The sequence below is a fragment of the Nelusetta ayraudi genome, unplaced genomic scaffold, assembly GCF_046127955.1.
Source record: "Nelusetta ayraudi isolate G7.1 ecotype Tasmania unplaced genomic scaffold, CSIRO-AGI_Nayr_v1 ptg000055l, whole genome shotgun sequence".
Taxonomy (NCBI): domain Eukaryota; kingdom Metazoa; phylum Chordata; class Actinopteri; order Tetraodontiformes; family Monacanthidae; genus Nelusetta; species Nelusetta ayraudi.
In genome coordinates, this window is record NW_027466105.1 from 2,791,298 (window position 1) to 2,862,427 (window position 71,130).

Sequence of the window (71,130 nt, forward strand, 5' to 3'; positions counted from 1 at the left end):
TGTCATTGCAGTGTGCCCAGAACTACAAGCCCTCACAAGTCTTTGTCTCCAGCACCACACCCAGGGCTCCAGCACTGCAACCCGGTCCCCCACTCACACCGGGGGGGCCCAACCTGAGGCTGATTTTGTCTTTGCAGTCTGCCGTCCCATGTCGGACTCGCTGTCACCAGGCCTCCTTGTTGGTTGCATTTGCCTCCCTTGTCTGAAGGTAAACTTTAAATTCCATTTCTTGAGTTTATTCTCCATATTGTCCCTGGGATGATCTTTGGCTGACATAATCTTTCTCCAGAACTACAAGCCCTCACCAGCCTTTGTCTTCACCATCGCACCCAGAGCTCTGGCCTGCAACCCGGTCAGCCACTCGCACCAGGGGGGCCCAGCCTGAGGCCTAGTTTTTCATTGCAGTGTGCCGTCCCATGTCGGACGTGCTGTCACCAGGCCTCCCTGTTGGTTGCATTTGCCTCCCTTGTCTGAAGGTAAACTTTAAATTACATTTCTTGAGTTTATTCTCCATATTGTCCCTGGGATGATCTTTGGCTGACATAATCTTTCTCCTTAACTACAAGCCCTCACCAGCATGTGACTCCAGGCCACCCTGGGGCTCCAGCCAGGGCTCCAGCACTGCTGCCCGGTACCCCACTCTCACCAGGGGGGCCCAGCCTGAGGCCGAGGTTGTCATTGCAGTGTGCCGTCCCACATCGGACGCGCTGTCACCATGCCTCCCTGTTGGTTGCATTTGCCTCCCTTGTCTGAAGGTAAACTTTAAATTCCATTTCTTGAGTTTATTCTCCATATTGTCCCTGGGATGATCTTTGGCTGACATAATCTTTCTCCAGAACTACAAGCCCTCACCAGCCTTTGTCTTCACCATCGCACCCAGAGCTCTGGCCTGCTACCCGGTCAGCCACTGGCACCAGGGGGGCCCAGCCTAAGGCCGAGTTTGTCATTGCAGTGTGCCGTCCCATGTCGGACGCGCTGTCATCAGGCCTCCTTTTTGGTTGCATTTGCCTCCCTTGTCTGAAGGTAAACTTTAAATTCCATTTCTTGAGTTTATTCTCCATATTGTCCCTGGGATGATCTTTGGCTGACATAATCTTTCTCCAGAACTACAAGCCCTCACCAGCCTTTGTCTTCAGCACCGCACCAGGATTTCTGCCAGTGCAACCTCGGTCCCCCACTCGCACCAGGGGGGCCCAGCCTGAGGCCGAGGTTGTCATTGCAGCTTGCCGTTCCACGTCGGACGAGCTGTCACCAGGCCTCCCTGTTGGTTGCATTTGCCTCCCTTGTCTGAAGGTAAACTTTAAATTCCATTTCTTGTGTTTATTCTCCATATTGTCCCAGGGATGATCTTTGGCTGACTTAATCTTGCTCCAGAACTACAAGCCCTCACAAGTCTTTGTCTCCAGCACCACACCCAGGGCTCCAGCACTGCAACCCGGCTCCCCACTCACACCAGGGGGGCCCAGCCTGAGGCTGATTTTGTCATTGCAGTCTGCCGTCCCATGTCGGACGCGCTGTCCCCAGGCTTCCCTGTTGGTTGCATTTGCCTCCCTTGTCTGCAGGTAAACTTTAAATTCCATTTCTTGAGTTTATTCTCCATATTGTCCCTGGGATGATCTACGGCTGACTTAATCTTGCTCCAGAACTACAAGCCCTCACCAGCATGTGACTCCAGGCCACCCTGGGGCTCCAGCCAGGGCTCCAGCACTGCTGCCCGGTCCCCCACTCTCACCAGGGGTGCCCAGCCTTAGGGGGTGGTTGTCGTTGCAGTGGGCGTCGCCCTCTCGATCAAGCTTTCCCCAGGCCTCCCTGTTGGTTGCATTTGCCTCCCTTGTCTGAAGGTAAACTTTAAATTACATTTCTTGAGTTTATTCTCCATATTGTCCCTGGGATGATCTTTGGCTGACATAATCTTTCTCCAGAACGACAAGCCCTCACCAGCCTTTGTCTTCACCATCGCACCCAGAGCTTTGGCCTGCAACCCGGTCAGCCACTCGCACCAGGGGGGCCCAGCCTGAGGCCGGGTTTGTCATTGCAGTGTGCCCAGAACTACAAGCCCTCACCAGCCTTTGTCTTCACCATCGCACCCAGAGCTCTGGCCTGCAACCCGGTCACCCACTCGCACCAGGGGGGCCCTGCCTGAGGCCGAGTTTGTCATTGCAGTTTGCCGTCCCTTGTCGGACGCGCTGTCATCAGGCTTCCCTGTTGGTTGCATTTGCCTCCCTTGTCTGAAGGTAAACTTTAAATTCCATTTCTTGAGTTTATTCTCCATATTGTCCCTGGGATGATCTTTGGCTGACATAATCTTTCTCCAGAACTACAAGCCCTCACCAGCCTTTGTCTTCACCATCGCACCCAGAGCTATGGCCTGCAACCCGGTCAGCCACTCGCACCAGGGGGGCCCAGCCTGAGGCTGAGTTTGTCATTGCAGTGTGCCCAGAACTACAAGCCCTCACCAGCCTTTGTCTTCACCATCGCACCCAGAGCTCTGGCCTGCAACCCGGTCAGCCACTCGCACCAGGGGGGCCCAGCCTGAGGCCGAGTTTGTCATTGCAGTGTGCTGTCCCATGTCGGACGCGCTGTCACCAGGCCTCCCTGTTGGTTGCATTTGCCTCCCTTGTCTGAAGGTAAACTTTAAATTCCATTTCTTGAGTTTATTCTCCATATTGTCCCTGGGATGATCTACGGCTGACTTAATCTTGCTCCAGAACTACAAGCCCTCACCAGCATGTGACTCCAGGCCACCCTGGGGCTCCAGCCAGGGCTCCAGCACTGCTGCCCGTCCCCCACTCTCACCAGGGGTGCCCAGCCTTAGGGGGTGGTTGTCGTTGCAGTGGGCGTCGCCCTCTCGATCAAGCTTTCCCCAGGCCTCCCTGTTGGTTGCATTTGCCTCCCTTGTCTGAAGGTAAACTTTAAATTACATTTCTTGAGTTTATTCTCCATATTGTCCCTGGGATGATCTTTGGCTGACATAATCTTTCTCCAGAACGACAAGCCCTCACCAGCCTTTGTCTTCACCATCGCACCCAGAGCTTTGTCCTGCAACCCGGTCAGCCACTCGCACCAGGGGGGCCCAGCCTGAGGCCGGGTTTGTCATTGCAGTGTGCCCAGAACTACAAGCCCTCACCAGCCTTTGTCTTCACCATCGCACCCAGAGCTCTGGCCGCAACCCGGTCACCCACTCGCACCAGGGGGGCCCTGCCTGAGGCCGAGTTTGTCATTGCAGTTTGCCGTCCCTTGTCGGACGCGCTGTCACCAGGCCTCCCTGTTGGTTGCATTTGCCTTCCTTTTCTGAAGGTAAACTTTAAATTCCATTCCTTGAGTTAATTCTACATATTGTCCCTGGGATGATCTTTGGCTGACATAATCTTTCTCCAGAACTACAAGCCCTCACCAGCCTTTGTCTTCAGCACCGCACCAGGATTTCTGCCAGTGCAAACTCGGTCCCCCACTCGCACCAGGGGGGCCCAGCCTGAGGCCAAGGTTGTCATTGCAGTGTGCCGTCCCTTGTCGGATGCGCTGTCACCAGGCCTCCCTGTTGGTTGCATTTGCCTCCCTTGTCTGAAGGTAAACTTTAAATTCCATTCCTTGAGTTGATTCTACATATTGTCCCTGGGATGATCTTTGGCTGACATAATCTTTCTCCAGAACTACAAGCCCTCACCAGCCTTTGTCTTCACCATCGCACCCAGAGCTCTGGCCAGCTACCCGGTCAGCCACTGGCACCAGGGGGGCCCAGCCTAAGGCCGAGTTTGTCATTGCAGTGTGCCGTCCCATGTCGGACGCGCTGTCATCAGGCCTCCTTTTTGGTTGCATTTGCCTCCCTTGTCTGAAGGTAAACTTTAAATTCCATTTCTTGAGTTTATTCTCCATATTGTCCCTGGGATGATCTTTGGCTGACATAATCTTTCTCCAGAACTACAAGCCCTCACCAGCCTTTGTCTTCAGCACCGCACCAGGATTTCTGCCAGTGCAAACTCGGTCCCCCACTCGCACCAGGGGGGCCCAGCCTGAGGCCGAGGTTGTCATTGCAGCTTGCCGTTCCACGTCGGACGAGCTGTCACCAGGCCTCCCTGTTGGTTGCATTTGCCTCCCTTGTCTGAAGGTAAACTTTAAATTCCATTTCTTGTGTTTATTCTCCATATTGTCCCAGGGATGATCTTTGGCTGACTTAATCTTGCTCCAGAACTACAAGCCCTCACAAGTCTTTGTCTCCAGCACCACACCCAGGGCTCCAGCACTGCAACCCGGTTCCCCACTCACACCAGGGGGGCCCAGCCTGAGGCTGATTTTGTCATTGCAGTCTGCCGTCCCATGTCGGACGCGCTGTCCCCAGGCTTCCCTGTTGGTTGCATTTGCCTCCCTTGTCTGAAGGTAAACTTTAAATTCCATTTCTTGAGTTTATTCTCCATATTGTCCCTGGGATGATCTTTGGCTGACATAATCTTTCTCCAGAACGACAAGCCCTCACCAGCCTTTGTCTTCACCATCGCACCCAGAGCTTTGGCCTGCAACCCGGTCAGCCACTCGCACCAGGGGGGCCCAGCCTGAGGCCGGGTTTGTCATTGCAGTGTGCCCAGAACTACAAGCCCTCACCAGCCTTTGTCTTCACCATCGCACCCAGAGCTCTGGCCTGCAACCCGGTCACCCACTCGCACCAGGGGGGCCCTGCCTGAGGCCGAGTTTGTCATTGCAGTTTGCCGTCCCTTGTCGGACGCGCTGTCATCAGGCTTCCCTGTTGGTTGCATTTGCCTCCCTTGTCTGAAGGTAAACTTTAAATTCCATTTCTTGAGTTTATTCTCCATATTGTCCCTGGGATGATCTTTGGCTGACATAATCTTTCTCCAGAACTACAAGCCCTCACCAGCCTTTGTCTTCACCATCGCACCCAGAGCTATGGCCTGCAACCCGGTCAGCCACTCGCACCAGGGGGGCCCAGCCTGAGGCTGAGTTTGTCATTGCAGTGTGCCCAGAACTACAAGCCCTCACCAGCCTTTGTCTTCACCATCGCACCCAGAGCTCTGGCCTGCAACCCGGTCAGCCACTCGCATCAGGGGGGCCCAGCCTGAGGCCGAGTTTGTCATTGCAGTGTGCTGTCCCATGTCGGACGCGCTGTCACCAGGCCTCCCTGTTGGTTGCATTTGCCTCCCTTGTCTGAAGGTAAACTTTAAATTCCATTTCTTGAGTTTATTCTCCATATTGTCCCTGGGATGATCTACGGCTGACTTAATCTTGCTCCAGAACTACAAGCCCTCACCAGCATGTGACTCCAGGCCACCCTGGGGCTCCAGCCAGGGCTCCAGCACTGCTGCCCGTCCCCCACTCTCACCAGGGGTGCCCAGCCTTAGGGGGTGGTTGTCGTTGCAGTGGGCGTCGCCCTCTCGATCAAGCTTTCCCCAGGCCTCCCTGTTGGTTGCATTTGCCTCCCTTGTCTGAAGGTAAACTTTAAATTACATTTCTTGAGTTTATTCTCCATATTGTCCCTGGGATGATCTTTGGCTGACATAATCTTTCTCCAGAACGACAAGCCCTCACCAGCCTTTGTCTTCACCATCGCACCCAGAGCTTTGTCCTGCAACCCGGTCAGCCACTCGCACCAGGGGGGCCCAGCCTGAGGCCGGGTTTGTCATTGCAGTGTGCCCAGAACTACAAGCCCTCACCAGCCTTTGTCTTCACCATCGCACCCAGAGCTCTGGCCGCAACCCGGTCACCCACTCGCACCAGGGGGGCCCTGCCTGAGGCCGAGTTTGTCATTGCAGTTTGCCGTCCCTTGTCGGACGCGCTGTCACCAGGCCTCCCTGTTGGTTGCATTTGCCTTCCTTTTCTGAAGGTAAACTTTAAATTCCATTCCTTGAGTTAATTCTACATATTGTCCCTGGGATGATCTTTGGCTGACATAATCTTTCTCCAGAACTACAAGCCCTCACCAGCCTTTGTCTTCAGCACCGCACCAGGATTTCTGCCAGTGCAAACTCGGTCCCCCACTCGCACCAGGGGGGCCCAGCCTGAGGCCAAGGTTGTCATTGCAGTGTGCCGTCCCTTGTCGGATGCGCTGTCACCAGGCCTCCCTGTTGGTTGCATTTGCCTCCCTTGTCTGAAGGTAAACTTTAAATTCCATTCCTTGAGTTGATTCTACATATTGTCCCTGGGATGATCTTTGGCTGACATAATCTTTCTCCAGAACTACAAGCCCTCACCAGCCTTTGTCTTCACCATCGCACCCAGAGCTCTGGCCTGCTACCCGGTCAGCCACTGGCACCAGGGGGGCCCAGCCTAAGGCCGAGTTTGTCATTGCAGTGTGCCGTCCCATGTCGGACGCGCTGTCATCAGGCCTCCTTTTTGGTTGCATTTGCCTCCCTTGTCTGAAGGTAAACTTTAAATTCCATTTCTTGAGTTTATTCTCCATATTGTCCCTGGGATGATCTTTGGCTGACATAATCTTTCTCCAGAACTACAAGCCCTCACCAGCCTTTGTCTTCAGCACCGCACCAGGATTTCTGCCAGTGCAAACTCGGTCCCCCACTCGCACCAGGGGGGCCCAGCCTGAGGCCGAGGTTGTCATTGCAGCTTGCCGTTCCACGTCGGACGAGCTGTCACCAGGCCTCCCTGTTGGTTGCATTTGCCTCCCTTGTCTGAAGGTAAACTTTAAATTCCATTTCTTGTGTTTATTCTCCATATTGTCCCAGGGATGATCTTTGGCTGACTTAATCTTGCTCCAGAACTACAAGCCCTCACAAGTCTTTGTCTCCAGCACCACACCCAGGGCTCCAGCACTGCAACCCGGTTCCCCACTCACACCAGGGGGGCCCAGCCTGAGGCTGATTTTGTCATTGCAGTCTGCCGTCCCATGTCGGACGCGCTGTCCCCAGGTTTCCCTGTTGGTTGCATTTGCCTCCCTTGTCTGAAGGTAAACTTTAAATTCCATTTCTTGAGTTTATTCTCCATATTGTCCCTGGGATGATCTTTGGCTGACATAATCTTTCTCCAGAACGACAAGCCCTCACCAGCCTTTGTCTTCACCATCGCACCCAGAGCTTTGGCCTGCAACCCGGTCAGCCACTCGCACCAGGGGGGCCCAGCCTGAGGCCGGGTTTGTCATTGCAGTGTGCCCAGAACTACAAGCCCTCACCAGCCTTTGTCTTCACCATCGCACCCAGAGCTCTGGCCTGCAACCCGGTCACCCACTCGCACCAGGGGGGCCCTGCCTGAGGCCGAGTTTGTCATTGCAGTTTGCCGTCCCTTGTCGGACGCCCTGTCATCAGGCTTCCCTGTTGGTTGCATTTGCCTCCCTTGTCTGAAGGTAAACTTTAAATTCCATTTCTTGAGTTTATTCTCCATATTGTCCCTGGGATGATCTTTGGCTGACATAATCTTTCTCCAGAACTACAAGCCCTCACCAGCCTTTGTCTTCACCATCGCACCCAGAGCTCTGGCCTGCAACCCGGTCAGCCACTCGCACCAGGGGGGCCCAGCCTGAGGCCGAGTTTGTCATTGCAGTGTGCTCTCCCATGTCGGACGCGCTGTCACCAGGCCTCCCTGTTGGTTGCATTTGCCTCCCTTGTCTGAAGGTAAACTTTAAATTCCATTTCTTGAGTTTATTCTCCATATTGTCCCTGGGATGATCTACGGCTGACTTAATCTTGCTCCAGAACTACAAGCCCTCACCAGCATGTGACTCCAGGCCACCCTGGGGCTCCAGCCAGGGCTCCAGCACTGCTGCCCGTCCCCCACTCTCACCAGGGGTGCCCAGCCTTAGGGGGTGGTTGTCGATGCAGTGGGCGTCGCCCTCTCGATCAAGCTTTCCCCAGGCCTCCCTGTTGGTTGCATTTGCCTCCCTTGTCTGAAGGTAAACTTTAAATTACATTTCTTGAGTTTATTCTCCATATTGTCCCTGGGATGATCTTTGGCTGACATAATCTTTCTCCAGAACGACAAGCCCTCACCAGCCTTTGTCTTCACCATCGCACCCAGAGCTTTGTCCTGCAACCCGGTCAGCCACTCGCACCAGGGGGGCCCAGCCTGAGGCCGGGTTTGTCATTGCAGTGTGCCCAGAACTACAAGCCCTCACCAGCCTTTGTCTTCACCATCGCACCCAGAGCTCTGGCCGCAACCCGGTCACCCACTCGCACCAGGGGGGCCCTGCCTGAGGCCGAGTTTGTCATTGCAGTTTGCCGTCCCTTGTCGGACGCGCTGTCACCAGGCCTCCCTGTTGGTTGCATTTGCCTTCCTTGTCTGAAGGTAAACTTTAAATTCCATTCCTTGAGTTAATTCTACATATTGTCCCTGGGATGATCTTTGGCTGACATAATCTTTCTCCAGAACTACAAGCCCTCACCAGCCTTTGTCTTCAGCACCGCACCAGGATTTCTGCCAGTGCAAACTCGGTCCCCCACTCGCACCAGGGGGGCCCAGCCTGAGGCCGAGGTTGTCATTGCAGTGTGCCGTCCCTTGTCGGATGCGCTGTCACCAGGCCTCCCTGTTGGTTGCATTTGCCTCCCTTGTCTGAAGGTAAACTTTAAATTCCATTCCTTGAGTTGATTCTACATATTGTCCCTGGGATGATCTTTGGCTGACATAATCTTTCTCCAGAACTACAAGCCCTCACCAGCCTTTGTCTTCAGCACCGCACCAGGATTTCTGCCAGTGCAAACTCGGTCCCCCACTCGCACCAGGGGGGCCCAGCCTGAGGCCGAGGTTGTCATTGCAGTGTGCCGTCCCACATCGGACGCGCTGTCACCAGGCCTCCCTGTTGGTTGCATTTGCCTCCCTTGTCTGAAAGTAAACTTTAAATTCCATTTCTTGAGTTTATTCTCCATATTGTGCCTGGGATGATCTACGGCTGACTTAATCTTGCTCCAGAACTATAAGCCCTCACCAGCATGTGACTCCAGGCCAGACCGGGGCTCCAGCCAGCGCTCCAGCACTGTTTCCCGGTTCCCCACCCTCACCATGGGTGTCCAGCCTTAGGGGGTGGTTGTCGTTGCAGTGGGCGTCACCCTCTCGATCAAGCTTTCCCCAGGCCTCCCTGTTGGTTGCATTTGCCTCCCTTGTCTGAAGGTAAACTTTAAATTACATTTCTTGAGTTTATTCTCCATATTGTCCCTGGGATGATCTTTGGCTGACATAATCTTTCTCCAGAACTACAAGCCCTCACCAGCCTTTGTCTTCACCATCGCACCCAGAGCTTTGGCCTGCAACCTTGTCACCCACTCGCACCAAGGGGGCCCAGGCTGAGGCCGAGTTTGTCAGTGCAATGTACTGTCCCATGTCGGACGCGCTGTCACCAGGCCTCCCTGTTGGTTGCATTTGCCTCCCTTGTCTGAAGGTAAACTTTAAATTCCATTTCTTGAGTTTATTCTCCATATTGTCCCTGGGATGATCTTTGGCTGACTTAATCTTGCTCCAGAACTACAAGCCCTCACCAGCCTTTGTCTTCACCATCGCACCCAGAGCTCTGGCCTGCAACCCGGTCAGCCACTCGCACCAGGGGGGCCCAGCCTGAGGCTGAGTTTGTCATTGCAGTGTGCCCAGAACTACAAGCCCTCACCAGCCTTTGTCTTCACCATCGCACCCAGAGCTCTGGCCTGCAACCCGGTCAGCCACTCGCACCAGGGGGGCCCTGCCTGAGGCCGAGTTTGTCATTGCAGTGTGCTCTCCCATGTTGGACGCGCTGTCACCAGGCCTCCCTGTTGGTTGCATTTGCCTCCCTTGTCTGAAGGTAAACTTTAAATTCCATTTCTTGAGTTTATTCTCCATATTGTCCCTGGGATGATCCATGGCTGACATAATCTTTCTCCAGAACTACAAGCCCTCACCAGCCTTTGTCTTCACCATCGCACCCAGAGCTCTGGCCTGCTACCCGGTCAGCCTCTGTCACCAGGGGGGCCCAGCCTAAGGCCGAGTTTGTCATTGCAGTGTGCCGTCCCATGTCGGACGCGCTGTCATCAGGCCTCCTTTTTGGTTGCATTTGCCTCCCTTGTCTGAAGGTAAACTTTAAATTCCATTTCTTGAGTTTATTCTCCATATTGTCCCTGGGATGATCTTTGGCTGACATAATCTTTCTCCAGAACTACAAGCCCTCACCAGCCTTTGTCTTCAGCACCGCACCAGGATTTCTGCCAGTGCAAAATCGGTCCCCCACTCGCACCAGGGGTGCCCAGCCTGAGGCCGAGGTTGTCATTGCAGTGTGCCGTCCCACATCGGACGCGCTGTCACCAGGCCTCCCTGTTGGTTGCATTTGCCTCCTTTGTCTGAAGGTAAACTTTAAATTCCCTTTCTTGAGTTTATTTTCCATATTGTCCCTGGGATGATCTACGGCTGACTTAATCTTGCTCCAGAACTACAAGCCCTCACCAGCATGTGACTCCAGGCCACCCTGGGTTTCCAGCCAAGGCTCCAGCACTGCTGCCCGGTCCCCCACTTTCACCAGGGGTTCCCAGACATAGGCGGTGGTTGTCGTTGCAGTGGGCGTCGCCCTCTCGATCAAGTTTTCCCCAGGGCCTCCCTGTTGGTTGTATTTGCCTCCCTTGTCTGAAGGTAAACTTTAAATTCCATTTCTTGAGTTTATTCTCCATATTGTCCCTGGGATGATCTTTGGCTGACTTAATCTTTCTCCAGAACTACAAGCCCTCACAAGCCTTTGTCTCCAGCACCACACCCAGGGCTCCAGCACTGCAACTCGGTCCCCCACTCACACCAGGGGTGCCCAGCCTGAGGCTAATTTTGTTATTGCAGTGTGCCGTCCCATGTCGGACGAGTTGTCACCAGGCCTCCCTTTTGGTTGCATTTGCCTCCCTTGTCTGAAGGTAAACTTTAAATTACATTTCTTGAGTTTATTCTCCATATTGTCCCTGGGATGATCTTTGGCTGACATACTCTTTCTCCGGAACTACAAGCCCTCACCAGTCTCTGTCTTCACCATCGCACCCAGAGCTCCAGCACTGCAACCCGGTCCCCCACTCACACTAGGGGGGCCTAGCCTGAGGGCAATTTTGTCATTGCAGTGTGCCGCCCCACATCGGACGCGCTGTCACCAGGCCTCCCTGTTGGTTGCATTTGCCTCCCTTGTCTGAAGGTAAACTTTAAATTCCATTTCTTGAGTTTATTCTCCATATTGTCCCTGGGATGATCTTTGGCTGACATAATCTTTCTCCAGAACTACAAGCCCTCGCCAGTCTTTGTCTTCACCATCGCACCCAGAGCTCTGGCCTGTAACCCGGTCAGCCACTGGCACCAGGGGGGCCCAGTCTGAGACTGAGGTTGTCATTGCAGTGTGCCGTCCCACATTGGACGCGCTGTCACCAGACCTCCCTGTTGGTTGCATTTGCCTCCCTTGTCTGAAGGTAAACTTTAAATTCCATGTCTTGAGTTTATACTCCATATTGTCCCTGGGATGATCTTTGGCTGACATAATCTTTCTCCAGAACTACAAGCCCTCACCAGCCTTTGTCTTCAGCACCGCACCAGGATTTCTGCCAGTGCAAACTCGGTCCCCCACTCGCACCAGGGGGGCCCAGCCTGAGGCCGAGGTTGTCATTGCAGTGTGCCGTCCCACATCGGACGCGCTGTCACCAGGCCTCCCTGTTGGTTGCATTTGCCTCCCTTGTCTGAAAGTAAACTTTAAATTCCATTTCTTGAGTTTATTCTCCATATTGTGCCTGGGATGATCTACGGCTGACTTAATCTTGCTCCAGAACTATAAGCCCTCACCAGCATGTGACTCCAGGCCAGACCGGGGCTCCAGCCAGCGCTCCAGCACTGTTTCCCGGTTCCCCACCCTCACCATGGGTGTCCAGCCTTAGGGGGTGGTTGTCGTTGCAGTGGGCGTCACCCTCTCGATCAAGCTTTCCCCAGGCCTCCCTGTTGGTTGCATTTGCCTCCCTTGTCTGAAGGTAAACTTTAAATTACATTTCTTGAGTTTATTCTCCATATTGTCCCTGGGATGATCTTTGGCTGACATAATCTTTCTCCAGAACTACAAGCCCTCACCAGCCTTTGTCTTCACCATCGCACCCAGAGCTCTGGCCTGCAACCTTGTCACCCACTCGCACCAAGGGGGCCCAGGCTGAGGCCGAGTTTGTCAGTGCAATGTCCTGTCCCATGTCGGACGCGCTGTCACCAGGCCTCCCTGTTGGTTGCATTTGCCTCCCTTGTCTGAAGGTAAACTTTAAATTCCATTTCTTGAGTTTATTCTCCATATTGTCCCTGGGATGATCTTTGGCTGACTTAATCTTGCTCCAGAACTACAAGCCCTCACAAGCCTTTGTCTCCAGCACCACACCCAGGGCTCCAGCACTGCAACTCGGTCCCCCACTCACACCAGGGGTGCCCAGCCTGAGGCTAATTTTGTTATTGCAGTGTGCCGTCCCATGTCGGACGAGTTGTCACCAGGCCTCCCTGTTGGTTGCATTTGCCTCCCTTGTCTGAAGGTAAACTTTAAATTACATTTCTTGAGTTTATTCTCCATATTGTCCCTGGGATGATCTTTGGCTGACATACTCTTTCTCCGGAACTACAAGCCCTCACCAGTCTCTGTCTTCACCATCGCACCCAGAGCTCCAGCACTGCAACCCGGTCCCCCACTCACACTAGGGGGGCCTAGCCTGAGGGCAATTTTGTCATTGCAGTGTGCCGCCCCACATCGGACGCGCTGTCACCAGGCCTCCCTGTTGGTTGCATTTGCCTCCCTTGTCTGAAGGTAAACTTTAAATTCCATTTCTTGAGTTTATTCTCCATATTGTCCCTGGGATGATCTTTGGCTGACATAATCTTTCTCCAGAACTACAAGCCCTCATAAGCCTTTGTCTCCAGCACCACACCCCGGGCTCCAGCACTGCAACCCGGTCCCCCACTCACACCAGGGGGGCCCAGCCTGAGGCTGATTTTGTCATTGCAGTGTGTCGTCCCACATCGGACGCGCTATCACCAGGCCTCCCTGTTGGTTGCATTTGCCTCTCTTGTCTGAAGGTAAACTTTGAATTACATTTCTTGAGTTTATTCTCCATATTGTGCCTGTGATGATCTACGGCTGACTTAATCTTGCTCCAGAAATATAAGCCCTCACCAGCACGTGATTCCAGGCCACCTTGGGGCTCCAACCAGGGCTCCAGCACTGCTGCCCGGTCCCCCACCCTCACCAGGGGTGCCCAGCCTTAGGCGGTTGTTGTCGTTGCAGTGGGCGTCGCCCTCTCGATCAAGCTTTCCCCAGGCCTCCCTGTTGGTTGCATTTGCCCCCCTTGTCTGAAGGTAAACTTTAAATTCCATTTCTTGTGTTTATTCTCCATATTGTCCCTGGGATGATCTTTGGCTGACATAATCTTTCTCCAGAACTACAAGCCCTCGCCAGTCTTTGTCTTCACCATCGCACCCAGAGCTCTGGCCTGTAACCCGGTCAGCCACTGGCACCAGGGGGGCCCAGTCTGAGACTGAGGTTGTCATTGCAGTGTGCCGTCCCACATTGGACGCGCTGTCACCAGACCTCCCTGTTGGTTGCATTTGCCTCCCTTGTCTGAAGGTAAACTTTAAATTCCATGTCTTGAGTTTATACTCCATATTGTCCCTGGGATGATCTACGGCTGACTTTATCTTGCTCCAGAACTACAAGCCCTCACCAGCATGTGACTCCAGGCCAGACCGGGGTTCCAGCCAGGGCTCCAGCACTGCTGCCTGGTCTCCCACCCTCACCAGGGGTGTCCAGCCTTAGGGGGTGGTTGTCGTTGCAGTGGGCGTCGCCCTCTCGATCAAGCTTTCCCCAGGCCTCCCTGTTGGTTGCATTTGCCTCCCTTGTCTGAAGGTAAACTTTAAATTCCATTTCTTGAGTTTATTCTCCATATTGTCCCTGCGTTGATCTTTGGCTGACATAATCTTTCTCCAGAACTACAAGCCCTCACCAGCCTTTGTCTTCAGCACCGCACCAGGAGTTCCGCCAGTGCAACCTCGGTCCCCCACTCGCACCAGGGGGGCCCAGCCTGAGGCCGAGGTTGTCATTGCAGTGTGCCGTCCCACATCGGACGCGCTGTCACCAGGCCTCCCTGTTGGTTGCATTTGCCTCCCTTGTCTGAAAGTAAACTTTAAATTCCCTTTCTTGAGTTTATTCTCCATATTATCCCTGGGATGATCTACGGCTGACTTAATCTGGCTCCAGAACTACAAGCCCTCACCAGCATGTGACTCCAGGCTACCCTGGGGCTCCAGCCAGGGCTCAAGCACTGCTGCCCGGTCCCCCACTCTCACCAGGGGGGCCCAGCCTTAGGCGGTGGTTGTCGTTGCAGTGGGCGTCGCCCTCTCGATCAAGCTTTCCCCAGGCCTCCCTGTTGGTTGCATTTGCCTCCCTTGTCTGAAGGTAAACTTTAAATTACATTTCTTGAGTTTATTTTCCATATTGTCCCTGGGATGATCTTTGGCTGACATAATCTTTCTCCAGAACTACAAGCCCTCACCAGCCTTTGTCTTCACCATCACACCCAGAGCTCTGGCCTGCAACCCGGTCACCCACTCGCACCAAGGGGGCCCAGCCTGAGGCCGAGTTTGTCATTGCAGTGTGCCGTTCCATGTCGTACGCGCTGTCACCAGGCCTCTCTGTTGGTTGCATTTGCCTCCCTTGTCTGAAGGTAAACTTTAAATTACATTTCTAGAGTTTATTCTCCATATTGTCCCTGGGATGATCTTTGGCTGACCTAATCTTTCTCCAGAACTACAAGCCCTCACCAGCATGTGACTCCAGGCCACACCGGGGCTCCAGCCAGGGCTCCAGCACTGCTGCCCGGTCCCCCATCCTCACCAGGTGTGCCCAGCCTTAGGCGGTGGTTGTCGTTGCAGTGGGCGTCGCCCTCTCGATCAAGCTTTCCCCAGGCCTCCCTGTTGGTTGCATTTGCCTCCCTTGTCTGAAGGTAAACTTTAAATTCCATTTCTTGAGTTTATTCTCCATATTGTCCCTGGGATGATCTTTGGCTGACATAATCTTTCTCCAGAACTAAAAGCCCTCACAAGCCTTTGTCTCCAGCACCACACCCAGGGCTCCAGCACTGCAACTCGGTCCCCCACTCACACCAGGGGTGCCCAGCCTGAGGCTAATTTTGTCATTGCAGTGTGCCGTCCCATGTCGGACGAGTTGTCACCAGGCCTCCCTGTTGGTTGCATTTGCCCCCCTTGTCTGAAGGTAAACATTAAATTCCATTTCTTGAGTTTATTCTCCATATTGTCCCTGGGATGATCTTTGGCTGACATAATCTTTCTCCAGAACTACAAGCCCTCACCAGCCTTTGTCTTCACCATCGCACCCAGAGCTCTGGCCTGCAACCCGGTCAGCCACTCGCACCAGGGGGGCCCAGACTGAGGCCGAGTTTGTCATTGCAGTGTGCCGTCCCACATCGGACGCGCTATCACCAGGCCTCCCTGTTGGTTGCATTTGCCTCCCTTGTCTGAAGGTAAACTTTAAATTCCATTTCTTGAGTTTATTCTCCATATTGTGCCTGGGATGATCTACGGCTGACTTAATCTTGCTCCAGAACTACAAGCCCTCACCAGCATTTGACTCCAGGCCAGACCGGGTCTCCAGCCAGGGCTCTAGCACTGCTGCCCGGTCCCCCACCCTCACCAGGGGTGTCCAGTCTTAGGGGGTGGTTGTCGTTGCAGTGGGCGTCGCCCTCTCGATCAAGCTTTCCCCAGGCCTCCCTGTTGGTTGCATTTGCCTCCCTTGTCTGAAGGTAAACTTTAAATTACATTTCTTGAGTTTATTTTCCATATTGTCCCTGGGATGATCTTTGGCTGACATAATCTTGTTCCAGAACTACAAGCCCTCACCATTCTTTGTCTTCACCATCGCACCCAGAGCTCTGGACTGCAACCTGGTCACCCACTCGCACCAAGGGGCCCCATTCTGAGGCCGAGTTTGTCATTGCAGTGTGCCGTCCCATGTCGGACGCGCTGTCACCAGGCCTCCCTGTTGGTTGCATTTGCCTCCCTTGTCTGAAGGTAAACTTTAAATTACATTTCTTGAGTTTATTCTCCATATTGTCCCTGGGATGATCTTTGGCTGACATAATCTTGCTCCAGAACTACAAGCCCTCACCAGCCTTTGTCTTCAGCACCGCACCAGGAGTTCCGCCAGTGCAACCTCGGTCCCCCACTCGCACCAGGGGGGCCCAGCCTGAGGCCGCGGTTGTCATTGCAGCTTGCCGTTCCACGTCGGACGAGCTGTCACCAGGCCTCCCTGTTGGTTGCATTTGCCTCCCTTGTCTGAAGGTAAACTTTAAATTCCATTTCTTGTGTTTATTCTCCATATTGTCCCAGGGATGATCTTTGGCTGACTTAATCTTGCTCCAGAACTACAAGCCCTCACAAGTCTTTGTCTCCAGCACCACACCCATGGCTCCAGCACTGCAACCCGGTCCCCCACTCACACCAGGGGGGCCCAGCCTGAGGCTGATTTTGTCATTGCAGTCTGCCGTCCCATGTCGGACGCGCTGTCCCCAGGCCTCCCTGTTGGTTGCATTTGCCTCCCTTGTCTGAAGGTAAACTTTAAATTCCATTTCTTGAGGTTATTCTCCATATTGTCCCTGGGATGATCTTTGGCTGACATAATCTTTCTCCAGAACTACAAGCCCTCACCAGCCTTTGTCTTCACCATCGCACCCAGAGCTCTGGCCTGCAACCCGGTCAGCCACTCGCACCAGGGGGGCCCATCCTGAGGCTGAGTTTGTCATTGCAGTGTGCCCAGAACTACAAGCCCTCACCAGCCTTTGTCTTCACCATCGCACCCAGAGCTCTGGCCTGCAACCCGGTCAGCCACTCGCACCAGGGGGGCCCAGCCTGAGGCCGAGTTTGTCATTGCAGTGTGCTCTCCCATGTCGGACGCGCTGTCACCAGGCCTCCCTGTTGGTTGCATTTGCCTCCCTTGTCTGAAGGTAAACTTTAAATTCCATTTCTTGAGTTTATTCTCCATATTGTCCCTGGGATGATCTACGGCTGACTTAATCTTGCTCCAGAACTACAAGCCCTCACCAGCATGTGACTCCAGGCCACCCTGGGGCTCCAGCCAGGGCTCCAGCACTGCTGCCCGGTCCCCCACTCTCACCAGGGGTGCCCAGCCTTAGGGGGTGGTTGTCGTTGCAGTGGCCGTCGCCCTCTCGATCAAGCTTTCCCCAGGCCTCCCTGTTGGTTGCATTTGCCTCCCTTGTCTGAAGGTAAACTTTAAATTACATTTCTTGAGTTTATTCTCCATATTGTCCCTGGGATGATCTACGGCTGACTTTATCTTGCTTCAGAACTACAAGCCCTCACCAGCATGTGACTCCAGGCCAGACCGGGGTTCCAGCCAGGGCTCCAGCACTGCTGCCCGGTCTCCCACCCTCACCAGGGGTGTCCAGCCTTAGGGGGTGGTTGTCGTTGCAGTGGGCGTCGCCCTCTCGATCAAGCTTTCCCCAGGCCTCCCTGTTGGTTGCATTTGCCTCCCTTGTCTGAAGGTAAACTTTAAATTACATTTCTTGAGTTTATTCTCCATATTGTCCCTGCGATGATCTTTGGCTGACATAATCTTTCTCCAGAACTACAAGCCCTCACCATTCTTTGTCTTCAGCACCGCACCAGGAGTTCCGCCAGTGCAACCTCGGTCCCCCACTCGCACCAGGGGGGCCCAGCCTGAGGCCGAGGTTGTCATTGCAGTGTGCCGTCCCACATCGGACGCGATGTCACCAGGCCTCCCTGTTGGTTGCATTTGCCTCCCTTGTCTGAAGGTAAACTTTAAATTCCCTTTCTTGAGTTTATTCTCCATATTGTCCCTGGGATGATCTACGGCTGACTTAATCTTGCTCCAGAACTACAAGCCCTCACCAGCATGTGACTCCAGGCTACCCTGGGGCTCCAGCCAGGGCTCCAGCACTGCTGCCCGGTCCCCCACTCTCACCAGGGCGGCCCAGCCTTAGGCGGTGGTTGTCGTTGCAGTGGGCGTCGCCTTCTCGATCAAGCTTTCCCCAGGCCTCCCTGTTGGTTGCATTTGCCTCCCTTGTCTGAAGGTAAACTTTAAATTACATTTCTTGAGTTTATTTTCCATATTGTCCCTGGGATGATCTTTGGCTGACATAATCTTTCCCCAGAACTACAAGCCCTCACCAGCCTTTGTCTTCACCATCACACCCAGAGCTCTGGCCTGCAACCCGGTCACCCACTCGCACCAAGGGGGCCCAGCCTGAGGCCGAGTTTGTCATTGCAGTGTGCCGTTCCATGTCGTACGCGCTGTCACCAGGCCTCCCTGTTGGTTGCATTTGCCTCCCTTGTCTGAAGGTAAACTTTAAATTACATTTCTAGAGTTTATTCTCCATATTGTCCCTGGGATGATCTTTGGCTGACCTAATCTTTCTCCAGAACTACAAGCCCTCACCAGCATGTGACTCCAGGCCACACCGGGGCTCCAGCCAGGGCTCCAGCACTGCTGCCCGGTCCCCCAGCCTCACCAGGTGTGCCCAGCCTTAGGCGGTGGTTGTCGTTGCAGTGGGCGTCGCCCTCTCGATCAAGCTTTCCCCAGGCCTCCCTGTTGGTTGCATTTGCCTCCCTTGTCTGAAGGTAAACTTTAAATTACATTTCTTGAGTTTATTCTCCATATTGTGCCTGGGATGATCTTTGGCTGACATAATCTTTCTCCAGAACTACAAGCCCTCGCCAGTCTTTGTCTTCACCATCGCACCCAGAGCTCTGGCCTGTAACCCGGTCAGTCACTGGCACCAGGGGGGCCCAGTCTGAGACTGAGGTTGTCATTGCAGTGTGCCGTCCCACATTGGACGCGCTGTCACCAGACCTCCCTGTTGGTTGCATTTGCCTCCCTTGTCTGAAGGTAAACTTTAAATTCCATGTCTTGAGTTTATACTCCATATTGTCCCTGGGATGATCTACGGCTGACTTTATCTTGCTCCAGAACTACAAGCCCTCACCAGCATGTGACTCCAGGCCAGACCGGGGTTCCAGCCAGGGCTCCAGCACTGCTGCCTGGTCTCCCACCCTCACCAGGGGTGTCCAGCCTTAGGGGGTGGTTGTCGTTGCAGTGGGCGTCGCCCTCTCGATCAAGCTTTCCCCAGGCCTCCCTGTTGGTTGCATTTGCCTCCCTTGTCTGAAGGTAAACTTTAAATTCCATTTCTTGAGTTTATTCTCCATATTGTCCCTGCGTTGATCTTTGGCTGACATAATCTTTCTCCAGAACTACAAGCCCTCACCAGCCTTTGTCTTCAGCACCGCACCAGGAGTTCCGCCAGTGCAACCTCGGTCCCCCACTCGCACCAGGGGGGCCCAGCCTGAGGCCGAGGTTGTCATTGCAGTGTGCCGTCCCACATCGGACGCGCTGTCACCAGGCCTCCCTGTTGGTTGCATTTGCCTCCCTTGTCTGAAAGTAAACTTTAAATTCCCTTTCTTGAGTTTATTCTCCATATTATCCCTGGGATGATCTACGGCTGACTTAATCTGGCTCCAGAACTACAAGCCCTCACCAGCATGTGACTCCAGGCTACCCTGGGGCTCCAGCCAGGGCTCAAGCACTGCTGCCCGGTCCCCCACTCTCACCAGGGGGGCCCAGCCTTAGGCGGTGGTTGTCGTTGCAGTGGGCGTCGCCCTCTCGATCAAGCTTTCCCCAGGCCTCCCTGTTGGTTGCATTTGCCTCCCTTGTCTGAAGGTAAACTTTAAATTACATTTCTTGAGTTTATTTTCCATATTGTCCCTGGGATGATCTTTGGCTGACATAATCTTTCTCCAGAACTACAAGCCCTCACCAGCCTTTGTCTTCACCATCACACCCAGAGCTCTGGCCTGCAACCCGGTCACCCACTCGCACCAAGGGGGCCCAGCCTGAGGCCGAGTTTGTCATTGCAGTGTGCCGTTCCATGTCGTACGCGCTGTCACCAGGCCTCTCTGTTGGTTGCATTTGCCTCCCTTGTCTGAAGGTAAACTTTAAATTACATTTCTAGAGTTTATTCTCCATATTGTCCCTGGGATGATCTTTGGCTGACCTAATCTTTCTCCAGAACTACAAGCCCTCACCAGCATGTGACTCCAGGCCACACCGGGGCTCCAGCCAGGGCTCCAGCACTGCTGCCCGGTCCCCCATCCTCACCAGGTGTGCCCAGCCTTAGGCGGTGGTTGTCGTTGCAGTGGGCGTCGCCCTCTCGATCAAGCTTTCCCCAGGCCTCCCTGTTGGTTGCATTTGCCTCCCTTGTCTGAAGGTAAACTTTAAATTACATTTCTTGACTTTATTCTCCATATTGTCCCTGGGATGATCTTTGGCTGACATAATCTTTCTCCAGAACTAAAAGCCCTCACAAGCCTTTGTCTCCAGCACCACACCCAGGGCTCCAGCACTGCAACTCGGTCCCCCACTCACACCAGGGGTGCCCAGCCTGAGGCTAATTTTGTCATTGCAGTGTGCCGTCCCATGTCGGACGAGTTGTCACCAGGCCTCCCTGTTGGTTGCATTTGCCCCCCTTGTCTGAAGGTAAACATTAAATTCCATTTCTTGAGTTTATTCTCCATATTGTCCCTGGGATGATCTTTGGCTGACATAATCTTTCTCCAGAACTACAAGCCCTCACCAGCCTTTGTCTTCACCATCGCACCCAGAGCTCTGGCCTGCAACCCGGTCAGCCACTCGCACCAGGGGGGCCCAGACTGAGGCCGAGTTTGTCATTGCAGTGTGCCGTCCCACATCGGACGCGCTATCACCAGGCCTCCCTGTTGGTTGCATTTGCCTCCCTTGTCTGAAGGTAAACTTTAAATTCCATTTCTTGAGTTTATTCTCCATATTGTGCCTGGGATGATCTACGGCTGACTTAATCTTGCTCCAGAACTACAAGCCCTCACCAGCATTTGACTCCAGGCCAGACCGGGTCTCCAGCCAGGGCTCTAGCACTGCTGCCCGGTCCCCCACCCTCACCAGGGGTGTCCAGTCTTAGGGGGTGGTTGTCGTTGCAGTGGGCGTCGCCCTCTCGATCAAGCTTTCCCCAGGCCTCCCTGTTGGTTGCATTTGCCTCCCTTGTCTGAAGGTAAACTTTAAATTACATTTCTTGAGTTTATTTTCCATATTGTCCCTGGGATGATCTTTGGCTGACATAATCTTGTTCCAGAACTACAAGCCCTCACCATTCTTTGTCTTCACCATCGCACCCAGAGCTCTGGACTGCAACCTGGTCACCCACTCGCACCAAGGGGCCCCATTCTGAGGCCGAGTTTGTCATTGCAGTGTGCCGTCCCATGTCGGACGCGCTGTCACCAGGCCTCCCTGTTGGTTGCATTTGCCTCCCTTGTCTGAAGGTAAACTTTAAATTACATTTCTTGAGTTTATTCTCCATATTGTCCCTGGGATGATCTTTGGCTGACATAATCTTGCTCCAGAACTACAAGCCCTCACCAGCCTTTGTCTTCAGCACCGCACCAGGAGTTCCGCCAGTGCAACCTCGGTCCCCCACTCGCACCAGGGGGGCCCAGCCTGAGGCCGAGGTTGTCATTGCAGCTTGCCGTTCCACGTCGGACGAGCTGTCACCAGGCCTCCCTGTTGGTTGCATTTGCCTCCCTTGTCTGAAGGTAAACTTTAAATTCCATTTCTTGTGTTTATTCTCCATATTGTCCCAGGGATGATCTTTGGCTGACTTAATCTTGCTCCAGAACTACAAGCCCTCACAAGTCTTTGTCTCCAGCACCACACCCATGGCTCCAGCACTGCAACCCGGTCCCCCACTCACACCAGGGGGGCCCAGCCTGAGGCTGATTTTGTCATTGCAGTCTGCCGTCCCATGTCGGACGCGCTGTCCCCAGGCCTCCCTGTTGGTTGCATTTGCCTCCCTTGTCTGAAGGTAAACTTTAAATTCCATTTCTTGAGGTTATTCTCCATATTGTCCCTGGGATGATCTTTGGCTGACATAATCTTTCTCCAGAACTACAAGCCCTCACCAGCCTTTGTCTTCACCATCGCACCCAGAGCTCTGGCCTGCAACCCGGTCAGCCACTCGCACCAGGGGGGCCCATCCTGAGGCTGAGTTTGTCATTGCAGTGTGCCCAGAACTACAAGCCCTCACCAGCCTTTGTCTTCACCATCGCACCCAGAGCTCTGGCCTGCAACCCGGTCAGCCACTCGCACCAGGGGGGCCCAGCCTGAGGCCGAGTTTGTCATTGCAGTGTGCTCTCCCATGTCGGACGCGCTGTCACCAGGCCTCCCTGTTGGTTGCATTTGCCTCCCTTGTCTGAAGGTAAACTTTAAATTCCATTTCTTGAGTTTATTCTCCATATTGTCCCTGGGATGATCTACGGCTGACTTAATCTTGCTCCAGAACTACAAGCCCTCACCAGCATGTGACTCCAGGCCACCCTGGGGCTCCAGCCAGGGCTCCAGCACTGCTGCCCGGTCCCCCACTCTCACCAGGGGTGCCCAGCCTTAGGGGGTGGTTGTCGTTGCAGTGGGCGTCGCCCTCTCGATCAAGCTTTCCCCAGGCCTCCCTGTTGGTTGCATTTGCCTCCCTTGTCTGAAGGTAAACTTTAAATTACATTTCTTGAGTTTATTCTCCATATTGTCCCTGGGATGATCTACGGCTGACTTTATCTTGCTCCAGAACTACAAGCCCTCACCAGCATGTGACTCCAGGCCAGACCGGGGTTCCAGCCAGGGCTCCAGCACTGCTGCCCGGTCTCCCACCCTCACCAGGGGTGTCCAGCCTTAGGGGGTGGTTGTCGTTGCAGTGGGCGTCGCCCTCTCGATCAAGCTTTCCCCAGGCCTCCCTGTTGGTTGCATTTGCCTCCCTTGTCTGAAGGTAAACTTTAAATTACATTTCTTGAGTTTATTCTCCATATTGTCCCTGCGATGATCTTTGGCTGACATAATCTTTCTCCAGAACTACAAGCCCTCACCATTCTTTGTCTTCAGCACCGCACCAGGAGTTCCGCCAGTGCAACCTCGGTCCCCCACTCGCACCAGGGGGGCCCAGCCTGAGGCCGAGGTTGTCATTGCAGTGTGCCGTCCCACATCGGACGCGATGTCACCAGGCCTCCCTGTTGGTTGCATTTGCCTCCCTTGTCTGAAGGTAAACTTTAAATTCCCTTTCTTGAGTTTATTCTCCATATTGTCCCTGGGATGATCTACGGCTGACTTAATCTTGCTCCAGAACTACAAGCCCTCACCAGCATGTGACTCCAGGCTACCCTGGGGCTCCAGCCAGGGCTCCAGCACTGCTGCCCGGTCCCCCACTCTCACCAGGGGGGCCCAGCCTTAGGCGGTGGTTGTCGTTGCAGTGGGCGTCGCCTTCTCGATCAAGCTTTCCCCAGGCCTCCCTGTTGGTTGCATTTGCCTCCCTTGTCTGAAGGTAAACTTTAAATTACATTTCTTGAGTTTATTTTCCATATTGTCCCTGGGATGATCTTTGGCTGACATAATCTTTCCCCAGAACTACAAGCCCTCACCAGCCTTTGTCTTCACCATCACACCCAGAGCTCTGGCCTGCAACCCGGTCACCCACTCGCACCAAGGGGGCCCAGCCTGAGGCCGAGTTTGTCATTGCAGTGTGCCGTTCCATGTCGTACGCGCTGTCACCAGGCCTCCCTGTTGGTTGCATTTGCCTCCCTTGTCTGAAGGTAAACTTTAAATTACATTTCTAGAGTTTATTCTCCATATTGTCCCTGGGATGATCTTTGGCTGACCTAATCTTTCTCCAGAACTACAAGCCCTCACCAGCATGTGACTCCAGGCCACACCGGGGCTCCAGCCAGGGCTCCAGCACTGCTGCCCGGTCCCCCAGCCTCACCAGGTGTGCCCAGCCTTAGGCGGTGGTTGTCGTTGCAGTGGGCGTCGCCCTCTCGATCAAGCTTTCCCCAGGCCTCCCTGTTGGTTGCATTTGCCTCCCCCTTGTCTGAAGGTAAACTTTAAATTACATTTCTTGAGTTTATTCTCCATATTGTCCCTGGGATGATCTTTGGCTGACATAATCTTTCTCCAGAACTAAAAGCCCTCACAAGCCTTTGTCTCCAGCACCACACCCAGGGCTCCAGCACTGCAACTCGGTCCCCCACTCACACCAGGGGTGCCCAGCCTGAGGCTAATTTTGTCATTGCAGTGTGCCGTCCCATGTCGGACGAGTTGTCACCAGGCCTCCCTGTTGGTTGCATTTGCCTCCCTTGTCTGAAGGTAAACTTTAAATTACATTTCTTGAGTTTATTCTCCATATTGTCCCTGGGATGATCTTTGGCTGACATAATCTTTCTCCAGAACTACAAGCCCTCACCAGCCTTTGTCTTCACCATCGCACCCAGAGCTCTGGCCTGCAACCCGGTCAGCCACTCGCACCAGGGGGGCCCAGCCTGAGGCCGAGTTTGTCATTGCAGTGTGCTGTCCCACATCGGACGCGCTATCACCAGGCCTCCCTGTTGGTTGCATTTGTCTCCCTTGTCTGAAGGTAAACTTTAAATTCCATTTCTTGAGTTTATTCTCCATATTGTGCCGGGGATGATCTACGGCTGACTTAATCTTGCTCCAGAACTACAAGCCCTCACCAGCATGTGACTCCAGGCCAGACCGGGGCTCCAGCCAGGGCTCTAGCACTGCTGCCCGGTCCCCCACCCTCACCAAGGGTGTCCAGCCTAAGGGGGTGGTTGTCGTTGCAGTGGGCGTCGCCCTCTCGATCAAGCTTTCCCCAGGCCTCTCTGTTGGTTGCATTTGCCTCCCTTGTCTGAAGGTAAACTTTAAATTACATTTCTTGAGTCTATTTTCCATATTGTCCCTGGGATGATCTTTGGCTGACATAATCTTGCTCCAGAACTACAAGCCCTCACCATTCTTTGTCTTCACCATCGCACCCAGAGCTCTGGCCTGCAACCCGGTCACCCACTCGCACCAAGGGGCCCCATTCTGAGGCCGAGTTTGTCCTTGCAGTGTGCCGTCTCATGTCGGACGCGCTGTCACCAGGCCTCCCTGTTGGTTGCATTTGCCTCCCTTGTCTGAAGGTAAATTTTAAATTACATTTCTTGAGTTTATTCTCCATATTGTCCCTGGGATGATCTTTGGCTGACATAATCTTGCTCCAGAACTACAAGCCCTCACAAGCCTTTGTCTTCAGCACCGCACCAGGAGTTCCGCCAGTGCAACCTCGGTCCCCCACTCGCACCAGGGGGGCCCAGCCTGAGGCCGAGGTTGTCATTGCAGCTTGCCGTTCCACGTCGGACGAGCTGTCACCAGGCCTCCCTGTTGGTTGCATTTGCCTCCCTTGTCTGAAGGTAAACTTTAAATTCCATTTCTTGTGTTTATTCTCCATATTGTCCCAGGGATGATCTTTGGCTGACTTAATCTTGTTCCAGAACTACAAGCCCTCACAAGTCTTTGTCTCCAGCACCACACCCAGGGCTCCAGCACTGCAACCCGGTTCCCCACTCACACCAGGGGGGCCCAGCCTGAGGCTGATTTTGTCATTGCAGTCTGCCGTCCCATGTCGGACGCGCTGTCCCCAGGCCTCCCTGTTGGTTGCATTTGCCTCCCTTGTCTGAAGGTAAACTTTAAATTCCATTTCTTGAGTTTATTCTCCATATTGTGCCTGGGATGATCTACGGCTGACTTAATCTTGCTCCAGAACTATAAGCCCTCACCAGCATGTGACTCCAGGCCAGACCGGGGCTCCAGCCAGCGCTCCAGCACTGTTTCCCGGTCCCCCACCCTCACCATGGGTGTCCAGCCTTAGGGGGTGGTTGTCGTTGCAGTGGGCGTCACCCTCTCGATCAAGCTTTCCCCAGGCCTCCCTGTTGGTTGCATTTGCCTCCCTTGTCTGAAGGTAAACTTTAAATTACATTTCTTGAGTTTATTCTCCATATTGTCCCTTGGATGATCTTTGGCTGACATAATCTTTCTCCAGAACTACAAGCCCTCACCAGCCTTTGTCTTCACCATCGCACCCAGAGCTCTGGCCTGCAACCCGGTCAGCCACTCGCACCAGGGGGGCCCAGCCTGAGGCTGAGTTTGTCATTGCAGTGTGCCCAGAACTACAAGCCCTCACCAGCCTTTGTCTTCACCATCGCACCCAGAGCTCTGGCCTGCAACCTGGTCAGCCACTCGCACCAGGGGGGCCCAGCCTGAGGCCGAGTTTGTCATTGCAGTGTGCTCTCCCATGTCGGACGCGCTGTCACCAGGCCTCCCTGTTGGTTGCATTTGCCTCCCTTGTCTGAAGGTAAACTTTAAATTCCATTTCTTGATTTTATTCTCCATATTGTCCCTGGGATGATCTACGGCTGACTTAATCTTGCTCCAGAACTACAAGCCCTCACCAGCATGTGACTCCAGGCCACCCTGGGGCTCCAGCCAGGGCTCCAGCACTGCTGCCCGGTCCCCCACTCTCACCAGGGGTGCCCAGCCTTAGGGGGTGGTTGTCGTTGCAGTGGGCGTCGCCCTCTCGATCAAGCTTTCCCCAGGCCTCCCTGTTGGTTGCATTTGCCTCCCTTGTCTGAAGGTAAACTTTAAATTACATTTCTTGAGTTTATTCTCCATATTGTCCCTGGGATGATCTTTGGCTGACATAATCTTTCTCCAGAACGACAAGCCCTCACCAGCCTTTGTCTTCACCATCGCACCCAGAGCTTTGTCCTGCAACCCGGTCAGGCACTCGCACCAGGGGGGCCCAGCCTGAGGCCGGGTTTGTCATTGCAGTGTGCCCAGAACTACAAGCCCTCACCAGCCTTTGTCTTCACCATCGCACCCAGAGCTCTGGCCGCAACCCGGTCACCCACTCGCACCAGGGGGGCCCTGCCTGAGGCCGAGTTTGTCATTGCAGTTTGCCGTCCCTTGTCGGACGCGCTGTCACCAGGCCTCCCTGTTGGTTGCATTTGCCTCCCTTGTCTGAAGGTAAACTTTAAATTCCATTTCTTGAGTTGATTCTACATATTGTCCCTGGGATGATCTTTGGCTGACATAATCTTTCTCCAGAACTACAAGCCCTCACCAGCCTTTGTCTTCAGCACCGCACCAGGATTTCTGCCAGTGCAAACTCGGTCCCCCACTCGCACCAGGGGGGCCCAGCCTGAGGCCGAGGTTGTCATTGCAGTGTGCCGTCCCACATCGGACGCGCTGTCACCAGGCCTCCCTGTTGGTTGCATTTGCCTCCCTTGTCTGAAAGTAAACTTTAAATTCCATTTCTTGAGTTTAGTCTCCATATTGTCCCTGGGATGATCTTTGGCTGACATAATCTTTCTCCAGAACTACAAGCCCTCACAAGCTTTTGTCTCCAGCACCACACCCAGGGCTCCAGCACTGCAACCCGGTCCCCCACTCACACCAGGCGGGCCCAGCCTGAGGCTGATTTTGTCATTGCAGTGTGCCGTCCCACATCGGACGCGCTATCACCAGTCCTCCCTTTCGGTTGCATTTGCCTCCCTTGTCTGAAGGTAAACTTTAAATTCCATTTCTTGAGTTTATTCTCCATATTGTGCCTGGGATGATCTACGGCTGACTTAATCTAGCTCCAGAACTATAAGCCCTCACCAGCATGTGACTCCAGGCCAGACCGGGGCTCCAGCCAGCGCTCCAGCACTTTTTCCCGGTCCCCCACCCTCACCATGGGTGTCCAGCCTTAGGGGGTGGTTGTCGTTGCAGTGGGCGTCACCCTCTCGATCAAGCTTTCCCCAGGCCTCCCTGTTGGTTGCATTTGCCTCCCTTGTCTGAAGGTAAACTTTAAATTACATTTCTTGAGTTTATTCTCCATATTGTCCCTGGGATGATCTTTGGCTGACATAATCTTTCTCCAGAACTACAAGCCCTCACCAGCCTTTGTCTTCACCATCGCACCCAGAGCTCTGGCCTGCAACCTTGTCACCCACTCGCACCTAGGGGGCCCAGCCTGAGGCCGAGTTTGTCAGTGCAATGTGCTGTCCCATGTCGGACACGCTGTCACCAGGCCTCCCTGTTGGTTGCATTTGCCTCCCTTGTCTGAAGGTAAACTTTAAATTCCATTTCTTGAGTTTATTCTCCATATTGTCCCTGGGATGATCTTTGGCTGACTTAATCTTGCTCCAGAACTACAAGCCCTCACCAGCCTTTGTCTTCACCATCGCACCCAGAGCTCTGGCCTGCAACCCGGTCAGCCACTCGCACCAGGGGGGCCCAGCCTGAGGCTGAGTTTGTCATTGCAGTGTGCCCAGAACTACAAGCCCTCACCAGCCTTTGTCTTCACCATCGCACCCAGAGCTCTGGCCTGCAACCCGGTCAGCCACTCGCACCAGGGGGGCCCAGCCTGAGGCCGAGTTTGTCATTGCAGTGTGCCGTCCCATGTCGGACGCGCTGTCATCAGGCCTCCTTTTTGGTTGCATTTGCCTCCCTTGTCTGAAGGTAAACTTTAAATTCCATTTCTTGAGTTTATTCTCCATATTGTCCCTGGGATGATCTTTGGCTGACATAATCTTTCTCCAGAACTACAAGCCCTCACCAGCCTTTGTCTTCAGCACCGCACCAGGATTTCTGCCAGTGCAAAATCGGTCCCCCACTCGCACCAGGGGTGCCCAGCCTGAGGCCGAGGTTGTCAATGCAGTGTGCCGTCCCACATCGGACGCGCTGTCACCAGGCCTCCCTGTTGGTTGCATTTGCCTCCTTTGTCTGAAGGTAAACTTTAAATTCCCTTTCTTGAGTTTATTCTCCATATTGTCCCTGGGATGATCTACGGCTGACTTAATCTTGTTCCAGAACTACAAGCCCTCACCAGCATGTGACTCCAGGCCACCCTGGGTTTCTAGCCAAGGCTCCAGCACTGCTGCCCGGTCCCCCACTTTCACCAGGGGTTCCCAGAAATAGGCGGTGGTTGTCGTTGCAGTGGGCGTCGCCCTCTCGATCAAGTTTTCCCCAGGGCCTCCCTGTTGGTTGTATTTGCCTCCCTTGTCTGAAGGTAAACTTTAAATTCCATTTCTTGAGTTTATTCTCCATATTGTCCCTGGGATGATCTTTGGCTGACTTAATCTTGCTCCAGAACTACAAGCCCTCACAAGCCTTTGTCTCCAGCACCACACCCAGGGCTCCAGCACTGCAACTCGGTCCCCCACTCACACCAGGGGTGCCCAGCCTGAGGCTAATTTTGTTATTGCAGTGTGCCGTCCCATGTCGGACGAGTTGTCACCAGGCCTCCCTGTTGGTTGCATTTGCCTCCCTTGTCTGAAGGTAAACTTTAAATTCCATTTCTTGTGTTTATTCTCCATATTGTCCCTGGGATGATCTTTGGCTGACATAATCTTTCTCCAGAACTACAAGCCCTCACCAGCCTTTGTCTTCACCATCACACCCAGAGCTCTGGCCTGCAACCCGGTCACCCACTCGCACCAAGGGGGCCCAGCCTGAGGCCGAGTTTGTCATTGCAGTGTGCCGTTCCATGTCGGACGCGCTGTCACCAGGCCTCCCTGTTGGTTGCATTTGCCTCCCTTGTCTGAAGGTAAACTTTAAATTCCATTTCTTGAGTTTATTCTCCATATTGTCCCTGGGATGATCTACGGCTGACTTAATCTGGCTCCAGAACTACAAGCCCTCACCAGCATGTGACTCCAGGCTACCCTGGGGCTCCAGCCAGGGCTCAAGCACTGCTGCCCGGTCCCCCACTCTCACCAGGGGGGCCCAGCCTTAGGCGGTGGTTGTCGTTGCAGTGGGCGTCGCCCTCTCGATCAAGCTTTCCCCAGGCCTCCCTGTTGGTTGCATTTGCCTCCCTTGTCTGAAGGTAAACTTTAAATTCCATTTCTTGAGTTTATTCTCCATATTGTCCCTGGGATGATCTTTGGCTGACATAATCTTTCTCCGGAACTACAAGCCCTCACCAGCCTCTGTCTTCACCATCGCACCCAGAGCTCCAGCACTGCAACCCGGTCCCCCACTCACACTAGGGGGGCCTAGCCTGAGGGCAATTTTGTCATTGCAGTGTGCCGCCCCACATCGGACGCGCTGTCACCAGGCCTCCCTGTTGGTTGCATTTGCCTCCCTTGTCTGAAGGTAAACTTTAAATTCCATTTCTTGAGTTTATTCTCCATATTGTCCCTGGGATGATCTTTGGCTGACATAATCTTTCTCCAGAACTACAAGCCCTCATAAGCCTTTGTCTCCAGTACCACACCCCGGGCTCCAGCACTGCAACCCGGTCCCCCACTCACACCAGGGGGGCCCAGCCTGAGGCAGATTTTGTCATTGCAGTGTGTCGTCCCACATCGGACGCGCTATCACCAGGCCTCCCTGTTGGTTGCATTTGCCTCCCTTGTCTGAAGGTAAACTTTGAATTACATTTCTTGAGTTTATTCTCCATATTGTGCCTGGGATGATCTACGGCTGACTTAATCTTGCTCCAGAAATATAAGCCCTCACCAGCACGTGATTCCAGGCCACCTTGGGGCTCCAACCAGGGCTCCAGCACTGCTGCCCGGTCCCCCACCCTCACCAGGGGTGCCCAGCCTTAGGCGGTTGTTGTCGTTGCAGTGGGCGTCGCCCTCTCGATCAAGCTTTCCCCAGGCCTCCCTGTTGGTTGCATTTGCCCCCCTTGTCTGAAGGTAAACTTTAAATTCCATTTCTTGTGTTTATTCTCCATATTGTCCCTGGGATGATCTTTGGCTGACATAATCTTTCTCCAGAACTACAAGCCCTCACCAGTCTTTGTCTTCACCATCGCACCCAGAGCTCTGCCCTCTAACCCGGTCAGCCACTGGCACCAGGGGGGCCCAGTCTGAGACTGAGGTTGTCATTGCAGTGTGCCGTCCCACATTGGACGCGCTGTCACCAGACCTCCCTGTTGGTTGCATTTGCCTCCCTTGTCTGAAGGTAAACTTTAAATTCCATGTCTTGAGTTTATACTCCATATTGTCCCTGGGATGATCTACGGCTGACTTTATCTTGCTCCAGAACTACAAGCCCTCACCAGCATGTGACTCCAGGCCAGACCGGGGTTCCAGCCAGGGCTCCAGCACTGCTGCCCGGTCTCCCACCCTCACCAGGGGTGTCCAGCCTTAGGGGGTGGTTGTCGTTGCAGTGGGCGTCGCCCTCTCGATCAAGCTTTCCCCAGGCCTCCCTGTTGGTTGCATTTGCCTCCCTTGTCTGAAGGTAAACTTTAAATTCCATTTCTTGAGTTTATTCTCCATATTGTCCCTGCGTTGATCTTTGGCTGACATAATCTTTCTCCAGAACTACAAGCCCTCACCAGCCTTTGTCTTCAGCACCGCACCAGGAGTTCCGCCAGTGCAACCTCGGTCCCCCACTCGCACCAGGGGGGCCCAGCCTAAGGCCGAGGTTGTCATTGCAGTGTGCCGTCCCACATCGGACGCGCTGTCACCAGGCCTCCCTGTTGGTTGCATTTGCCTCCCTTGTCTGAAAGTAAACTTTAAATTCCCTTTCTTGAGTTTATTCTCCATATTGTCCCTGGGATGATCTACGGCTGACTTAATCTGGCTCCAGAACTACAAGCCCTCACCAGCATGCGACTCCAGGCTACCCTGGGGCTCCAGCCAGGGCTCCAGCACTGCTGCCCGGTCCCCCACTCTCACCAGGGGTGCCCAGCCTTAGGCGGTGGTTGTCGTTGTAGTGGGCGTCGCCCTCTCGATCAAGCTTTCCCCAGGCCTCCCTGTTGGTTGCATTTGCCTCCCTTGTCTGAAGGTAAACTTTGAATTACATTTCTTGAGTTTTTTTCCATATTGTCCCTGGGATGATCTTTGGCTGACATAATCTTTCTCCAGAACTACAAGCCCTCACCAGCCTTTGTCTTCACCATCACACCCAGAGCTCTGGCCTGCAACCCGGTCACCCACTCGCACTAAGGGGGCCCAGCCTGAGGCCGAGTTTGTCATTGCAGTGTGCCGTTCCATGTCGGACGCGCTGTCACCAGGCCTCCCTGTTGGTTGCATTTGCCTCCCTTGTCTGAAGGTAAACTTTAAATTCCATTTCTTGAGTTTATTCTCCATATTGTCCCTGGGATGATCTACGGCTGACTTAATCTGGCTCCAGAACTACAAGCCCTCACCAGCATGTGACTCCAGGCTACCCTGGGGCTCCAGCCAGGGTTCAAGCACTGCTGCCCGGTCCCCCACTCTCACCAGGGGGGCCCAGCCTTAGGCGGTGGTTGTCGTTGCAGTGGGCGTCGCCCTCTCGATCAAGCTTTCCCCAGGCCTCCCTGTTGGTTGCATTTGCCTCCCTTGTCTGAAGGTAAACTTTAAATTACATTTCTTGAGTTTATTTTCCATATTGTCCCTGGGATGATCTTTGGCTGACATAATCTTTCTCCAGAACTACAAGCCCTCACCAGCATTTGTCTTCACCATCACACCCAGAGCTCTGGCCTGCAACCCGGTCACCCACTCGCACCAAGGGGGCCCAGCCTGAGGCCGAGTTTGTCATTGCAGTGTGCCGTTCCATGTCGTACGCGCTGTCACCAGGCCTCCCTGTTGGTTGCATTTGCCTCCCTTGTCTGAAGGTAAACTTTAAATTACATTTCTAGAGTTTATTCTCCATATTGTCCCTGGGATGATCTTTGGCTGACCTAATCTTTCTCCAGAACTACAAGCTCTCACCAGCATGTGACTCCAGGCCACACCGGGGCTCCAGCCAGGGCTCCAGCACTGCTGCCCGGTCCCCCATCCTCACCAGGTGTGCCCAGCCTTAGGCGGTGGTTGTCGTTGCAGTGGGCGTCGCCCTCTCGATCAAGCTTTCCCCAGGCCTCCCTGTTGGTTGCATTTGCCTCCCTTGTCTGAAGGTAAACTTTAAATTACATTTCTTGACTTTATTCTCCATATTGTCCCTGGGATGATCTTTGGCTGACATAATCTTTCTCCAGAACTAAAAGCCCTCACAAGCCTTTGTCTCCAGCACCACACCCAGGGCTCCAGCACTGCAACTCGGTCCCCCACTCACACCAGGGGTGCCCAGCCTGAGGCTAATTTTGTCATTGCAGTGTGCCGTCCCATGTCGGACGAGTTGTCACCAGGCCTCCCTGTTGGTTGCATTTGCCTCCCTTGTCTGAAGGTAAACTTTAAATTCCATTTCTTGAGTTTATTCTCCATATTGTCCCTGGGATGATCTTTGGCTGACATAATCTTTCTCCAGAACTACAAGCCCTCACCAGCCTTTGTCTTCACCATCGCACCCAGAGCTCTGGCCTGCAACCCGGTCAGCCACTCGCACCAGGGGGGCCCAGCCTGAGGCCGAGTTTGTCATTGCAGTGTGCCGTCCCACATCGGACGCGCTATCACCAGGCCTCCCTGTTGGTTGCATTTGCCTCCCTTGTCTGAAGGTAAACTTTAAATTCCATTTCTTGAGTTTATTCTCCATATTGTGCCTGGGATGATCTACGGCTGACTTAATCTTGCTCCAGAACTACAAGCCCTCACCAGCATGTGACTCCAGGCCAGACCGGGTCTCCAGCCAGGGCTCTAGCACTGCTGCCCGGTCCCCCACCCTCACCAGGGGTGTCCAGCCTTAGGGGGTGGTTGTCGTTGCAGTGGGCGTCGCCCTCTCGATCAAGCTTTCCCCAGGCCTCCCTGTTGGTTGCATTTGCCTCCCTTGTCTGAAGGTAAACTTTAAATTACATTTCTTGAGTTTATTTTCCATATTGTCCCTGGGATGATCTTTGGCTGACATAATCTTGTTCCAGAACTACAAGCCCTCACCATTCTTTGTCTTCACCATCGCACCCAGAGCTCTGGACTGCAACCCGGTCACCCACTCGCACCAAGGGGCCCCATTCTGAGGCCGAGTTTGTCATTGCAGTGTGCCGTCCCATGTCGGACGCGCTGTCACCAGGCCTCCCTGTTGGTTGCATTTGCCTCCCTTGTCTGAAGGTAAACTTTAAATTACATTTCTTGAGTTTATTCTCCATATTGTCCCTGGGATGATCTTTGGCTGACATAATCTTGCTCCAGAACTACAAGCCCTCACCAGCCTTTGTCTTCAGCACCGCACCAGGAGTTCCGCCAGTGCAACCTCGGTCCCCCACTCGCACCAGGGGGGCCCAGCCTGAGGCCGAGGTTGTCATTGCAGCTTGCCGTTCCACGTCGGACGAGCTGTCACCAGGCCTCCCTGTTGGTTGCATTTGCCTCCCTTGTCTGAAGGTAAACTTTAAATTCCATTTCTTGTGTTTATTCTCCATATTGTCCCAGGGATGATCTTTGGCTGACTTAATCTTGCTCCAGAACTACAAGCCCTCACAAGTCTTTGTCTCCAGCACCACACCCAGGGCTCCAGCACTGCAACCCGGTCCCCCACTCACACCAGGGGTGCCCAGCCTGAGGCTGATTTTGTCATTGCAGTCTGCCGTCCCATGTCGGACGCGCTGTCCCCAGGCCTCCCTGTTGGTTGCATTTGCCTCCCTTGTCTGAAGGTAAACTTTAAATTCCATTTCTTGAGTTTATTCTCCATATTGTCCCTGGGATGATCTTTGGCTGACATAATCTTTCTCCAGAACTACAAGCCCTCACCAGCCTTTGTCTTCACCATCGCACCCAGAGCTCTGGCCTGCAACCCGGTCAGCCACTCGCACCAGGGGGCCCAGCCTGAGGCTGAGTTTGTCATTGCAGTGTGCCCAGAACTACAAGCCCTCACCAGCCTTTGTCTTCACCATCGCACCCAGAGCTCTGGCCTGCAACCCGGTCAGCCACTCGCACCAGGGGGACCCAGCCTAAGGCCGAGGTTGTCATTGCAGTGTGCCGTCCCACATCGGACGCGCTGTCACCAGGCCTCCCTGTTGGTTGCATTTGCCTCCCTTGTCTGAAAGTAAACTTTAAATTCCCTTTCTTGAGTTTATTCTCCATATTGTCCCTGGGATGATCTACGGCTGACTTAATCTGGCTCCAGAACTACAAGCCCTCACCAGCATGCGACTCCAGGCTACCCTGGGGCTCCAGCCAGGGCTCCAGCACTGCTGCCCGGTCCCCCACTCTCACCAGGGGTGCCCAGCCTTAGGCGGTGGTTGTCGTTGTAGTGGGCGTCGCCCTCTCGATCAAGCTTTCCCCAGGCCTCCCTGTTGGTTGCATTTGCCTCCCTTGTCTGAAGGTAAACTTTGAATTACATTTCTTGAGTTTTTTTCCATATTGTCCCTGGGATGATCTTTGGCTGACATAATCTTTCTCCAGAACTACAAGCCCTCACCAGCCTTTGTCTTCACCATCACACCCAGAGCTCTGGCCTGCAACCCGGTCACCCACTCGCACCAAGGGGGCCCAGCCTGAGGCCGAGTTTGTCATTGCAGTGTGCCGTTCCATGTCGGACGCGCTGTCACCAGGCTTCCCTGTTGGTTGCATTTGCCTCCCTTGTCTGAAGGTAAACTTTAAATTCCATTTCTTGAGTTTATTCTCCATATTGTCCCTGGGATGATCTACGGCTGACTTAATCTGGCTCCAGAACTACAAGCCCTCACCAGCATGTGACTCCAGGCTACCCTGGGGCTCCAGCCAGGGCTCAAGCACTGCTGCCCGGTCCCCCACTCTCACCAGGGGGGCCCAGCCTTAGGCGGTGGTTGTCGTTGCAGTGGGCGTCGCCCTCTCGATCAAGCTTTCCCCAGGCCTCCCTGTTGGTTGCATTTGCCTCCCTTGTCTGAAGGTAAACTTTAAATTACATTTCTTGAGTTTATTTTCCATATTGTCCCTGGGATGATCTTTGGCTGACATAATCTTTCTCCAGAACTAAAAGCCCTCACAAGCCTTTGTCTCCAGCACCACACCCAGGGCTCCAGCACTGCAACTCGGTCCCCCACTCACACCAGGGGTGCCCAGCCTGAGGCTAATTTTGTCATTGCAGTGTGCCGTCCCATGTCGGACGAGTTGTCACCAGGCCTCCCTGTTGGTTGCATTTGCCTCCCTTGTCTGAAGGTAAACTTTAAATTCCATTTCTTGAGTTTTTTTCCATATTGTCCCTGGGATGATCTTTGGCTGACATAATCTTGCTCCAGAACTACAAGCCCTCACCAGCCTTTGTCTTCAGCACCGCACCAGGAGTTCCGCCAGTGCAACCTCGGTCCCCCACTCGCACCAGGGGGGCCCAGCCTGAGGCCGAGGTTGTCATTGCAGCTTGCCGTTCCACGTCGGACGAGCTGTCACCAGGCCTCCCTGTTGGTTGCATTTGCCTCCCTTGTCTGAAGGTAAACTTTAAATTCCATTTCTTGTGTTTATTCTCCATATTGTCCCAGGGATGATCTTTGGCTGACTTAATCTTGCTCCAGAACTACAAGCCCTCACAAGTCTTTGTCTCCAGCACCACACCCAGGGCTCCAGCACTGCAACCCGGTCCCCCACTCACACCAGGGGTGCCCAGCCTGAGGCTGATTTTGTCATTGCAGTCTGCCGTCCCATGTCGGACGCGCTGTCCCCAGGCCTCCCTGTTGGTTGCATTTGCCTCCCTTGTCTGAAGGTAAACTTTAAATTCCATTTCTTGAGTTTATTCTCCATATTGTCCCTGGGATGATCTTTGGCTGACATAATCTTTCTCCAGAACTACAAGCCCTCACCAGCCTTTGTCTTCACCATCGCACCCAGAGCTCTGGCCTGCAACCCGGTCAGCCACTCGCACCAGGGGGCCCAGCCTGAGGCTGAGTTTGTCATTGCAGTGTGCCCAGAACTACAAGCCCTCACCAGCCTTTGTCTTCACCATCGCACCCAGAGCTCTGGCCTGCAACCCGGTCAGCCACTCGCACCAGGGGGACCCAGCCTAAGGCCGAGGTTGTCATTGCAGTGTGCCGTCCCACATCGGACGCGCTGTCACCAGGCCTCCCTGTTGGTTGCATTTGCCTCCCTTGTCTGAAAGTAAACTTTAAATTCCCTTTCTTGAGTTTATTCTCCATATTGTCCCTGGGATGATCTACGGCTGACTTAATCTGGCTCCAGAACTACAAGCCCTCACCAGCATGCGACTCCAGGCTACCCTGGGGCTCCAGCCAGGGCTCCAGCACTGCTGCCCGGTCCCCCACTCTCACCAGGGGTGCCCAGCCTTAGGCGGTGGTTGTCGTTGTAGTGGGCGTCGCCCTCTCGATCAAGCTTTCCCCAGGCCTCCCTGTTGGTTGCATTTGCCTCCCTTGTCTGAAGGTAAACTTTGAATTACATTTCTTGAGTTTTTTTCCATATTGTCCCTGGGATGATCTTTGGCTGACATAATCTTTCTCCAGAACTACAAGCCCTCACCAGCCTTTGTCTTCACCATCACACCCAGAGCTCTGGCCTGCAACCCGGTCACCCACTCGCACCAAGGGGGCCCAGCCTGAGGCCGAGTTTGTCATTGCAGTGTGCCGTTCCATGTCGGACGCGCTGTCACCAGGCTTCCCTGTTGGTTGCATTTGCCTCCCTTGTCTGAAGGTAAACTTTAAATTCCATTTCTTGAGTTTATTCTCCATATTGTCCCTGGGATGATCTACGGCTGACTTAATCTGGCTCCAGAACTACAAGCCCTCACCAGCATGTGACTCCAGGCTACCCTGGGGCTCCAGCCAGGGCTCAAGCACTGCTGCCCGGTCCCCCACTCTCACCAGGGGGGCCCAGCCTTAGGCGGTGGTTGTCGTTGCAGTGGGCGTCGCCCTCTCGATCAAGCTTTCCCCAGGCCTCCCTGTTGGTTGCATTTGCCTCCCTTGTCTGAAGGTAAACTTTAAATTACATTTCTTGAGTTTATTTTCCATATTGTCCCTGGGATGATCTTTGGCTGACATAATCTTTCTCCAGAACTAAAAGCCCTCACAAGCCTTTGTCTCCAGCACCACACCCAGGGCTCCAGCACTGCAACTCGGTCCCCCACTCACACCAGGGGTGCCCAGCCTGAGGCTAATTTTGTCATTGCAGTGTGCCGTCCCATGTCGGACGAGTTGTCACCAGGCCTCCCTGTTGGTTGCATTTGCCTCCCTTGTCTGAAGGTAAACTTTGAATTACATTTCTTGAGTTTTTTTCCATATTGTCCCTGGGATGATCTTTGGCTGACATAATCTTTCTCCAGAACTACAAGCCCTCACCAGCCTTTGTCTTCACCATCACACCCAGAGCTCTGGCCTGCAACCCGGTCACCCACTCGCACCAAGGGGGCCCAGCCTGAGGCCGAGTTTGTCATTGCAGTGTGCCGTTCCATGTCGGACGCGCTGTCACCAGGCTTCCCTGTTGGTTGCATTTGCCTCCCTTGTCTGAAGGTAAACTTTAAATTCCATTTCTTGAGTTTATTCTCCATATTGTCCCTGGGATGATCTACGGCTGACTTAATCTGGCTCCAGAACTACAAGCCCTCACCAGCATGTGACTCCAGGCTACCCTGGGGCTCCAGCCAGGGCTCAAGCACTGCTGCCCGGTCCCCCACTCTCACCAGGGGGGCCCAGCCTTAGGCGGTGGTTGTCGTTGCAGTGGGCGTCGCCCTCTCGATCAAGCTTTCCCCAGGCCTCCCTGTTGGTTGCATTTGCCTCCCTTGTCTGAAGGTAAACTTTAAATTACATTTCTTGACTTTATTCTCCATATTGTCCCTGGGATGATCTTTGGCTGACATAATCTTTCTCCAGAACTAAAAGCCCTCACAAGCCTTTGTCTCCAGCACCACACCCAGGGCTCCAGCACTGCAACTCGGTCCCCCACTCACACCAGGGGTGCCCAGCCTGAGGCTAATTTTGTCATTGCAGTGTGCCGTCCCATGTCGGACGAGTTGTCACCAGGCCTCCCTGTTGGTTGCATTTGCCTCCCTTGTCTGAAGGTAAACTTTAAATTCCATTTCTTGAGTTTATTCTCCATATTGTCCCTGGGATGATCTTTGGCTGACATAATCTTTCTCCAGAACTACAAGCCCTCACCAGCCTTTGTCTTCACCATCGCACCCAGAGCTCTGGCCTGCAACCCGGTCAGCCACTCGCACCAGGGGGGCCCAGCCTGAGGCCGAGTTTGTCATTGCAGTGTGCCGTCCCACATCGGACGCGCTATCACCAGGCCTCCCTGTTGGTTGCATTTGCCTCCCTTGTCTGAAGGTAAACTTTAAATTCCATTTCTTGAGTTTATTCTCCATATTGTGCCTGGGATGATCTACGGCTGACTTAATCTTGCTCCAGAACTACAAGCCCTCACCAGCATGTGACTCCAGGCCAGACCGGGTCTCCAGCCAGGGCTCTAGCACTGCTGCCCGGTCCCCCACCCTCACCAGGGGTGTCCAGCCTTAGGGGGTGGTTGTCGTTGCAGTGGGCGTCGCCCTCTCGATCAAGCTTTCCCCAGGCCTCCCTGTTGGTTGCATTTGCCTCCCTTGTCTGAAGGTAAACTTTAAATTACATTTCTTGAGTTTATTTTCCATATTGTCCCTGGGATGATCTTTGGCTGACATAATCTTGTTCCAGAACTACAAGCCCTCACCATTCTTTGTCTTCACCATCGCACCCAGAGCTCTGGACTGCAACCCGGTCACCCACTCGCACCAAGGGGCCCCATTCTGAGGCCGAGTTTGTCATTGCAGTGTGCCGTCCCATGTCGGACGCGCTGTCACCAGGCCTCCCTGTTGGTTGCATTTGCCTCCCTTGTCTGAAGGTAAACTTTAAATTACATTTCTTGAGTTTATTCTCCATATTGTCCCTGGGATGATCTTTGGCTGACATAATCTTGCTCCAGAACTACAAGCCCTCACCAGCCTTTGTCTTCAGCACCGCACCAGGAGTTCCGCCAGTGCAACCTCGGTCCCCCACTCGCACCAGGGGGGCCCAGCCTGAGGCCGAGGTTGTCATTGCAGCTTGCCGTTCCACGTCGGACGAGCTGTCACCAGGCCTCCCTGTTGGTTGCATTTGCCTCCCTTGTCTGAAGGTAAACTTTAAATTCCATTTCTTGTGTTTATTCTCCATATTGTCCCAGGGATGATCTTTGGCTGACTCAATCTTGCTCCAGAACTACAAGCCCTCACAAGTCTTTGTCTCCAGCACCACACCCAGGGCTCCAGCACTGCAACCCGGTCCCCCACTCACACCAGGGGGGCCCAGCCTGAGGCTGATTTTGTCATTGCAGTCTGCCGTCCCATGTCGGACGCGCTGTCCCCAGGCCTCCCTGTTGGTTGCATTTGCCTCCCTTGTCTGAAGGTAAACTTTAAATTCCATTTCTTGAGTTTATTCTCCATATTGTCCCTGGGATGATCTTTGGCTGACATAATCTTTCTCCAGAACTACAAGCCCTCACCAGCCTTTGTCTTCACCATCGCACCCAGAGCTCTGGCCTGCAACCCGGTCAGCCACTCGCACCAGGGGGCCCAGCCTGAGGCTGAGTTTGTCATTGCAGTGTGCCCAGAACTACAAGCCCTCACCAGCCTTTGTCTTCACCATCGCACCCAGAGCTCTGGCCTGCAACCCGGTCAGCCACTCGCACCAGGGGGACCCAGCCTAAGGCCGAGGTTGTCATTGCAGTGTGCCGTCCCACATCGGACGCGCTGTCACCAGGCCTCCCTGTTGGTTGCATTTGCCTCCCTTGTCTGAAAGTAAACTTTAAATTCCCTTTCTTGAGTTTATTCTCCATATTGTCCCTGGGATGATCTACGGCTGACTTAATCTGGCTCCAGAACTACAAGCCCTCACCAGCATGCGACTCCAGGCTACCCTGGGGCTCCAGCCAGGGCTCCAGCACTGCTGCCCGGTCCCCCACTCTCACCAGGGTTGCCCAGCCTTAGGCGGTGGTTGTCGTTGTAGTGGGCGTCGCCCTCTCGATCAAGCTTTCCCCAGGCCTCCCTGTTGGTTGCATTTGCCTCCCTTGTCTGAAGGTAAACTTTGAATTACATTTCTTGAGTTTTTTTCCATATTGTCCCTGGGATGATCTTTGGCTGACATAATCTTTCTCCAGAACTACAAGCCCTCACCAGCCTTTGTCTTCACCATCACACCCAGAGCTCTGGCCTGCAACCCGGTCACCCACTCGCACCAAGGGGGCCCAGCCTGAGGCCGAGTTTGTCATTGCAGTGTGCCGTTCCATGTCGGACGCGCTGTCACCAGGCTTCCCTGTTGGTTGCATTTGCCTCCCTTGTCTGAAGGTAAACTTTAAATTCCATTTCTTGAGTTTATTCTCCATATTGTCCCTGGGATGATCTACGGCTGACTTAATCTGGCTCCAGAACTACAAGCCCTCACCAGCATGTGACTCCAGGCTACCCTGGGGCTCCAGCCAGGGCTCAAGCACTGCTGCCCGGTCCCCCACTCTCACCAGGGGGGCCCAGCCTTAGGCGGTGGTTGTCGTTGCAGTGGGCGTCGCCCTCTCGATCAAGCTTTCCCCAGGCCTCCCTGTTGGTTGCATTTGCCTCCCTTGTCTGAAGGTAAACTTTAAATTACATTTCTTGAGTTTATTTTCCATATTGTCCCTGGGATGATCTTTGGCTGACATAATCTTTCTCCAGAACGACAAGCCCTCACCAGCATTTGTCTTCACCATCGCACCCAGAGCTCTGGACTGCAACCTGGTCACCCACTCGCACCAAGGGGCCCCATTCTGAGGCCGAGTTTGTCATTGCAGTGTGCCGTCCCATGTCGGACGCGCTGTCACCAGGCCTCCCTGTTGGTTGCATTTGCCTCCCTTGTCTGAAGGTAAACTTTAAATTCCATTTCTTGAGTTTATTCTCCATATTGTCCCTGGGATGATCTTTGGCTGACATAATCTTGCTCCAGAACTACAAGCCCTCACCAGCCTTTGTCTTCAGCACCGCACCAGGAGTTCCGCCAGTGCAACCTCGGTCCCCCACTCGCACCAGGGGGGCCCAGCCTGAGGCCGAGGTTGTCATTGCAGCTTGCCGTTCCACGTCGGACGAGCTGTCACCAGGCCTCCCTGTTGGTTGCATTTGCCTCCCTTGTCTGAAGGTAAACTTTAAATTCCATTTCTTGTGTTTATTCTCCATATTGTCCCAGGGATGATCTTTGGCTGACTTAATCTTGCTCCAGAACTACAAGCCCTCACAAGTCTTTGTCTCCAGCACCACACCCAGGGCTCCAGCACTGCAACCCGGTCCCCCACTCACACCAGGGGGGCCCAGCCTGAGGCTGATTTTGTCATTGCAGTCTGCCCTCCCATGTCGGACGCGCTGTCCCCAGGCCTCCCTGTTGGTTGCATTTGCCTCCCTTGTCTGAAGGTAAACTTTAAATTCCATTTCTTGAGTTTATTCTCCATATTGTCCCTGGGATGATCTTTGGCTGACATAATCTTTCTCCAGAACTACAAGCCCTCACCAGCCTTTGTCTTCACCATCGCACCCAGAGCTCTGGCCTGCAACCCGGTCAGCCACTCGCACCAGGGGGCCCAGCCTGAGGCTGAGTTTGTCATTGCAGTGTGCCCAGAACTACAAGCCCTCACCAGCCTTTGTCTTCACCATCGCACCCAGAGCTCTGGCCTGCAACCCGGTCAGCCACTCGCACCAGGGGGACCCAGCCTAAGGCCGAGGTTGTCATTGCAGTGTGCCGTCCCACATCGGACGCGCTGTCACCAGGCCTCCCTGTTGGTTGCATTTGCCTCCCTTGTCTGAAAGTAAACTTTAAATTCCCTTTCTTGAGTTTATTCTCCATATTGTCCCTGGGATGATCTACGGCTGACTTAATCTGGCTCCAGAACTACAAGCCCTCACCAGCATGCGACTCCAGGCTACCCTGGGGCTCCAGCCAGGGCTCCAGCACTGCTGCCCGGTCCCCCACTCTCACCAGGGGTGCCCAGCCTTAGGCGGTGGTTGTCGTTGTAGTGGGCGTCGCCCTCTCGATCAAGCTTTCCCCAGGCCTCCCTGTTGGTTGCATTTGCCTCCCTTGTCTGAAGGTAAACTTTGAATTACATTTCTTGAGTTTTTTTCCATATTGTCCCTGGGATGATCTTTGGCTGACATAATCTTTCTCCAGAACTACAAGCCCTCACCAGCCTTTGTCTTCACCATCACACCCAGAGCTCTGGCCTGCAACCCGGTCACCCACTCGCACCAAGGGGGCCCAGCCTGAGGCCGAGTTTGTCATTGCAGTGTGCCGTTCCATGTCGGACGCGCTGTCACCAGGCCTCCCTGTTGGTTGCATTTGCCTCCCTTGTCTGAAGGTAAACTTTAAATTCCATTTCTTGAGTTTATTCTCCATATTGTCCCTGGGATGATCTACGGCTGACTTAATCTGGCTCCAGAACTACAAGCCCTCACCAGCATGTGACTCCAGGCTACCCTGGGGCTCCAGCCAGGGCTCAAGCACTGCTGCCCGGTCCCCCACTCTCACCAGGGGGGCCCAGCCTTAGGCGGTGGTTGTCGTTGCAGTGGGCGTCGCCCTCTCGATCAAGCTTTCCCCAGGCCTCCCTGTTGGTTGCATTTGCCTCCCTTGTCTGAAGGTAAACTTTAAATTACATTTCTTGAGTTTATTTTCCATATTGTCCCTGGGATGATCTTTGGCTGACATAATCTTTCTCCAGAACGACAAGCCCTCACCAGCATTTGTCTTCACCATCGCACCCAGAGCTCTGGCCTGCAACCCGGTCACCCACTCGCACCAAGGGGGCCCAGCCTGAGGCCGAGTTTGTCATTGCAGTGTGCCGTTCCATGTCGTACGCGCTGTCACCAGGCCTCCCTGTTGGTTGCATTTGCCTCCCTTGTCTGAAGGTAAACTTTAAATTCCATTTCTTGAGTTTATTCTCCATATTGTCCCTGGGATGATCTTTGGCTGACTTAATCTTGCTCCAGAACTACAAGCCCTCACAAGTCTTTGTCTCCAGCACCACACCCAGGGCTCCAGCACTGCAACCCGGTCCCCCACTCACACCGGGGGGGCCCAGCCTGAGGCTGATTTTGTCATTGCAGTGTGCCGTCCCACATCGGACGCGCTGTCACCAGGCCTCCCTGTTGGTTGCATTTGCCTCCCTTGTCTGAAGGTAAACTTTAAATTCCCTTTCTTGAGTTTATTCTCCATATTGTCCCTGGGATGATCTACGGCTGACTTAATCTGGCTCCAGAACTACAAGCCCTGACCAGCATGCGACTCCAGGCTACCCTGGGGCTCCAGCCAGGGCTCCAGCACTGCTGCCCGGTCCCCCACTCTCACCAGGGGTGCCCAGCCTTAGGCGGTGGTTGTCGTTGCAGTGGGCGTCGCCCTCTCGATCAAGCTTTCCCCAGGCCTCCCTGTTGGTTGCATTTGCGTCCCTTGTCTGAAGGTAAACTTTAAATTCCCTTTCTTGAGTTTATTCTCCATATTGTCCCTGGGATGATCTTTGGCTGACCTAATCTTTCTCCAGAACTACAAGCCCTCACCAGCATGTGACTCCAGGCCACACCGGGGCTCCAGCCAGGGCTCCAGCACTGCTGCCCGGTCCCCCAGCCTCACCAGGTGTGCCCAGCCTTAGGCGGTGGTTGTCGTTGCAGTGGGCGTCGCCCTCTCGATCAAGCTTTCCCCAGGCCTCCCTGTTGGTTGCATTTGCCTCCCTTGTCTGAAGGTAAACTTTAAATTACATTTCTTGACTTTATTCTCCATATTGTCCCTGGGATGATCTTTGGCTGACATAATCTTTCTCCAGAACTAAAAGCCCTCACAAGCCTTTGTCTCCAGCACCACACCCAGGGCTCCAGCACTGCAACCCGGTCACCCACTCGGACCAGGGGGGCCCTGCCTGAGGCCGAGTTTGTCATTGCAGTTTGCCGTCCCTTTTCGGACGCGCTGTCACCAGGCTTCCCTGTTGGTTGCATTTGCCTCCCTTGTCTGAAGGTAAACTTTAAATTCCATTTCTTGAGTTTATTCTCCATATTGACCCTGGGATGATCTTTGGCTGACATAATCTTTCTCCAGAACGACAAGCCCTCACCAGCATTTGTCTTCACCATCGCACCCAGAGCTCTGGCCTGCAACCTTGTCACCCACTCGCACCAAGGGGGCCCAGCCTGAGGCCGAGTTTGTCAGTGCAATGTGCTGTCCCATGTCGGACGCGCTGTCACCAGGCCTCCCTGTTGGTTGCATTTGCCTCCCTTGTCTGATGGTAAACTTTAAATTCCATTTCTTGAGTTTATTCTCCATATTGTCCCTGGGATGATCTTTGGCTGACTTAATCTTGCTCCAGAACTACAAACCCTCACCAGCCTTTGTCTTCAGCACCGCACCAGGAGTTCCGTCAGTGCAACCTCGGTCCCCCACTCACACCAGGGGGGCCCAGCCTGAGGCCGAGGTTGTCATTGCAGTGTGCCGTTCCACATCGGACGCGCTGTCACCAGGCCTCCCTGTTGGTTGCATTTGCCTCCCTTGTCTGAAGGTAAACTTTAAATTCCATTTCTTGAGTTTATTCTCCATATTGTCCCTGGGATGATCTTTGGCTGACATAATCTTTCTCCAGAACTACAAGCCCTCACCAGCTTCTGTCTTCACCATCGCACCCAGAGCTACAGCACTCCAACCCGGTCCCCCACTCACACTAGGGGGGCCCAGCCTGAGGCTGAGTTTGTCATTGCAGTGTGCCGTCCCATGTCGGACGAGTTGTCACCAGTTCTCCCTGTTGGTTGCATTTCTCTCCCTTGTCTGAAGGTAAACTTTAAATTCCATTTCTTGAGTTTATTCTCCATATTGTCCCTGGGATGATCTTTGGCTGACATAATCTTTCTCCAGAACTACAAGCCCTCACCAGCCTTTGTCTTCACCATCACACCCAGAGCTCTGGCCTGCAACCCGGTCACCCACTCGCACCAAGGGGGCCCAGCCTGAGACCGAGTTTGTCATTGCAGTGTGCCGTTCCATGTCGGACGCGCTGTCACCAGGCCTCCCTGTTGGTTGCATTTGCCTCCCTTGTCTGAAGGTAAACTTTAAATTCCATTTCTTGAGTTTATTCTCCATATTGTCCCTGGGATGATCTACGGCTGACTTTATTTTGCTCCAGAACTACAAGCCCTCACCAGCATGTGACTCCAGGCCAGACCGGGGTTCCAGCCAGGCTTCCAGCACTGCTGCCCGGTCCGCCACCCTCACCAGGGGTGTCCAGCCTTAGGGGGTGGTTGTCGTTGCATTGGGCGTCGCCCTCTCTATCAAGCTTTCCCCAGGCCTCCCTGTTGGTTGCATTTGCCTCCCTTGTCTGAAGGTAAACTTTAAATTACATTTCTTGAGTTTATTCTCCATATTGTCCCTGCGATGATGTTTGGCTGACATAATCTTTCTCCTTAACTACAAGCCCTCACCAGCCTTTGTCTTCAGCACCGCACCAGGAGTTCCGCCAGTGCAACCTTGGTCCCCCACCCTCACCAGGGGTGTCCAGCCTTAGGGGGTGGTTATCGTTGCAGTGGGTGTCGCCCTCTTGATCAAGCTTTCACCAGGCTTCCCTGTTGGTTGCATTTGCCTCCCTTGTCTGAAGGTAAACTTTAAATTCCATTTCTTGAGTTTATTCTCCATATTGTCCCTGGGATGATCTTTGGCTGACATAATCTTTCTCCAGAACTACAAGCCTTCACCAGCCTTTGTCTTCACCATCGCACCCAGAGCTCTGGCCTGCAACCCGGTCAGCCACTCGCACCAGGGGGGCCCAGCCTGAGGCTGAGTTTGTCATTGCAGTGTGCCCAGAACTACAAGCCCTCACCAGCCTTTGTCTTCACCATCGCACCCAGAGCTCTGGCCTGCAACCCGGTCAGCCACTCGCACCAGGGGGGCCCAGCCTGAGGCCGAGTTTGTCATTGCAGTGTGCTCTCCCATGTCGGACGCGCTGTCACCAGGCCTCCCTGTTGGTTGCATTTGCCTCCCTTGTCTGAAGGTAAACTTTAAATTCCATTTCTTGAGTTTATTCTCCATATTGTCCCTGGGATGATCTACGGCTGACTTAATCTTGCTCCAGAACTACAAGCCCTCACCAGCATGTGACTCCAGGCCACCCTGGGGCTCCAGCCAGGGCTCCAGCACTGCTGCCCGGTCCCCCACTCTCACCAGGGGTGCCCAGCCTTAGGGGGTGGTTGTCGTTGCAGTGGGCGTCGCCCTCTCGATCAAGTTTTCCCCAGGCCTCCCTGTTGGTTGCATTTGCCTCCCTTGTCTGAAGGTAAACTTTAAATTACATTTCTTGAGTTTATTCTCCATATTGTCCCTGGGATGATCTTTGGCTGACATAATCTTTCTCCAGAACGACAAGCCCTCACCAGCCTTTGTCTTCACCATCGCACCCAGAGCTCTGGCCTGCAACCCGGTCACCCACTCGCACCAGGGGGGCCCTGCCTGAGGCCGAGTTTGTCATTGCAGTTTGCCGTCCCTTGTCGGACGCGCTGTCATCAGGCTTCCCTGTTGGTTGCATTTGCCTCCCTTGTCTGAAGGTAAACTTTAAATTCCATTTCTTGAGTTTATTCTCCATATTGACCCTGGGATGATCTTTGGCTGACATAATCTTTCTCCAGAACTACAAGCCCTCACCAGCCTTTGTCTTCACCATCGCACCCAGAGCTCTGGCCTGCAACCCGGTCAGCCACTCGCACCAGGGGGGCCCAGCCTGAGGCTGAGTTTGTCATTGCAGTGTGCCCAGAACTACAAGCCCTCACCAGCCTTTGTCTTCACCATCGCACCCAGAGCTCTGGCCTGCAACCCGGTCAGCCACTCGCACCAGGGGGGCCCAGCCTGAGGCCGGGTTTGTCATTGCAGTGTGCCCAGAACTACAAGCCCTCACCAGCCTTTGTCTTCACCATCGCACCCAGAGCTCTGGCCTGCAACCCGGTCAGCCACTCGCACCAGGGGGGCCCAGCCTGAGGCCGAGTTTGTCATTGCAGTGTGCTCTCCCATGTCGGACGCGCTGTCACCAGGCCTCCCTGTTGGTTGCATTTGCCTCCCTTGTCTGAAGGTAAACTTTAAATTCCATTTCTTGAGTTTATTCTCCATATTGTCCCTGGGATGATCTACGGCTGACTTAATCTTGCTCCAGAACTACAAGCCCTCACCAGCATGTGACTCCAGGCCACCCTGGGGCTCCAGCCAGGGCTCCAACACTGCTGCCCGGTCCCCCACTCTCACCAGGGGTGCCCAGCCTTAGGGGGTGGTTGTCGTTGCAGTGGGCGTCGCCCTCTCGATCAAGCTTTCCCCAGGCCTCCCTGTTGGTTGCATTTGCCTCCCTTGTCTGAAGGTAAACTTTAAATTACATTTCTTGAGTTTATTCTCCATATTGTCCCTGGGATGATCTTTGGCTGACATAATCTTTCTCCAGAACGACAAGCCCTCACCAGCCTTTGTCTTCACCATCGCACCCAGAGCTTTGTCCTGCAACCCGGTCAGCCACTCGCACCAGGGGGGCCCAGCCTGAGGCCGGGTTTGTCATTGCAGTGTGCCCAGAACTACAAGCCCTCACCAGCCTTTGTCTTCACCATCGCACCCAGAGCTCTGGCCTGCAACCCGGTCACCCACTCGCACCAGGGGGGCCCTGCCTGAGGCCGAGTTTGTCATTGCAGTTTGCCGTCCCTTGTCGGACGCGCTGTCACCAGGCTTTCCTGTTGGTTGCATTTGCCTCCCTTGTCTGAAGGTAAACTTTAAATTCCATTTCTTGAGTTTATTCTCCATATTGACCCTGGGATGATCTTTGGCTGACATAATCTTTCTCCAGAACTACAAGCCCTCACCAGCCTTTGTCTTCACCATCACACCCAGAGCTCTGGCCTGCAACCCGGTCAGCCACTCGCACCAGGGGGGCCCAGCCTGAGGCTGAGTTTGTCATTGCAGTGTGCCCAGAACTACAAGCCCTCACCAGCCTTTGTCTTCACCATGGCACCCAGAGCTCTGGCCTGCAACCCGGTCAGCCACTCGCACCAGGGGGGCCCAGCCTGAGGCCGGGTTTGTCATTGCAGTGTGCCCAGAACTACAAGCCCTCACCAGCCTTTGTCTTCACCATCGCACCCAGAGCTCTGGCCGCAACCCGGTCACCCACTCGCACCAGGGGGGCCCTGCCTTAGGCCGAGTTTGTCATTGCAGTTTGCCGTCCCTTGTCGGACGCGCTGTCACCAGGCCTCCCTGTTGGTTGCATTTGCCTCCCTTGTCTGAAGGTAAACTTTAAATTCCATTTCTTGAGTTGATTCTACATATTGTCCCTGGGATGATCTTTGGCTGACATAATCTTTCTCCAGAACTACAAGTCCTCACCAGCCTTTGTCTTCAGCACCGCACCAGGATTTCTGCCAGTGCAAACTCGGTCCCCCACTCGCACCAGGGGGGCCCAGCCTGAGGCCGAGGTTGTCATTGCAGTGTGCCGTCCCACATCGGACGCGCTGTCACCAGGCCTCCCTGTTGGTTGCATTTGCCTCCCTTGTCTGAAAGTAAACTTTAAATTCCATTTCTTGAGTTTAGTCTCCATATTGTCCCTGGGATGATCTTTGGCTGACATAATCTTTCTCCAGAACTACAAGCCCTCACAAGCCTTTGTCTCCAGCACCACACCCAGGGCTCCAGCACTGCAACCCGGTCCCCCACTCACACCAGGGGGGCCCAGCCTGAGGCTGATTTTGTCATTGCAGTGTGCCGTCCCACATCGGACGCGCTATCACCAGGCCTCCCTTTCGGTTGCATTTGCCTCCCTTGTCTGAAGGTAAACTTTAAATTCCATTTCTTGAGTTTATTCTCCATATTGTGCCTGGGATGATCTACGGCTGACTTCATCTTGCTCCAGAACTATAAGCCCTCACCAGCATGTGACTCCAGGCCAGACCGGGGCTCCAGCCAGCGCTCCAGCACTGTTTCCCGGTCCCCCACCCTCACCATGGGTGTCCAGCCTTAGGGGGTGGTTGTCGTTGCAGTGGGCGTCACCCTCTCGATCAAGCTTTCCCCAGGCCTCCCTGTTGGTTGCATTTGCCTCCCTTGTCTGACGGTAAACTTTAAATTCCATTTCTTGAGTTTATTCTCCATATTGTCCCTGGGATGATCTTTGGCTGACATAATCTTTCTCCAGAACTACAAGCCCTCACCAGCCTTTGTCTTCACCATCGCACCCAGAGCTCTGGCCTGCAACCTTGTCACCCACTCGCACCAAGGGGGCCCAGCCTGAGGCCGAGTTTGTCAGTGCAATGTGCTGTCCCATGTCGGACGCGCTGTCACCAGGCCTCCCTGTTGGTTGCATTTGCCTCCCTTGTCTGAAGGTAAACTTTAAATTCCATTTCTTGAGTTTATTCTCCATATTGTCCCTGGGATGATCTTTGGCTGACATAATCTTTCTCCAGAACTACAAGCCCTCACCAGCCTTTGTCTTCACCATCACACCCAGAGCTCTGGCCTGCAACCCGGTCACCCACTCGCACCAAGGGGGCCCAGCCTGAGGCCGAGTTTGTCATTGCAGTGTGCCGTTCCATGTCGGACGCGCTGTCACCAGGCCTCCCTGTTGGTTGCATTTGCCTCCCTTGTCTGAAGGTAAACTTTAAATTCCATTTCTTGAGTTTATTCTCCATATTGTCCCTGGGATGATCTACGGCTGACTTTATCTTGCTCCAGAACTACAAGCCCTCACCAGCATGTGACTCCAGGCCAGACCGGGGTTCCAGCCAGGCTTCCAGCACTGCTGCCCGGTCCGCCACCCTCACCAGGGGTGTCCAGCCTTAGGGGGTGGTTGTCGTTGCATTGGGCGTCGCCCTCTCTATCAAGCTTTCCCCAGGCCTCCCTGTTGGTTGCATTTGCCTCCCTTGTCTGAAGGTAAACTTTAAATTACATTTCTTGAGTTTATTCTCCATATTGTCCCTGCGATGATCTTTGGCTGACATAATCTTTCTCCAGAACTACAAGCCCTCACCAGCCTTTGTCTTCAGCACCGCACCAGGAGTTCCGCCAGTGCAACCTTGGTCCCCCACCCTCACCAGGGGTGTCCAGCCTTAGGGGGTGGTTATCGTTGCAGTGGGCGTCGCCCTCTTGATCAAGCTTTCACCAGGCCTCCCTGTTGGTTGCATTTGCCTCCCTTGTCTGAAGGTAAACTTTAAATTACATTTCTTGAGTTTATTCTCCATATTGTGCCTGGGATGATCTTTGGCTGACATAATCTTTCTCCAGAACGACAAGCCCTCACCAGCCTTTGTCTTCACCATCGCACCCAGAGCTTTGGCCTGCAACCCGGTCAGCCACTCGCACCAGGGGGGCCCAGCCTGAGGCCGGGTTTGTCATTGCAGTGTGCCCAGAACTACAAGCCCTCACCAGCCTTTGTCTTCACCATCGCACCCAGAGCTCTGGCCTGCAACCCGGTCACCCACTCGCACCAGGGGGGCCCTGCCTGAGGCCGAGTTTGTCATTGCAGTTTGCCGTCCCTTGTCGGACGCGCTGTCACCAGGCTTCCCTGTTGGTTTCATTTGCCTCCCTTGTCTGAAGGTAAACTTTAAATTCCATTTCTTGAGTTTATTCTCCATATTGTCCCTGGGATGATCTTTGGCTGACATAATCTTTCTCCAGAACTACAAGCCTTCACCAGCCTTTGTCTTCACCATCGCACCCAGAGCTCTGGCCTGCAACCCGGTCAGCCACTCGCACCAGGGGGGCCCAGCCTGAGGCTGAGTTTGTCATTGCAGTGTGCCCAGAACTACAAGCCCTCACCAGCCTTTGTCTTCACCATCGCACCCAGAGCTCTGGCCTGCAACCCGGTCAGCCACTCGCACCAGGGGGGCCCAGCCTGAGGCCGAGTTTGTCATTGCAGTGTGCTCTCCCATGTCGGACGCGCTGTCACCAGGCCTCCCTGTTGGTTGCATTTGCCTCCCTTGTCTGAAGGTAAACTTTAAATTCCATTTCTTGAGTTTATTCTCCATATTGTCCCTGGGATGATCTACGGCTGACTTAATCTTGCTCCAGAACTACAAGCCCTCACCAGCATGTGACTCCAGACCACCCTGGGGCTCCAGCCAGGGCTCCAGCACTGCTGCCCGGTCCCCCACTCTCACCAGGGGTGCCCAGCCTTAGGGGGTGGTTGTCGTTGCAGTGGGCGTCGCCCTCTCGATCAAGCTTTCCCCAGGCCTCCCTGTTGGTTGCATTTGCCTCCCTTGTCTGAAGGTAAACTTTAAATTCCATTTCTTGAGTTTATTCTCCATATTGTCCCTGGGATGATCTTTGGCTGACTTAATCTTGCTCCAGAACTACAAGCCCTCACAAGCCTTTGTCTCCAGCACCACACCCAGGGCTCCAGCACTGCAACCCGGTCCCCCACTCACACCAGGGGGGCCCAGCCTGAGGCTGATTTTGTCATTGCAGTGTGCCGTCCCACATCGGACGCGCTGTCACCAGGCCTCCCTGTTGGTTGCATTTGCCTCCCTTGTCTGAAGGTAAACTTTAAATTCCATTTCTTGAGTTTATTCTCCATATTGTCCCTGGGATGATCTTTGGCTGACATAATCTTTCTCCAGAACTACAAGCCCTCACCAGCCTTTGTCTTCACCATCGCACCCAGAGCTTTGTCCTGCAACCCGGTCAGCCACTCGCACCAGGGGGGCCCAGCCTGAGGCCGGGTTTGTCATTGCAGTGTGCCCAGAACTACAAGCCCTCACCAGCCTTTGTCTTCACCATCGCACCCAGAGCTCTGGCCGCAACCCGGTCACCCACTCGCACCAAGGGGGGCCCTGCCTGAGGCCGAGTTTGTCATTGCAGTTTGCCGTCCCTTGTCGGACGCGCTGTCACCAGGCCTCCCTGTTGGTTGCATTTGCCTCCCTTGTCTGAAGGTAAACTTTAAATTCCATTTCTTGAGTTTATTCTCCATATTGTCCCTGGGATGATCTACGGCTGACTTTATCTTGCTCCAGAACGACAAGCCCTCACCAGCCTTTGTCTTCACCATCGCACCCAGAGCTTTGTCCTGCAACCCGGTCAGCCACTCGCACCAGGGGGGCCCTGTCTGAGGCCGGGTTTGTCATTGCAGTGTGCCGTCCCATGTCGGACGCGCTGTCACCAGGCCTCCCTGTTTGTTGCATTTGCCTCCCTTGTCTGAAGGTAAACTTTAAATTCCATTTCTTGAGTTTATTCTCCATATTGTCCCTGGGATGATCTTTGGCTGACATAATCTTTCTCCAGAACTACAAGCCCTCACAAGCCTTTGTCTTCAGCACCGCACCAGGAGTTCCGCCTGTGCAACCTCGGTCCCCCACTCGCACCAGGGGGGCCCAGCCTGAGGCCGAGGTTGTCATTGCAGTGTGCCGCCTCACGTCGGACGAGCTGTCACCAGGCCTCCCTGTTGGTTGCATTTGCCTCCCTTGTCTGAAGGTAAACTTTAAATTACATTTCTTGAGTTTATTCTCCATATTGTCCCTGGGATGATCTTTGGCTGACTTAATCTTGCTCCAGAACTACAAGCCCTCACAAGTCTTTGTCTCCAGCACCACACCCAGGGCTCCAGCACTGCAACCCGGTCCCCCACTCACACCGGGGGGGCCCAACCTGAGGCTGATTTTGTCTTTGCAGTCTGCCGTCCCATGTCGGACGCGCTGTCACCAGGCCTCCTTGTTGGTTGCATTTGCCTCCCTTGTCTGAAGGTAAACTTTAAATTCCATTTCTTGAGTTTATTCTCCATATTGTCCCTGGGATGATCTTTGGCTGACATAATCTTTCTCCAGAACTACAAGCCCTCACCAGCCTTTGTCTTCAACATCGCACCCAGAGCTCTGGCCTGCAACCCGGTCAGCCACTCGCACCAGGGGGGCCCAGCCTGAGGCCTAGTTTTTCATTGCAGTGTGCCGTCCCATGTCGGACGTGCTGTCACCAGGCCTCCCTGTTGGTTGCATTTGCCTCCCTTGTCTGAAGGTAAACTTTAAATTCCATTTCTTGAGTTTATTCTCCATATTGTCCCTGGGATGATCTTTGGCTGACATAATCTTTCTCCTTAACTACAAGCCCTCACCAGCATGTGACTCCAGGCCACCCTGGGGCTCCAGCCAGGGCTCCAGCACTGCTGCCCGGTACCCCACTCTCACCAGGGGGGCCCAGCCTGAGGCCGAGGTTGTCATTGCAGTGTGCCGTCCCACATCGGACGCGCTGTCACCATGCCTCCCTGTTGGTTGCATTTGCCTCCCTTGTCTGAAGGTAAACTTTAAATTCCATTTCTTGAGTTTATTCTCCATATTGTCCCTGGGATGATCTTTGGCTGACATAATCTTTCTCCAGAACTACAAGCCCTCACCAGCCTTTGTCTTCACCATCGCACCCAGAGCTCTGGCCTGCAACCCGGTCAGCCACTGGCACCAGGGGGGCCCAGCCTAAGGCCGAGTTTGTCATTGCAGTGTGCCGTCCCATGTCGGACGCGCTGTCATCAGGCCTCCTTTTTGGTTGCATTTGCCTCCCTTGTCTGAAGGTAAACTTTAAATTCCATTTCTTGAGTTTATTCTCCATATTGTCCCTGGGATGATCTTTGGCTGACATAATCTTTCTCCAGAACTACAAGCCCTCACCAGCCTTTGTCTTCAGCACCGCACCAGGATTTCTGCCAGTGCAACCTCGGTCCCCCACTCGCACCAGGGGGGCCCAGCCTGAGGCCGAGGTTGTCATTGCAGCTTGCCGTTCCACGTCGGACGAGCTGTCACCAGGCCTCCCTGTTGGTTGCATTTGCCTCCCTTGTCTGAAGGTAAACTTTAAATTCCATTTCTTGTGTTTATTCTCCATATTGTCCCAGGGATGATCTTTGGCTGACTTAATCTTGCTCCAGAACTACAAGCCCTCTCAAGTCTTTGTCTCCAGCACCACACCCAGGGCTCCAGCACTGCAACCCGGTTCCCCACTCACACCAGGGGGGCCCAGCCTGAGGCTGATTTTGTCATTGCAGTCTGCCGTCCCATGTCGGACGCGCTGTCCCCAGGCTTCCCTGTTGGTTGCATTTGCCTCCCTTGTCTGAAGGTAAACTTTAAATTCCATTTCTTGAGTTTATTCTCCATATTGTCCCTGGGATGATCTTTGGCTGACATAATCTTTCTCCAGAACTACAAGCCCTCACCAGCCTTTGTCTTCACCATCGCACCCAGAGCTATGGCCTGCAACCCGGTCAGCCACTCGCACCAGGGGGGCCCAGCCTGAGGCCGAGGTTGTCATTGCAGTGTGCCGTCCCTTGTCGGACGCGCTGTCACCAGGCCTCCCTGTTGGTTGCATTTGCCTCCCTTGTCTGAAGGTAAACTTTAAATTCCATTTCTTGAGTTTAGTCTCCATATTGTCCCTGGGATGATCTTTGGCTGACATAATCTTTCTCCAGAACTACAAGCCCTCACAAGCCTTTGTCTCCAGCACCACACCCAGGGCTCCAGCACTGCAACCCGGTCCCCCACTCACACCAGGGGGGCCCAGCCTGAGGCTGATTTTGTCATTGCAGTGTGCCGTCCCACATCGGACGCGCTATCACCAGGCCTCCCTTTCGGTTGCATTTTCCTCCCTTGTCTGAAGGTAAACTTTAAATTCCATTTCTTGAGTTTATTCTCCATATTGTGCCTGGGATGATCTACGGCTGACTTCATCTTGCTCCAGAACTATAAGCCCTCACCAGCATGTGACTCCAGGCCAGACCGGGGCTCCAGCCAGCGCTCCAGCACTGTTTCCCGGTCCCCCACCCTCACCATGGGTGTCCAGCCTTAGGGGGTGGTTGTCGTTGCAGTGGGCGTCACCCTCTCGATCAAGCTTTCCCCAGGCCTCCCTGTTGGTTGCATTTGCCTCCCTTGTCTGAAGGTAAACTTTAAATTCCATTTCTTGAGTTTATTCTCCACATTGTCCTTGGGATGATCTTTGGCTGACATAATCTTTCTCCAGAACTACAAGCCCTCACCAGCCTTTGTCTTCACCATCGCACCCAGAGCTCTGGCCTGCAACCTTGTCACCCACTCGCACCAAGGGGGCCCAGCCTGAGGCCGAGTTTGTCAGTGCAATGTGCTGTCCCATGTCGGACGCGCTGTCACCAGGCCTCCCTGTTGGTTGCATTTGCCTCCCTTGTCTGAAGGTAAACTTTAAATTCCATTTCTTGAGTTTATTCTCCATATTGTCCCTGGGATGATCTTTGGCTGACTTAATCTTGCTCCAGAACTACAAGCCCTCACCAGCCTTTGTCTTCACCATCGCACCCAGAGTTCTGGCCTGCAACCCGGTCAGCCACTCGCACCAGGGGGGCCCAGCCTGAGGCTGAGTTTGTCATTGCAGTGTGCCCAGAACTACAAGCCCTCACCAGCCTTTGTCTTCACCATCGCACCCAGAGCTCTGGCCTGCAACCCGGTCAGCCACTGGCACCAGGGGGGCCCAGCCTGAGGCCGAGTTTGTCATTGCAGTGTGCTCTCCCATGTCGGACGCGCTGTCACCAGGCCTCCCTGTTGGTTGCATTTGCCTCCCTTGTCTGAAGGTAAACTTTAAATTCCATTTCTTGAGTTTATTCTCCATATTGTCCCTGGGATGATCTACGGCTGACTTAATCTTGCTCCAGAACTACAAGCCCTCACCAGCATGTGACTCCAGGCCACCCTGGGGCTCCAGCCAGGGCTCCAGCACTGCTGCCCGGTCCCCCACTCTCACCAGGGGTGCCCAGCCTTAGGGGGTGGTTGTCGTCGCAGTGGGCGTCGCCCTCTCGATCAAGCTTTCCCCAGGCCTCCCTGTTGGTTGCATTTGCCTCCCTTGTCTGAAGGTAAACTTTAAATTACATTTCTTGAGTTTATTCTCCATATTGTCCCTGGGATGATCTTTGGCTGACATAATCTTTCTCCAGAACGACAAGCCCTCACCAGCCTTTGTCTTCACCATCGCACCCAGAGCTTTGTCCTGCAACCCGGTCAGCCACTCGCACCAGGGGGGCCCAGCCTGAGGCCGGGTTTGTCATTGCAGTGTGCCCAGAACTACAAGCCCTCACCAGCCTTTGTCTTCACCATCGCACCCAGAGCTCTGGCCGCAACCCGGTCACCCACTCGCACCAGGGGGGCCCTGCCTGAGGCCGAGTTTGTCATTGCAGTTTGCCGTCCCTTGTCGGACGCGCTGTCACCAGGCCTCCCTGTTGGTTGCATTTGCCTCCCTTGTCTGAAGGTAAACTTTAAATTCCATTTCTTGAGTTGATTCTACATATTGTCCCTGGGATGATCTTTGGCTGACATAATCTTTCTCCAGAACTACAAGCCCTCACCAGCCTTTGTCTTCAGCACCGCACCAGGATTTCTGCCAGTGCAAACTCGGTCCCCCACTCGCACCAGGGGGGCCCAGCCTGAGGCCGAGGTTGTCATTGCAGTGTGCCGTCCCACATCGGACGCGCTGTCACCAGGCCTCCCTGTTGGTTGCATTTGCCTCCCTTGTCTGAAGGTAAACTTTAAATTCCATTTCTTGAGTTTAGTCTCCATATTGTCCCTGGGATGATCTTTGGCTGACATAATCTTTCTCCAGAACTACAAGCCCTCACAAGCCTTTGTCTCCAGCACCACACCCAGGGCTCCAGCACTGCAACCCGGTCCCCCACTCACACCAGGGGGGCCCAGCCTGAGGCTGATTTTGTCATTGCAGTGTGCCGTCCCACATCGGACACGCTATCACCAGGCCTCCCTTTCGGTTGCATTTGCCTCCCTTGTCTGAAGGTAAACTTTAAATTCCATTTCTTGAGTTTATTCTCCATATTGTGCCTGGGATGATCTACGGCTGACTTAATCTTGCTCCAGAACTATAAGCCCTCACCAGCATGTGACTCCAGGCCAGACCGGGGCTCCAGCCAGCGCTCCAGCACTGTTTCCCGGTCCCCCACCCTCACCATGGGTGTCCAGCCTTAGGGGGTGGTTGTCGTTGCAGTGGGCGTCACCTTCTCGATCAAGCTTTCCCCAGGCCTCCCTGTTGGTTGCATTTGCCTCCCTTGTCTGAAGGTAAACTTTAAATTACATTTCTTGAGTTTATTCTCCATATTGTCCCTGGGATGATCTTTGGCTGACATAATCTTTCTCCAGAACTACAAGCCCTCACCAGCCTTTGTCTTCACCATCGCACCCAGAGCTCTGGCCTGCAACCTTGTCACCCACTCGCACCAAGGGGGCCCAGCCTGAGGCCAAGTTTGTCAGTGCAATGTGCTGTCCCATGTCGGACGCGCTGTCACCAGGCCTCCCTGTTGGTTGCATTTGCCTCCCTTGTCTGAAGGTAAACTTTAAATTCCATTTCTTGAGTTTATTCTCCATATTGTCCCTGGGATGATCTTTGGCTGACTTAATCTTGCTCCAGAACTACAAGCCCTCACCAGCCTTTGTCTTCAGCACCGCACCAGGAGTTCCGTCAGTGCAACCTCGGTCCCCCACTCACACCAGGGGGGCCCAGCCTGAGGCCGAGGTTGTCATTGCAGTGTGCCGTTCCACATCGGACGCGCTGTCACCAGGCCTCCCTGTTGGTTGCATTTGCCTCCCTTGTCTGAAGGTAAACTTTAAATTCCATTTCTTGAGTTTATTCTCCATATTGTCCCTGGGATGATCTTTGGCTGACATAATCTTTCTCCAGAACTACAAGCCCTCACCAGCTTCTGTCTTCACCATCGCACCCAGAGCTACAGCACTCCAACCCGGTCCCCCACTCACACTAGGGGGGCCCAGCCTGAGGCCGAGTTTGTCATTGCAGTGTGCCGTCCCATGTCGGACGAGTTGTCACCAGGCCTCCCTGTTGGTTGCATTTGCCTCCCTTGTCTGAAGGTAAACTTTAAATTACATTTCTTGAGTTTATTCTCCATATTGTCCCTGGGATGATCTTTGGCTGACATAATCTTTCTCCGGAACTACAAGCCCTCACCAGCCTCTGTCTTCACCATCGCACCCAGAGCTCCAGCACTGCAACCCGGTCCCCCACTCACACTAGGGGGGCCTAGCCTGAGGGCAATTTTGTCATTGCAGTGTGCCGCCCCACATCGGACGCGCTGTCACCAGGCCTCCCTGTTGGTTGCATTTGCCTCCCTTGTCTGAAGGTAAACTTTAAATTCCATTTCTTGAGTTTATTTTCCATATTGTCCCTGGGATGATCTTTGGCTGACATAATCTTTCTCCAGAACTACAAGCCCTCATAAGCCTTTGTCTCCAGCACCACACCCCGGGCTCCAGCACTGCAACCCGGTCCCCCACTCACACCAGGGGGGCCCAGCCTGAGGCTGATTTTGTCATTGCAGTGTGTCGTCCCACATCGGACGCGCTATCACCAGGCCTCCCTGTTGGTTGCATTTGCCTCTCTTGTCTGAAGGTAAACTTTGAATTACATTTCTTGAGTTTATTCTCCATATTGTGCCTGGGATGATCTACGGCTGACTTAATCTTGCTCCAGAAATATAAGCCCTCACCAGCACGTGATTCCAGGCCACCTTGGGGCTCCAACCAGGGCTCCAGCACTGCTGCCCGGTCCCCCACCCTCACCAGGGGTGCCCAGCCTTAGGCGGTTGTTGTCGTTGCAGTGGGCGTCGCCCTCTCGATCAAGCTTTCCCCAGGCCTCCCTGTTGGTTGCATTTGCCCCTCTTGTCTGAAGGTAAACTTTAAATTCCATTTCTTGTGTTTATTCTCCATATTGTCCCTGGGATGATCTTTGGCTGACATAATTTTTCTCCAGAACTACAAGCCCTCACCAGTCTTTGTCTTCACCATCGCACCCAGAGCTCTGGCCTGCAACCCGGTCAGCCACTGGCACTAGGGGGGCCCAGTCTGAGACTGAGGTTGTCATTGCAGTGTGCCGTCCCACATTGGACGCGCTGTCACCAGACCTCCCTGTTGGTTGCATTTGCCTCCCTTGTCTGAAGGTAAACTTTAAATTCCATGTCTTGAGTGTATACTCCATATTGTCCCTGGGATGATCTACGGCTGACTTTATCTTGCTCCAGAACTACAAGCCCTCACCAGCATGTGACTCCAGGCCAGACCGGGGTTCCAGCCAGGGCTCCAGCACTGCTGCCCGGTCTCCCACCCTCACCAGGGGTGTCCAGCCTTAGGGGGTGGTTGTCGTTGCAGTGGGCGTCGCCCTCTCGATCAAGCTTTCCCCAGGCCTCCCTGTTGGTTGCATTTGCCTCCCTTGTCTGAAGGTAAACTTTAAATTCCATTTCTTGAGTTTATTCTCCATATTGTCCCTGCGTTGATCTTTGGCTGACATAATCTTTCTCCAGAACTACAAGCCCTCACCAGCCTTTGTCTTCAGCACCGCACCAGGAGTTCCGCCAGTGCAACCTCGGTCCCCCACTCGCACCAGGGGGGCCCAGCCTGAGGCCGAGGTTGTCATTGCAGTGTGCCGTCCCACATCGGACGCGCTGTCACCAGGCCTCCCTGTTGGTTGCATTTGCCTCCCTTGTCTGAAGGTAAACTTTAAATTCCCTTTCTTGAGTTTATTCTCCATATTGTCCCTGGGATGATCTACGGCTGACTTAATCTGGCTCCAGAACTACAAGCCCTCACCAGCATGCGACTCCAGGCTACCCTGGGGCTCCAGCCAGGGCTCAAGCACTGCTGCCCGGTCCCCCACTCTCACCAGGGGTGCCCAGCCTTAGGCGGTGGTTGTCGTTGTAGTGGGCGTCGCCCTCTCGATCAAGCTTTCCCCAGGCCTCCCTGTTGGTTGCATTTGCCTCCCTTGTCTGAAGGTAAACTTTGAATTACATTTCTTGAGTTTTTTTCCATATTGTCCCTGGGATGATCTTTGGCTGACATAATCTTTCTCCAGAACGACAAGCCCTCACCAGCATTTGTCTTCACCATCGCACCCAGAGCTCTGGCCTGCAACCCGGTCACCCACTCGCACCAAGGGGGCCCAGCCTGAGGCCGAGTTTGTCATTGCAGTGTGCCGTTCCATGTCGTACGCGCTGTCACCAGGCCTCCCTGTTGGTTGCATTTGCCTCCCTTGTCTGAAGGTAAACTTTAAATTACATTTCTTGAGTTTATTCTCCATATTGTCCCTGGGATGATCTTTGGCTGACTTAATCTTGCTCCAGAACTACAAGCCCTCACAAGTCTTTGTCTCCAGCACCACACCCAGGGCTCCAGCACTGCAACCCGGTCCCCCACTCACACCGGGGGGGCCCAGCCTGAGGCTGATTTTGTCATTGCAGTGTGCCGTCCCACATCGGACGCGCTGTCACCAGGCCTCCCTGTTGGTTGCATTTGCCTCCCTTGTCTGAAGGTAAACTTTAAATTCCCTTTCTTGAGTTTATTCTCCATATTGTCCCTGGGATGATCTACGGCTGACTTAATCTGGCTCCAGAACTACAAGCCCTCACCAGCATGCGACTCCAGGCTACCCTGGGGCTCCAGCCAGGGCTCCAGCACTGCTGCCCGGTCCCCCACTCTCACCAGGGGTGCCCAGCCTTAGGCGGTGGTTGTCGTTGCAGTGGGCGTCGCCCTCTCGATCAAGCTTTCCCCAGGCCTCCCTGTTGGTTGCATTTGCGTCCCTTGTCTGAAGGTAAACTTTAAATTCCCTTTCTTGAGTTTATTCTCCATATTGTCCCTGGGATGATCTTTGGCTGACCTAATCTTTCTCCAGAACTACAAGCCCTCACCAGCATGTGACTCCAGGCCACACCGGGGCTCCAGCCAGGGCTCCAGCACTGCTGCCCGGTCCCCCAGCCTCACCAGGTGTGCCCAGCCTTAGGCGGTGGTTGTCGTTGCAGTGGGCGTCGCCCTCTCGATCAAGCTTTCCCCAGGCCTCCCTGTTGGTTGCATTTGCCTCCCTTGTCTGAAGGTAAACTTTAAATTACATTTCTTGACTTTATTCTCCATATTGTCCCTGGGATGATCTTTGGCTGACATAATCTTTCTCCAGAACTAAAAGCCCTCACAAGCCTTTGTCTCCAGCACCACACCCAGGGCTCCAGCACTGCAACTCGGTCCCCCACTCACACCAGGGGTGCCCAGCCTGAGGCTAATTTTGTCATTGCAGTGTGCCGTCCCATGTCGGACGAGTTGTCACCAGGCCTCCCTGTTGGTTGCATTTGCCTCCCTTGTCTGAAGGTAAACTTTAAATTACATTTCTTGAGTTTATTCTCCATATTGTCCCTGGGATGATCTTTGGCTGACATAATCTTTCTCCAGAACTACAAGCCCTCACCAGCCTTTGTCTTCACCATCGCACCCAGAGCTCTGGCCTGCAACCCGGTCAGCCACTCGCACCAGGGGGGCCCAGCCTGAGGCCGAGTTTGTCATTGCAGTGTGCTGTCCCACATCGGACGCGCTATCACCAGGCCTCCCTGTTGGTTGCATTTGTCTCCCTTGTCTGAAGGTAAACTTTAAATTCCATTTCTTGTGTTTATTCTCCATATTGTCCCAGGGATGATCTTTGGCTGACTTAATCTTGTTCCAGAACTACAAGCCCTCACAAGTCTTTGTCTCCAGCACCACACCCAGGGCTCCAGCACTGCAACCCGGTTCCCCACTCACACCAGGGGGGCCCAGCCTGAGGCTGATTTTGTCATTGCAGTCTGCCGTCCCATGTCGGACGCGCTGTCCCCAGGCCTCCCTGTTGGTTGCATTTGCCTCCCTTGTCTGAAGGTAAACTTTAAATTCCATTTCTTGAGTTTATTCTCCATATTGTGCCTGGGATGATCTACGGCTGACTTAATCTTGCTCCAGAACTATAAGCCCTCACCAGCATGTGACTCCAGGCCAGACCGGGGTTCCAGCCAGCGCTCCAGCACTGTTTCCCGGTCCCCCACCCTCACCATGGGTGTCCAGCCTTAGGGGGTGGTTGTCGTTGCAGTGGGCGTCACCTTCTCGATCAAGCTTTCCCCAGGCCTCCCTGTTGGTTGCATTTGCCTCCCTTGTCTGAAGGTAAACTTTAAATTACATTTCTTGAGTTTATTCTCCATATTGTCCCTGGGATGATCTTTGGCTGACATAATCTTTCTCCAGAACTACAAGCCCTCACCAGCCTTTGTCTTCACCATCGCACCCAGAGCGCTGGCCTCCAACCCGGTCAGCCACTCGCACCAGGGGGGCCCAGCCTTAGGCCGGGTTTGTCATTGCAGTGTGCCCAGAACTACAAGCCCTCACCAGCCTTTGTCTTCACCATCGCACCCAGAGCTCTGGCCTGCAACCCGGTCACCCACTCGGACCAGGGGGGCCCTGCCTGAGGCCGAGTTTGTCATTGCAGTTTGCCGTCCCTTTTCGGACGCGCTGTCACCAGGCTTCCCTGTTGGTTGCATTTGCCTCCCTTGTCTGAAGGTAAACTTTAAATTCCATTTCTTGAGTTTATTCTCCATATTGACCCTGGGATGATCTTTGGCTGACATAATCTTTCTCCAGAACGACAAGCCCTCACCAGCATTTGTCTTCACCATCGCACCCAGAGCTCTGGCCTGCAACCTTGTCACCCACTCGCACCAAGGGGGCCCAGCCTGAGGCCGAGTTTGTCAGTGCAATGTGCTGTCCCATGTCGGACGCGCTGTCACCAGGCCTCCCTGTTGGTTGCATTTGCCTCCCTTGTCTGATGGTAAACTTTAAATTCCATTTCTTGAGTTTATTCTCCATATTGTCCCTGGGATGATCTTTGGCTGACTTAATCTTGCTCCAGAACTACAAACCCTCACCAGCCTTTGTCTTCAGCACCGCACCAGGAGTTCCGTCAGTGCAACCTCGGTCCCCCACTCACACCAGGGGGGCCCAGCCTGAGGCCGAGGTTGTCATTGCAGTGTGCCGTTCCACATCGGACGCGCTGTCACCAGGCCTCCCTGTTGGTTGCATTTGCCTCCCTTGTCTGAAGGTAAACTTTAAATTCCATTTCTTGAGTTTATTCTCCATATTGTCCCTGGGATGATCTTTGGCTGACATAATCTTTCTCCAGAACTACAAGCCCTCACCAGCTTCTGTCTTCACCATCGCACCCAGAGCTACAGCACTCCAACCCGGTCCCCCACTCACACTAGGGGGGCCCAGCCTGAGGCTGAGTTTGTCATTGCAGTGTGCCGTCCCATGTCGGACGAGTTGTCACCAGTTCTCACTGTTGGTTGCATTTGCCTCCCTTGTCTGAAGGTAAACTTTAAATTCCATTTCTTGAGTTTATTCTCCATATTGTCCCTGGGATGATCTTTGGCTGACATAATCTTTCTCCAGAACTACAAGCCCTCACCAGCCTTTGTCTTCACCATCACACCCAGAGCTCTGGCCTGCAACCCGGTCACCCACTCGCACCAAGGGGGCCCAGCCTGAGACCGAGTTTGTCATTGCAGTGTGCCGTTCCATGTCGGACGCGCTGTCACCAGGCCTCCCTGTTGGTTGCATTTGCCTCCCTTGTCTGAAGGTAAACTTTAAATTCCATTTCTTGAGTTTATTCTCCATATTGTCCCTGGGATGATCTACGGCTGACTTTATTTTGCTCCAGAACTACAAGCCCTCACCAGCATGTGACTCCAGGCCAGACCGGGGTTCCAGCCAGGCTTCCAGCACTGCTGCCCGGTCCGCCACCCTCACCAGGGGTGTCCAGCCTTAGGGGGTGGTTGTCGTTGCATTGGGCGTCGCCCTCTCTATCAAGCTTTCCCCAGGCCTCCCTGTTGGTTGCATTTGCCTCCCTTGTCTGAAGGTAAACTTTAAATTACATTTCTTGAGTTTATTCTCCATATTGTCCCTGCGATGATGTTTGGCTGACATAATCTTTCTCCTTAACTACAAGCCCTCACCAGCCTTTGTCTTCACCACCGCACCAGGAGTTCCGCCAGTGCAACCTTGGTCCCCCACCCTCACCAGGGGTGTCCAGCCTTAGGGGGTGGTTATCGTTGCAGTGGGTGTCGCCCTCTTGATCAAGCTTTCACCAGGCTTCCCTGTTGGTTGCATTTGCCTCCCTTGTCTGAAGGTAAACTTTAAATTACATTTCTTGAGTTTATTCTCCATATTGTCCCTGGGATGATCTTTGGCTGACATAATCTTTCTCCAGAACTACAAGCCTTCACCAGCCTTTGTCTTCACCATCGCACCCAGAGCTCTGGCCTGCAACCCGGTCAGCCACTCGCACCAGGGGGGCCCAGCCTGAGGCTGAGTTTGTCATTGCAGTGTGCCCAGAACTACAAGCCCTCACCAGCCTTTGTCTTCACCATCGCACCCAGAGCTCTGGCCTGCAACCCGGTCAGCCACTCGCACCAGGGGGGCCCAGCCTGAGGCCGAGTTTGTCATTGCAGTGTGCTCTCCCATGTCGGACGCGCTGTCACCAGGCCTCCCTGTTGGTTGCATTTGCCTCCCTTGTCTGAAGGTAAACTTTAAATTCCATTTCTTGAGTTTATTCTCCATATTGTCCCTGGGATGATCTACGGCTGACTTAATCTTGCTCCAGAACTACAAGCCCTCACCAGCATGTGACTCCAGGCCACCCTGGGGCTCCAGCCAGGGCTCCAGCACTGCTGCCCGGTCCCCCACTCTCACCAGGGGTGCCCAGCCTTAGGGGGTGGTTGTCGTTGCAGTGGGCGTCGCCCTCTCGATCAAGTTTTCCCCAGGCCTCCCTGTTGGTTGCATTTGCCTCCCTTGTCTGAAGGTAAACTTTAAATTACATTTCTTGAGTTTATTCTCCATATTGTCCCTGGGATGATCTTTGGCTGACATAATCTTTCTCCAGAACGACAAGCCCTCACCAGCCTTTGTCTTCACCATCGCACCCAGAGCTCTGGCCTGCAACCCGGTCACCCACTCGCACCAGGGGGGCCCTGCCTGAGGCCGAGTTTGTCATTGCAGTTTGCCGTCCCTTGTCGGACGCGCTGTCATCAGGCTTCCCTGTTGGTTGCATTTGCCTCCCTTGTCTGAAGGTAAACTTTAAATTCCATTTCTTGAGTTTATTCTCCATATTGACCCTGGGATGATCTTTGGCTGACATAATCTTTCTCCAGAACTACAAGCCCTCACCAGCCTTTGTCTTCACCATCGCACCCAGAGCTCTGGCCTGCAACCTTGTCACCCACTCGCACCAAGGGGGCCCAGCCTGAGGCCGAGTTTGTCAGTGCAATGTGCTGTCCCATGTCGGACGCGCTGTCACCAGGCCTCCCTGTTGGTTGCATTTGCCTCCCTTGTCTGATGGTAAACTTTAAATTCCATTTCTTGAGTTTATTCTCCATATTGTCCCTGGGATGATCTTTGGCTGACTTAACCTTGCTCCAGAACTACAAACCCTCACCAGCCTTTGTCTTCAGCACCGCACCAGGAGTTCTGTCAGTGCAACCTCGGTCCCCCACTCACACCAGGGGGGCCCAGCCTGAGGCCGAGGTTGTCATTGCAGTGTGCCGTTCCACATCGGACGCGCTGTCACCAGGCCTCCCTGTTGGTTGCATTTGCCTCCCTTGTCTGAAGGTAAACTTTAAATTCCATTTCTTGAGTTTATTCTCCATATTGTCCCTGGGATGATCTTTGGCTGACATAATCTTTCTCCAGAACTACAAGCCCTCACCAGCTTCTGTCTTCACCATCGCACCCAGAGCTACAGCACTCCAACCCGGTCCCCCACTCACACTAGGGGGGCCCAGCCTGAGGCTGAGTTTGTCATTGCAGTGTGCCGTCCCATGTCGGACGAGTTGTCACCAGGCCTCCCTGTTGGTTGCATTTGCCTCCCTTGTCTGAAGGTAAACTTTAAATTCCATTTCTTGAGTTTATTCTCCATATTGTCCCTGGGATGATCTTTGGCTGACATAATCTTTCTCCAGAACTACAAGCCCTCACCAGCCTTTGTCTTCACCATCACACCCAGAGCTCTGGCCTGCAACCCGGTCACCCACTCGCACCAAGGGGGCCCAGCCTGAGACCGAGTTTGTCATTGCAGTGTGCCGTCCCACATCGGACGCGCTATCACCAGGCCTCCCTTTCGGTTGCATTTGCCTCCCTTGTCTGAAGGTAAACTTTAAATTCCATTTCTTGAGTTTATTCTCCATATTGTGCCTGGGATGATCTACGGCTGACTTCATCTTGCTCCAGAACTATAAGCCCTCACCAGCATGTGACTCCAGGCCAGACCGGGGCTCCAGCCAGCGCTCCAGCACTGTTTCCCGGTCCCCCACCCTCACCATGGGTGTCCAGCCTTAGGGGGTGGTTGTCGTTGCAGTGGGCGTCACCCTCTCGATCAAGCTTTCCCCAGGCCTCCCTGTTGGTTGCATTTGCCTCCCTTGTCTGACGGTAAACTTTAAATTCCATTTCTTGAGTTTATTCTCCATATTGTCCCTGGGATGATCTTTGGCTGACATAATCTTTCTCCAGAACTACAAGCCCTCACCAGCCTTTGTCTTCACCATCGCACCCAGAGCTCTGGCCTGCAACCTTGTCACCCACTCGCACCAAGGGGGCCCAGCCTGAGGCCGAGTTTGTCAGTGCAATGTGCTGTCCCATGTCGGACGCGCTGTCACCAGGCCTCCCTGTTGGTTGCATTTGCCTCCCTTGTCTGAAGGTAAACTTTAAATTCCATTTCTTGAGTTTATTCTCCATATTGTCCCTGGGATGATCTTTGGCTGACATAATCTTTCTCCAGAACTACAAGCCCTCACCAGCCTTTGTCTTCACCATCACACCCAGAGCTCTGGCCTGCAACCCGGTCACCCACTCGCACCAAGGGGGCCCAGCCTGAGGCCGAGTTTGTCATTGCAGTGTGCCGTTCCATGTCGGACGCGCTGTCACCAGGCCTCCCTGTTGGTTGCATTTGCCTCCCTTGTCTGAAGGTAAACTTTAAATTCCATTTCTTGAGTTTATTCTCCATATTGTCCCTGGGATGATCTACGGCTGACTTTATCTTGCTCCAGAACTACAAGCCCTCACCAGCATGTGACTCCAGGCCAGACCGGGGTTCCAGCCAGGCTTCCAGCACTGCTGCCCGGTCCGCCACCCTCACCAGGGGTGTCCAGCCTTAGGGGGTGGTTGTCGTTGCATTGGGCGTCGCCCTCTCTATCAAGCTTTCCCCAGGCCTCCCTGTTGGTTGCATTTGCCTCCCTTGTCTGAAGGTAAACTTTAAATTACATTTCTTGAGTTTATTCTCCATATTGTCCCTGCGATGATCTTTGGCTGACATAATCTTTCTCCAGAACTACAAGCCCTCACCAGCCTTTGTCTTCAGCACCGCACCAGGAGTTCCGCCAGTGCAACCTTGGTCCCCCACCCTCACCAGGGGTGTCCAGCCTTAGGGGGTGGTTATCGTTGCAGTGGGCGTCGCCCTCTTGATCAAGCTTTCACCAGGCCTCCCTGTTGGTTGCATTTGCCTCCCTTGTCTGAAGGTAAACTTTAAATTACATTTCTTGAGTTTATTCTCCATATTGTGCCTGGGATGATCTTTGGCTGACATAATCTTTCTCCAGAACGACAAGCCCTCACCAGCCTTTGTCTTCACCATCGCACCCAGAGCTTTGGCCTGCAACCCGGTCAGCCACTCGCACCAGGGGGGCCCAGCCTGAGGCCGGGTTTGTCATTGCAGTGTGCCCAGAACTACAAGCCCTCACCAGCCTTTGTCTTCACCATCGCACCCAGAGCTCTGGCCTGCAACCCGGTCACCCACTCGCACCAGGGGGGCCCTGCCTGAGGCCGAGTTTGTCATTGCAGTTTGCCGTCCCTTGTCGGACGCGCTGTCACCAGGCTTCCCTGTTGGTTTCATTTGCCTCCCTTGTCTGAAGGTAAACTTTAAATTCCATTTCTTGAGTTTATTCTCCATATTGTCCCTGGGATGATCTTTGGCTGACATAATCTTTCTCCAGAACTACAAGCCTTCACCAGCCTTTGTCTTCACCATCGCACCCAGAGCTCTGGCCTGCAACCCGGTCAGCCACTCGCACCAGGGGGGCCCAGCCTGAGGCTGAGTTTGTCATTGCAGTGTGCCCAGAACTACAAGCCCTCACCAGCCTTTGTCTTCACCATCGCACCCAGAGCTCTGGCCTGCAACCCGGTCAGCCACTCGCACCAGGGGGGCCCAGCCTGAGGCCGAGTTTGTCATTGCAGTGTGCTCTCCCATGTCGGACGCGCTGTCACCAGGCCTCCCTGTTGGTTGCATTTGCCTCCCTTGTCTGAAGGTAAACTTTAAATTCCATTTCTTGAGTTTATTCTCCATATTGTCCCTGGGATGATCTACGGCTGACTTAATCTTGCTCCAGAACTACAAGCCCTCACCAGCATGTGACTCCAGGCCACCCTGGGGCTCCAGCCAGGGCTCCAGCACTGCTGCCCGGTCCCCCACTCTCACCAGGGGTGCCCAGCCTTAGGGGGTGGTTGTCGTTGCAGTGGGCGTCGCCCTCTCGATCAAGCTTTCCCCAGGCCTCCCTGTTGGTTGCATTTGCCTCCCTTGTCTGAAGGTAAACTTTAAATTACATTTCTTGAGTTTATTCTCCATATTGTCCCTGGGATGATCTTTGGCTGACATAATCTTTCTCCAGAACTACAAGCCCTCACCAGCCTTTGTCTTCAACATCGCACCCAGAGCTCTGGCCTGCAACCCGGTCAGCCACTCGCACCAGGGGGGCCCAGCCTGAGGCCTAGTTTTTCATTGCAGTGTGCCGTCCCATGTCGGACGTGCTGTCACCAGGCCTCCCTGTTGGTTGCATTTGCCTCCCTTGTCTGAAGGTAAACTTTAAATTCCATTTCTTGAGTTTATTCTCCATATTGTCCCTGGGATGATCTTTGGCTGACATAATCTTTCTCCAGAACTACAAGCCCTCACCAGCCTTTGTCTTCACCATCGCACCCAGAGCTTTGTCCTGCAACCCGGTCAGCCACTCGCACCAGGGGGGCCCAGCCTGAGGCCGGGTTTGTCATTGCAGTGTGCCCAGAACTACAAGCCCTCACCAGCCTTTGTCTTCACCATCGCACCCAGAGCTCTGGCCGCAACCCGGTCACCCACTCTCACCAGGGGGGCCCAGCCTGAGGCCGAGGTTGTCATTGCAGTGTGCCGTCCCACATCGGACGCGCTGTCACCATGCCTCCCTGTTGGTTGCATTTGCCTCCCTTGTCTGAAGGTAAACTTTAAATTCCATTTCTTGAGTTTATTCTCCATATTGTCCCTGGGATGATCTTTGGCTGACATAATCTTTCTCCAGAACTACAAGCCCTCACCAGCCTTTGTCTTCACCATCGCACCCAGAGCTCTGGCCTGCAACCCGGTCAGCCACTGGCACCAGGGGGGCCCAGCCTAAGGCCGAGTTTGTCATTGCAGTGTGCCGTCCCATGTCGGACGCGCTGTCATCAGGCCTCCTTTTTGGTTGCATTTGCCTCCCTTGTCTGAAGGTAAACTTTAAATTCCATTTCTTGAGTTTATTCTCCATATTGTCCCTGGGATGATCTTTGGCTGACATAATCTTTCTCCAGAACTACAAGCCCTCACCAGCCTTTGTCTTCAGCACCGCACCAGGATTTCTGCCAGTGCAACCTCGGTCCCCCACTCGCACCAGGGGGGCCCAGCCTGAGGCCGAGGTTGTCATTGCAGCTTGCCGTTCCACGTCGGACGAGCTGTCACCAGGCCTCCCTGTTGGTTGCATTTGCCTCCCTTGTCTGAAGGTAAACTTTAAATTCCATTTCTTGTGTTTATTCTCCATATTGTCCCAGGGATGATCTTTGGCTGACTTAATCTTGCTCCAGAACTACAAGCCCTCTCAAGTCTTTGTCTCCAGCACCACACCCAGGGCTCCAGCACTGCAACCCGGTTCCCCACTCACACCAGGGGGGCCCAGCCTGAGGCTGATTTTGTCATTGCAGTCTGCCGTCCCATGTCGGACGCGCTGTCCCCAGGCTTCCCTGTTGGTTGCATTTGCCTCCCTTGTCTGAAGGTAAACTTTAAATTCCATTTCTTGAGTTTATTCTCCATATTGTCCCTGGGATGATCTTTGGCTGACATAATCTTTCTCCAGAACTACAAGCCCTCACCAGCCTTTGTCTTCACCATCGCACCCAGAGCTATGGCCTGCAACCCGGTCAGCCACTCGCACCAGGGGGGCCCAGCCTGAGGCCGAGGTTGTCATTGCAGTGTGCTGTCCCTTGTCGGACGCGCTGTCACCAGGCCTCCCTGTTGGTTGCATTTGCCTCCCTTGTCTGAAGGTAAACTTTAAATTCCATTTCTTGAGTTTAGTCTCCATATTGTCCCTGGGATGATCTTTGGCTGACATAATCTTTCTCCAGAACTACAAGCCCTCACAAGCCTTTGTCTCCAGCACCACACCCAGGGCTCCAGCACTGCAACCCGGTCCCCCACTCACACCAGGGGGGCCCAGCCTGAGGCTGATTTTGTCATTGCAGTGTGCCGTCCCACATCGGACGCGCTATCACCAGGCCTCCCTTTCGGTTGCATTTTCCTCCCTTGTCTGAAGGTAAACTTTAAATTCCATTTCTTGAGTTTATTCTCCATATTGTGCCTGGGATGATCTACGGCTGACTTCATCTTGCTCCAGAACTATAAGCCCTCACCAGCATGTGACTCCAGGCCAGACCGGGGCTCCAGCCAGCGCTCC